The sequence below is a fragment of the Corvus cornix genome, chromosome 20 (genome assembly GCF_000738735.6).
Source record: "Corvus cornix cornix isolate S_Up_H32 chromosome 20, ASM73873v5, whole genome shotgun sequence".
NCBI lineage: Eukaryota > Metazoa > Chordata > Aves > Passeriformes > Corvidae > Corvus > Corvus cornix.
Genome location: NC_046349.1, coordinates 9,625,029 through 9,696,953, shown reverse-complemented (window position 1 = coordinate 9,696,953; position 71,925 = coordinate 9,625,029). Strand labels below are relative to the sequence as shown.

General features: G+C 46.4%; 1 long non-coding RNA gene across 5 annotated transcripts; it reads left to right on the top strand.

Annotated features, from left to right (window-relative positions):
* The first annotated feature begins 31,032 nt into the window (after window positions 1–31,032).
* Window positions 31,033–51,732, top strand: LOC109144324. Of its 5 annotated transcripts, none has more exons than XR_005603499.1 (5): window positions 31,033–31,155; window positions 31,486–31,644; window positions 32,739–32,887; window positions 34,711–34,798; window positions 48,248–51,732. It is a non-coding gene; the product is annotated as an uncharacterized LOC109144324 (long non-coding RNA). The 5 variants fall into 5 exon arrangements; XR_005603502.1 differs by having other exon boundaries at window positions 31,435–31,610; XR_005603498.1 differs by having other exon boundaries at window positions 31,435–31,644.
* Window positions 51,733–71,925: the final 20,193 nt, after the last annotated feature.

Genomic DNA, 71,925 nt, shown 5'->3' with positions numbered 1-71,925 from the left:
AGCAAGAGCTCAGTGAACCTCCCTTCCTCAAGTAAAACAGTGTAGCACAGGCTTTGGATTTACTATTGTAATTGCTACAGGAATTACTGATATCCTCACTCTTTCCTTGCTAACCTTGTCTCAAAACCACTCAAGACCAGAGGATGATACTGCACGAGTGCAGCCCATTAGGCAGTTTTACAATCTTGCAGATGGGCCTGACAATCTGAAACCCTGGCCAGCCCAGTATGCCAAACCCTGGTTTGGCCCAGTATGCTGCCAGCCCCTCACTGAGCTGGAACCCCGCTCAGAGGATGGTGTTTGCTCCGAGCTGCCAGCGTGTCCCTCGCCTGCTGAGCCTCACCTCCACGTCCAGGCAGCCACCGGCACATCCAAGAGCAGGGCAACCTGCTGGGCTTCCATCAAAGGCTCATTTATCTCTTGTGAAAGTACATGACGTATCAAATGTTTTGCCTTGATTAATGATGCTAATTAAGCTAATGGATTTGAGTAATTTTACAATTGATATTTTTATGTAATTCTGTTTTTGCTCTGTGGCAGCCAGAACTTACTGCCCTGTCAGCTTCCCCCCGTCATGTTCAACATTATGCACGGACATCATCTTTAAGGTCACATAAATAAACAAAGCAAGAAAGATCTTCAGATTTATCCCAGCCCTCCCCCTGCCACCCGCTGCACATTCCCAGGGTGTGCAATGAAGGAGGTTTCAAAAGCAGGGAGCAGACTCACCAAAAGCAATATCCCAGCAGAGAAAAAGATTTGATTTGGGCCTTCAAGAGGTTGGATTTGGCTTCTAGAAACCCAGATCCTTATCCCAAGTCCTCTGTGAGTCCTTGGGGGCCATGAGGAAGCTACTTCCTTCTCCATCAGTAAATTAGATAAACTAGTAGGGTGTTGTCTTGCTGGGAAGGAGGCTGCGAACACAAACACAGAATTCTGGACCTGATGATCTTAAGGGTCTTTTCCAACCTAAATGATTCTGTGATTCAATTCTACAGCACAGATGTGTCAGAGAGAGGGATGCTGACCTAAATTTGGGCCCTGAAGGTGATGCTGTGACACTGACTGAACACCTGAGGTACAGATCATGTAGATCAGGTGGTGCTGCAAGGAGAAGCTGTTTGCATGGCAAACACCAAGAGCAAAGGGCAAGAACTGGGCACGCAGTTTCCTCAGTGCAGTATTGCACACACTGAGGAGGCTTTAAAAATCCTGTCGTTTTTATGTAGTGTCTGAATCCCCACAGGTGGAGTTTGTGGGTCTTTATTTGTTTACAGGACACCATCAACCAGAGAGCCATGTAACTACTGACCATGTAATTACACTGTAAGGCAAGTTCCACATGTTGACAGGGTAAATAAAACACGAGGTTATTTTTTCCTGTCTGCAAGGGAGAGGGTTATCATGAGATCTTACAGCTGCAAATTATGTAGTAATTATGGCTTCAATAACCAGGCAACTTCTAATATCATTACCAAGTGATTGCCAGGGAGACTGTCACATTCTGGGATACATGAATCATGGATACTGGAGAATGAATGACCTGGCAGCTCCAAGCACCAATCCCAGCAATTCATTTTCCACTCTTGTCCAGTGTATTTTTAAGCACCTCAGAGGAGGGTTTCCACAACCAACCCTGGGAGATGCTGCTGCCCATCAGGAGGAGAAATGCTGGCCTTCATCCCTTTAGCTGGCTATTTCTGCCCCACACTCCTCACTGCTAGCAACCACCCTGGCTCCTGGATCAGCCTCCTGAGAGTGCCTGAGTCTGATAGCTTTGAGGGAGCCAAGCAAGGAGCCAAGAGCAGGAAAATCTCTGTGGAGCCTTACTCAGCACCCTGCTAAAGCAATAATTACCTATGCAGAACTCCAGCTCAGCTGATAGCACTGGGCACTATCTGTAAGCCTAAATCTTGGCCAAATTTGCAGAAATGTGTGATCTCTCATGCTGAGCATGCTTGCAGGAAGAGGCATACCTGGAAAATGAGAAGGCTGTGTGGGTGAGGAAAAAGAAATGAGTAATGATTTGCAGGGTTTCATATACTTTAGGTTTTGTGCCTGAACTGGAACAATGTTTGATTAGCCATGTGTTTAGTGAACCTAGAAACCAGGTCAATGGGTCAGCAAGGAAATAGCTAAGAGGCATTTGGGTGTGTGCCCTGCTCTGCATTAGGACTCAGAGGAAGGAGGCAGGAGTTAAAGGTTTGTGTCTGCCAGAACTGCAGCAAAATTGCACTGTGGGATCGAGTCCATATCGCTTGGAGAGCCCAATCCCATTCCCGAGGGAGCTGCCCACTGCCAGTGCAGCCCCTGGAGGACCCTGGGGTTTATGGGATGTCCACATTTCATAGATGTTGGGTGAAGGAGGTCTCTGCCTTGGCAGAGGGGCCATGGCCAGGTCTCTGCTGAAGTTGACAGAGCTGTACCTGAACTACTGCCCTGGGGTATCCCACAGCATCAGACCTATTTCCTGAGTAGGTACCACTTTTATACAAACTAAGCCACATACTTTTCCTTAAACTCTACAGCCCTCTAATTCAATTTTTAATTATTATTCCTTATCATGCTCAGTGTGTTTCTGCTGCACTTAGGAAACTGTCTCTTGTGGTTAATTTAACACCTGCGAATTCCCAGAGCTGTTAACCTAAATCTAGTGGATAAAATCTTTGCCATACATTTGAAAGATCAAGAGGTCAGGTCTACTTGGGGCTGAACTTTTGTTACCAAGCACATAAGTGTCTATTTTACTTCCTCCATAAGACAGACCACTGTAGGCTTTATACTTACTGATCATCATTATCGGAGACAATCTGCAGTTGACTGAAATGTTATGCAACAGACAAAATCTCAGAAGTGAGTGCTTTTGGGAATATTTCTTTACCATAGCCTGCCTGAGAAGGACAAATATTGATTCAGAGACTTTGGGTACATCGATTATCCTTTTAGGAAAAGCATGATAGCATTAATAAATCTTGGAGTTTTACTCTTTGTGTTTCTGACTGTATTCTCAGCATGGTCACATGCTGAATAACTGATTAGGGTCTCTTTTATCTGTTTTGGGGTTTTCCCTTCAACAGCACAACGCCAGCTCTGTTGAAATGAATGTGAGCCTTTTCTCTGCCATTGCATGAATTCCTCCCTTTCCCCCTAAGCACATGTACAAGAGAGAAAGGGTCACTAATCAGAGCTCATAAACCTTTTTCAAATGACAAGCTATTACTTCCCCGGCCCGTAAGAAGTAAGGCTTGGCTGCCCTTTTTCTTAAAAATGGAGGGGAAAAGAAAACCTTTGCGGGGTAAACCAAGGCCAAGCATTTCAGATGGTTTTGGATGAAAAGAAAGGAAAATTTCAGTGTCCAAGGCCAACACTCATCACAAATTTCTTGCCATTCTCATCTGCATTCAAACTAAAGAAGTGGTAATTTGATTGTCTGAGAAGATCTCATCTGCTTCAATAATTGACAGAGGAGATCCAACATTGCTTCAAACCTGAGAGGAGGAACTGTGAGCTCCCAGCACGGACCAAAGGACTGATCTGATTTCCCCCCCATAAAATGTCAGATCAACATGCCCTAGACCTTATATGACCAAGAGATCAGCACACTTACAAGCTCTTAGGAAAAAAACCTAGCATAATTGCTCAAAAACCTACTTCTTCCACCTTCCCTGAGGGTATGGAAAGCAAATGATGGGTCAGAAGGGTCAGGAGGAGGCTCTGATGTCTCCTGGCAATGGCCCTAAAGGAGTGGCTGTTTTTCCTCAGATGAGGAGCCAGCAGGACAACCATCACTGTAGCAAATTATGCTGCTCTCCTTGAGCCTAAAGGAAATCTTTCAGGGGACATCTGTGACCCTGACAGATCAATGGCAGGTCAGATACCACTCAGAAACACGTATGATATTGGCACCTTCCTGGCACGGTGCTCCAAGGAAAACCACCCTTGGCCAATTCCTCCCGAAGACAAGGCAGCTAATTTGGGCTCATAAATCACGGCTCGTGGGGAATCACATTGGAGGACCGGCCTTGCAGTTCATTCTTATCAGTGTTTCTCAGGTCTTTGCTTGCTGTCAATAGTCCTCCACTTGATGTGGCAGAAGGCATTATCATACAGCTGTAATTACAGTCCTCTCATTTTGGAGGCTCCTCAGCAGTTATAAACGTGTGTTTAAATCAAAGGAATTGCGCTGATGTGCAGCTGATGAGGATCTGCCCTTCAGTTTTAGAGACACCACTTATAATTTGCTTCAATCATTTTCCTGCAGGGGAGCAACATGGCAAACTATCCACACACAGATGAGAAGCAAACAGTGTTTTCCCAATTCTGAACAGATTTAAGCATGTTGGTTTAAAGCAAGGGCAAGTTAGGAGGTACAGTCCAACACAAACTGTGCTGCCTTCCCGCTGGAGTACAAATCATGGTCCCTACTCGTGTTTGTTCAGTTATATGTGGCACCTTACACTCCAAACCAAAGCCAATAGAAGGCACTTCACAATACACTTGTCTTCTAAGGAAGTGGGAAAAATAAACTGGCAGGGCAATATTCAAACCTGTCTTCTTGTGTCCTGCAGAAAGATCCTTGGATTCCATGGCTGAATTCAGGGAAGGAGCAGCACCTGTGTCCCCTTCTTGCTCAAAAAACTCACAGATTTGCAGCCTGTCAGTGCCAGGGCCAGGCTTTCATCTGGGGTGACTCTGAGTGACGCCACCACACCTGTGGCAATTGAGGAGATGCCTCACGGTTGGCAGCTCAGCTCTCACAGATGCGGCTGCCCTTCCCCAGCGCTTGCTCTGTCCCTTCCCCGGCGAGGAAGGAAACCTGAGAGCACTTTCTGGTGAGAGCAGTGAGCTTGACAGGCTCATAAATATCCCACGGCGTACCCTTTCCTTTCTGTCCTTTGAAAGAAAAGACTGACACTAAGGAAGCATTTGATCACATTGGATTTGTGCCATTTTGCGGCTTACTTGAACAAGCTGAAGGCGAAAGCTGGGAGCAGCAGAGCCTGGGGAATTTCATGGGTGCAGCAGGTTGTTGATGAAGAGAAAGGGCAGCCAGGACTGAGGTATCAGTGGCTCCATCGCTCAGGCCAGCTGGAAACAGCCCCAGTGCCCGGTCAGGAGCTGAAGAGAGGAGGGAGCAGAGCAGGGCTGGGTGCTGAAAGTGCCTTGGTTTGGAGATCCCAGTGCTGGTGCATGTGGCTCCTGGGTCACCCTTTCTGGTGACTTGAAGTGAGGGGGGACAAAGAGACCTGTAAGATGGGTAAAGAGTGTTTTAAGCCACCTTGGTGTGTTTACAGCATGAAGAGCATAGCTCCTCTAGCTACACCTGTGTGTCACTCATATGCACAGGATGAAAAGCAGCATGCAGTGGGATTTATCCCAGTGGCACTGGGCATTCAGTGTCTCTGCCCCATATAATACATTTCCAGCCCCATTTCCCCACACTGTATATCTACACATGAGAGGGATCAATGCTCTGCATTTGCAAACTGGTAAAAGGCAGTGTTAGTTTTATTTTAAATAGCCAAGGCAGCTCTAAGAATGTTACTAAATTCTGTATCTAATTTCTCATTTTCAGGGTTTGTGGCTGTAAATTTGAGCTCTCGACACAGTCTCTAGTTGGGACAGATTGGCCTTTTGAAAGCCATTCCTGCTCTCACTTTGGAGCTCTGCTTTGCCCTGAGATATGGGCTCTTAGTTTGCAAATGCAGTGTAAATTTATAGTGCTATGTAGAAGAGAATAAATGAGTCTTTATACCAGGTCCTTGGATTTTTTACAGCTCCTATGAATAAAATACAAAGCGACTTGAAAGGCTTTATTAAATAAGAAGGTGGGTGTCTTAAGAGTGATCAGTTATAGGCATTGTGTCGGTGTTGTGAATTGTTGGTTTTAAAGCCTTTGGGGCAATCTATAGTTGATCCAAATGATAAAACCTTTGCAGGCTTCAGGGAGCTCTGACAGCTCACACCAGCTTGGGATCTGTCCTGCATTTCCAATGAGGATTAATACGACGCTGCATTTTTGGCTGTGTTTCGGTAATGGGATGTCCCCTAACAACCTGAGAGAGAGGGGAAATCAATTTTGGTGCGACTAATTGCTTGGGCTGTGAATGCAGCATCATGGGTCTGCTGGGCTTGGCCCTCGTGTGGGACTGGAAAAGGGTTTGTGTAGAATAGCCCTGGAATGTACCAGCAACAAGCCACTGCCTCTCCAGGATCTTGGGATGGAACAGAGAAGCCTTTTATTCTTTCAGAGGGTCTAGACCCCATCTTGTCTCCTTTCCAGGTGAGATCAACTTCACCTATGAAGCTGGTTCCATGGAACAAAGCCTCATCCTGGCACTAATCCTGAGCCAGCCAGTTTGCCTGGTGCCTACACCATGGCACAGCTTCCAGCATGCTCTTTTCTGCTTTGACTTCTTTTTCTGTGCACGGAGAAACCCTTTCTTCCCTTTTCTTTCTCAACTGATATCACCAGTTGGAAGAAAACCGGTTAGCCCAGCACCAGTCTGGAGGAGGATCTGGAGCTGAGGGTCCCCCCAACCCTGCCAGTGCAGCACAGTGCCAAACCCAGCCCAGCAGCTCAGCCCAGAGACAGGATGGATATCCTTCCTGGCACATCCTGGGATGGGGTGGGATGGGATGAAGCCTCCTCGATGCCCTCTGGCTCGCCGTGTGCTGCAGGAATGCATGTCAATGAGAGTGTCTCCTGGCTCCTGCAACTCAGAGCACAGAGCAGCTTTTAATTACCCACGAAGGAGAGAGATCCACAGCTATCCCATACTAATGATGACCGAGTGTCATCCTCCACACCACCTTCCTCTCTGAACCTAAGAGTATCTATGGAGAGGAGTGAGAGGGAGACAGGAATATATGCCTGGCATATGTTGTATAGGTGTATAAACATATATATCTGTGTATAAATGTATCATAGAAATGTTTTGTCTGACAGGGCAATGGCGCAGTCAAATGACATGAAGAGCTAGCAACAGTAAATAAATTTGTCATTTTTACCACCAAGAAAATATTTTCATTGGTAGATGTGGAAACACCATACAAAGACTTCACTGATGCTCCCGCTTCCTTTTTTTTTTTTTTTTAGTAAGGAAACTAAGGAATTGAAGGATAAAGTAACTTTGCAAATATGGTAACATGGTTGACAGATTCACATCTTACCCGAAGAATCACTCTTTTTTCTTGCTAGGGAAATCCCAAACAAAGCTCTTTCTTACTGTGTTTACCTTCTTGTCCAATATACTTGGGTGGGTTTTTTTCGTGTTTTTCGCATTATCACTTGCTAAATATATCACAACCCATCATTTACTTTGCTCTGCAGCTCCGAGACCTCCACATGCCTTTCCTCCTCACAAAATGAATTGCAGGCTCAAATATTTAAATATAAAAAAAAAAAAAATACCACCTTACAGTATACAAGCAATTTGTTATCACAGTGTGCAAACAAGGTAGAGAGGGGAATATGCTAAAGTAAATTTTATGTATAGCTACTGTGTAAATTTGCCTATTTCCCAAGAGTGGTATTGTCACTATTAATCGTAGTAGGGTTTCTAATATGGCATATTTCCAATATTTTGCCCTTAATTAGGATTCTGGTCATACAACCCCATTTCATTCCTGTGGTGCTTCCCCTTGGCTTTCTGAAACCTGCCCAGCTCTGGTGTGAAGGGTCATGGTTGGTGGCACAGGGGAGCAGCAGGCAGGAGCTCCTCAGCTTGCTGTGCCCACCCGAGCCCCCAAGCACCCTGTGCCCACCACACCATCCAAGGACAGTCAAAGCGTCTTTGGCATCCCTTCTGTGTGTGGAGCCCTGAGGCAGCAGAAAAGGGCTCCAGCCCCTGTTTCTAACACCAGAGTGGGAAGTTTCTGCGAGCTGAAGGCTGTCATGTGCCTCTCACTGTTTGCTAAAATGTTGTGTGCCGGTTTAGGGGAAAACGACATTGTTTGGAGAGCCACACTAGAGAGACGCGGGAAGGGAAAGGGAATAAGATCATTTCCAAGTGGGCTGGGCTGTGTGGAGTGTCCTTGAGTGTGACTGCGAAGGGTTTCTGCCAGCGCTGATGCAGCGCAGCCGCTGCCCGGAGCCCGGGGACTGCTGCTCGGGGTGAGCTCCGCAGGCCAGGGCAGGTCAGGGACTCGAGGTGAGTGTTGGCATCAGGCACCCGCCTGAACGGTGAGCAAACTACTGCCTTTAACTGCTTTAAAGCGCAATTCCCCTGTTTATGGACACATGGCTTAGTACAGGCTGTCCTTTCCTCTGCCTAAACCCTGTGGTTCTGTGAGACCCTGGCACACGCACTCACCTCAGGCTTTGCTGTTTCAAACACACATTTAAAAGAAGCAGCATCCCTGCACACAGCTCATACAAAGCACATGTGCCTCCCTGCTGCCAGAGTCAGGTACAGGATGCTGATGCTGCACCACTGGAGGTTTTGTCCAGAGGAAATGCAACCAGATCAATAAGCCCCAGTTGAAAGGAGAGGTAAGAAAAGGCAGCAAGTGGCTGTGTGCTGGTGACACTGAAACAGTTAAAAAAATTATCTGGTTTTGTTAAAAGCTGAAGTAAGTGCTGTAGGAAACCTTTATGTATTCTCTTGGTGGGAGGGTGATATTTTATAACAAGCTTGGTGAGCTCCTGCTCTGTGGTCTAAAGCAAAACCTTTAACCTCCTCCACGTCTGCCTTCTCAGCATAAAGAGAGAACACCAACTCACCCTGCCTTGGTAAAAAGCTTCAGGCACCATGGAAGAGGTGTATAAAAGAGCTTCTTGTATCCCCATGAGATGAGAAGGGCAGGGTAAAAGATCTTCACACACCGAGGATCAGGAGAGCTCCTCTGACTTCAGTGGAGCATCACCAGTTTGTCTCTTCTCCCTTTTTATGCCCACCTTGGAAAGGGCAGAAAATGGGTCATTCTCAGCTGGGCTTGACCCAGTTCAACCAGGACTGGGGCTATTCCAGCAGTTCCAGTATTAACCCTGCAGGGTTATAGCTGTTCTTAGGACAGAGCTAGAGCAGATTATCCTTTTTTTCCCTTCACTTCTGAGAAGTGTGTGAATGGAACAATTTACAAGGCAGCAATAATTACCTGCAGTCCTTTCAAACACCCCGAAGAACCATTCAGGACCCAGTAAATAAAAAGGGACAGTGTTGCTGTGACCCTTCTCAGCCTCTCTTGGTCTGAGTTCCCCATTATGCAGTAAATAAATAACTATCTGTTATATGGCTATTTTTTTTAATAAAAACACTTCAAACTGCTTTGCTTTCCTTTAATTAAAAACACATCAAGCTATGGATAAAGCATTGTGGAATGGCTTGTTGTGGCATTGCCTTTTACAGCTGGGAAGCAAATTTCTAATAAAATGGTTTTTGAAAGGAATATTGCCTTCATTCAAATCTCCTATAAAAACTACCCATCCATTAATTCCAATTAATGACACTACAGCATTTCCATGAACACTGGTAGTAATTCTTGGCTAATGGATGATTTTCAAGAAAATCAGAATCAATGTTTGTGTGGACAGGACCCTTGCAGAATTAATTTACTGCCCCAACATTAGTTAAACCAGCATATAAATCACAGTGGTTTGAACTGGGTTCTCAGCATCATTGAACACAGACCATGACATGAGTTTCCTGTGGGCTTTACAGGGAGGATATATAAAATATTTTTAAAAATATATAAAATAAATATATACACCCCATCCCCCAAGTATATTTTGATATGTCATGTTTGCTGTTCAATCGCCAAAAGAGAAAAGGAGAACCAATTACACACTGGACTGGCCAGGAAATATTGAGTAACAATGAAGTTTCTGTCTGATAACTTCTAATGAAAACTGAGGAGCAGAGCACATGAGACAGTGATGGGGACTGCACGGGAATAGAAGGTTTTGACAGGCAAGAAAGGAAAATTTCACACTGCCCCTACTAAGAGGCTTCACACAGTGATGGGAAGGGTTAAGTCATTTCTTCCTCCTCCTAAAGGACTTTAATTAACAACTGATCATGTTGCTTAATCTATGCATCTCTGCCTACCTGCTGCTGTTCTTTTGTCCTTTTGGAGAAAGGGTGGTAAAACTTAAATTGTTGACCTTGAAAAGCAATCATTCTGCAATCACCTCATTGGAAGAGCTAACAGCATCTCTGGAAGCTCCACATAAACACCAAAAAGGGTGGACAGCAGTAAAATCAGGATGGGCTTGGACCAAGTAACCCCCTTTCCCTCTTCCATATATCATCAGTTTTACACCCCTACCAGTGACCTTGCTGCAAATGGAAACCTTTGTGTGTAAGAGCAGAATGAGGTGCAATTAATGTAAAACTAGCTGTTTATGTGGGCAGTTCTGGGTTAATTTAAGTCTGTTCACCAAAATGTGCCCATCACCAAAGCACAAGCAAGGCAACCCCTGTGCAATGTCAGCACAGCCCATACCCTTGAAATGCCCCAAAAATGTCGAGCACATCCCGTGACTGCTCATCTGTGGATAAAAAAATTCCCACAGTACACCTGGAAGAAGACCAAAGAGGTGCCTGGTGGGATGACAGCACATCCCGGATGGTGACAGGACAAATTTCCTAAGCTCATTGACTGTCACTGGCTACTTCCAGGCCAGCGGATGCTGAAAATGGTCTTATCGGCAAGAGGCTCTGGGTGATCTGGGATCGAAGGCTTAAGAATAGAAAGGGAGGTTATTTATGCTTTATTTCATGTATCAATACTGTGAGAAAAATGCAGAGAGCAGCAACATGAGAGATTTCTGAAAGAGAAAAGACACAAAGGCAAGCTGGGGGATCACTAATGTAATTCTTTTCTTTTTTTTCCTCCCCCAAAGCATTCATTTTCTAATGATTCAGCCGGGCAATTCAAGTCAACTCCCCTTTTGTACGGTGGATTTAGGTAGAAAACCCAAAGGGTGTTTATTTTGCAGTGTATTACAGAGAAATGACACTAACAGCCAGAGGTACAAGGATGGCATTAGCTGCTCTCGCAGCAGCGCGTTCGAGGGCTCGGCTGGGGCCCACTATCACCATCCCTCCCGCCGCCACCAGACAAGAAGGCAACTTAATAGAAACAGTTTCCAAATCACAGAGCCCTGTAACCTGTCATTTTCTGGATGGCTTTATTATAGCTTTCGGTATCTGAAAAAACCCCAGGTTGATCCTTTGCCAGGTTAAAGGGATTGCGGGGTTTCCTGGCTGATGGTAATGCCGTGCTGTGCAAGCGCTGGCAGCTGAGGAAATATTATTTCAGCTGATAATAAGGAGCATTAATGAAAAGAGCTGCATCTGCTCGGCTGTAGCAGCGTGTCTAAATGCAAACAGGCTGTTGGGAAACTTCACCTTTTCTCCAGGATGGCTCAGGCTCAGATTTTGGGGGCTGTGGGGTGCAGACCTTCACCCATCCCCCATGCAGGGGTTTCCCAGGAATTCTATTCTCACACCACATCTGGATGTGCATTTTGAAGACTTAATTCCAGCTCTCTCAGTGGAAAACGTGCTTAACACTGAGCCATTCAATATGACTCAAGCACTTGCTTAAAGCTAAGCAAATGCTCAAGCATTCACCTGGTTAAGGATTCTTCCCTGAACGAGGAGTGAGACATGGTGTTTTTTAAACTGATTGATATATTTGGAGTAAGTCAGTATTAATGATCATGTAAATTAAAATCTGGAAGGCAGCCAACTTTTTAAAAGCTTTATCTGACACTGCAACTCCTTGCAAATCGACTTTGTGTTCCAAAGATACCGACATGGAAATGCACTTTCACTCACAAATATTTCTGGGCACAGGATGCTTTTTAAAAAAGCTCCAGTAATTACTCTGACGAGGTGATCACAAGGGTTGAGTGGCATTAAGACCAGTTTGGAATTTATTCAAAATAACCCAAACAAGCCCGTCATTAATAAATTCTGTTAAAAATATTAACGATAACATGCATGGATGTTCTCTCCCTTGTTTGCTTACTTTTTCTCACTGTGGCATGAACTGGGCTGCATGGAGAGGTGAGGATCTGCTCTGAAAGTGTTGAAAGAAAATAGAGCCAGGGAAAAAAAACTGACGTGAAGGAAGACCTATAATTCTGTGTCACATGTTAATCTCAGTGAAAAATAATGCTGTCAGGTTTTACCCTCACTGATTCCCATTTGGTACTCATCCAGGGAAGTTCAGCATGCCGGGAACTGGCACGTTGCATTAGTCAGGGCTTGTTGATCAACCCCACTGAAGGACACAGAGTTGCCCTAATGTCCCACAACATACTCAGATTAATTCACCTTAATAACATCCTAAGAGCAAAATGGGACTCTGCCTCCTTTGTCCTGCCAGTGCAGCAGGGAAATGAATGCTGCTAGTGATTACACAGCCCAGAAATTCAGTTTGCTGGTGACAGGGTGTGTTACAGGCTCCACCTTCCCTGCAATCAGTGTGACGTTTGCTGTGCTTCCCTTTCCTAAAGGGAAAAAGTGACTCATGTGGGCACAGGGATAGACAGCCAGGCAGCTGGCATGTACTGCCTCAAATCAGAAGGTGGGATGGCACCTTCCAGAACCTAAAGGGGCTCCAAGAGACCTGGAGAGGGACTTTTTACAAGGGCATGACAGGACAAGGGGGAATGGCTTCAGACCGATGGACATCAGGATTAGATTAAATATGAAGAAGGAATTCTTGGCTCAGAGGGTGGGGAGGCCCTGGCACAGGGTGCCCAGAGAAGCTGTGGCTGCCTCATCCCTGGAAGTGTTCAAAGTCAGGTTGGATGGGGTTTGGAGCAAACTGGTCTAGTGGAAGGTGTGCCTGCCCTTGGCAGGGGGTGGAATGAGATGACCACTAAGGTCCCTTCCAACCCAATCCATTGTCTGATGCTGTGATCTGCTTGGGGCAGGAGGGTTTGGGGTCTATCAGTAGGGCAGACACAGAGGGCTGGCAGAGCCATGCTCAAGAACACCACCATGACATCGCCAGGCCTTTGTGCTGGGTATGACAGTGGTCACCCCAGAGAGACAAAGATGTCAGAATTTGGCACTATCCACTCCTTTCCTGCATATTTTCTGCTGACTCCACCAAAAGCCTGGATGCCCCACTAGTGCCAGAACCACCAGCTCTTGCCCCTGCACTGGGCAGCAGCACATCCACATGCCAGGGAATTGCACCCAAGGGCACCTGAGAGCCCAAAATACACCCCCCAGTGCAGGTACTTTTTGCATCATCTCTGTCCTTCAGTGATGTCCCCTTGGCTCCGTCTAAAGCTTTTCCAAGAGAGAGATCCCGGGGCTGCTGTGTAAACTAATCTTGTAAACGCTCTTCATTTTTGCCCAGGCTATCAGAGTAAAATGTCTCTACAGTGCAGTACATTTATTAAAGTCCTAATGGAATTAGAGTCCTCCCACCAAAAAGCCAGATGGTTGGTGTTTTTATGTTATTAGTTAATGCAATTTAGTATTAAAGTTTTGAGTTAAAAACAGTGTGTGTTGTTTTCTTTATGACATCTGCTTATATTCTGCCAGCAAGATGAAGTTATGTTTGAATAGGGCCTTTCCTTTATTAATGAAGTCAATTAAAAGAATGACCCAAAGAAAGGGGGTATTCAGTTTTGGAAGCAATCACCTTTTATTACTGCGGGCAGCGCTGGCTCCAGGAGCTGCAATGCTGAGCATGCACTGGAAAAGGCCCTCAATGTCCACCGTGTTTAACAGCCACCGAGAACCAGGCAGGGGGAATAAAACCTGCAGAGTGTCGCAAGGGACTTCATATTTTTGAGGCTGTAAAACATCTTCCTCACAGTGATTGGCAGCTGCCAGTGGCGTGCGTGGGTTTGAGGAGGGATGTCCTTGGGCGAAGAGCACTCTGATGGCCACAGGTTTGCTCAGTCCTCATCTTTCATTTCCAAACCCATCACACACACAGTGCAAAGGCAACTCCAAGACTACTTCTCAGACGGGCAAAAGGCTCGATTGCACACAATGCCACTTTCTGCGTTTTATTCTCTCTCTTCCTTCTTCATTTTATAGATGTGTTTTATGATATAGCAGCAAGGACAGGTCCCTCTCACTGATTTTAGCACAGTGTGGGGAATGGAGAGGTATTTCTGATCATGCCAGGCTGCCCTGATGGTGGCAAAGGGATGCTCTAAGGGGGAAGCAGGATCCTGTGTGGGAGGGAACCCAGGCACAGCCTCCAGCCCCAGGCTCAGGCTGCACTGGGACGAAGCTCAGGCTTCCCTGGCCCTCCCCTCAGGCTGGTGTCACCTAATTCCCCATGCTGGAGCTGCAGCCTTACGTAAAACTGCTGAAATTTACTGGTAGTCTCCTTTATATCAACCCCACAGCATTTCCCTTTTCATAGCACTGTCCTTGTTGACCTTTCACATTTAGGATTAGGCAGAATGAAAGATAAAATCTTCATTGAATTCAGATAAATTTTAATTTTCTTTTTACTTTTTCTCTTTCTTTCTTTCTTTCTGTCTTTCTGTCTTTCTCTCTTTTGAAATACACACATCCCCAAAACCAAGCCATCCAAGCAGCAGCAATGCCATCAAGCAAAAGCTCTCAGCAGTCATCATCGTTGTTCTGGAATGTGAAATTGTGAAATACCCACAGCTATGCATTGGAAATATTACCACAGCATTTATGGATAGACCCTGCCAAGAGAGCTGGGCCAGATTTTGGCTGGGTTAGTCTCTAATCTCACTGAAGCCAGTGAAGAAAAGTCAAATTAAACCAGTGAGTACCTCAGCTGTAATTCAGTTGCTGTTTCCTGCATATTAGCACTGGTACTAAGTCAGTAACTATCTATTAATTGGAAAACTAAGAAAAAAATTCAGATCCATCTCAAGCACGCAAAATGAACCATCAGAATAAAACAAAGTAAGGTTTTTTTCGGCTGCCTAAACATCAACCTTGTCCTGGCACAAACAGAGTGGATTTCATGGCTGGTGTTCTTAGAACATAAAATAGGGTGTGTTAAAAATGGGGATGTATCTGTAAAGATGTTAACCTGCATAGCACAGCTTGATACACAGTAAGTACATACAATTTTTAAATTCTATTCTATTCTATTCTATTCTATTCTATTCTTTCTATTCTATTCTATTCCCCACCCTTGACAGTGCTCCTTGCCATGTGTGCACTAAGTGGTGCAGCTCACATCTGCCATGCATGGCAGGTTTCCTCTCCTGCCTCCTCTCCCAGGGTCTGGAGCTGGGTTTGTGGCTCAGTGCTTTGCATTGCTAATGACCAGCTTGTTAGATTTGATGCCTGTGCAGGAGAGGAGTCCTCTGTGACTGGGGTCTGTGGGGTGTTGGACACTGGGGGGGTCTTGCAGAGGGTCTCTCTCACAGCACTCTGAGAAGAGCATGAAAAAGTTCACATCAAGCAGAAGAGCCTGTCCCTGGCTCTTATGGGCTGCTCAGCCCTTGCCAAAGCAAAGGTGACTGGTGGTTTTAGCAAAGCATTTGGGCTAAGAAAGGTGGGAATGGTTGTGGTTATGGCTACAGAGGCTCTGCATCTGGGAATCTCAAGCAGCTTGATGCAATTAAGATTCACCAGTGCAGAAAAAAAGCAGAGCTTAACTTACAGTTTGCATGCCAGAAAAGCTTAAGCTTGGTTTTTCTTGCCTGTTTTCATATTCTGCAGTAGCTCACCTTGGAGAAGGCCTTGGAGAAGTGGTGGGATGGGCCTGGGGCAGGGGGCACAAGGGCTGGGGTGATGCTCAGGGTGCACAGGAGCACAGGAGTTCCCCCCCAGGCAGCCCCCACTCCACCCAATACTCATCTCCATGAATCCCCTGACTCCTCATTCCAGGAGCAAAGACTCTCCATGAACCCCCAGTTAGCTGGGAGTCAGGCTGGGGAGTTTTGGTTGTCTTGGGCTTCTGCACCCTCCAGGGGCTGCATCTTGGCAAGAGAGGGCCAGAAGCAGTGGCTTGAGCTCCCTGAAATGCCCACACCAAGGTATGGGCCCCAGGATTTGCTCCTTAGTCCCTCTGCAGCAGGGAATCTCATCTCCACCAGCCAGGCTGCCTTCCTCATGGTGGGGATCAGGGAGCTGGTTGATAAAATGGAGCCTGGCCAGACGTTCAGCTGGAGCTGAAACTCCCTTCTCCTCTCTGCTCCTTGGAAAGTACTCTTTTTTTTTTTCCTCCACTTGAAGCACTTCCTGTAAAGCAGAAGATATATGGCTATTTCAAAGAGTTTTAGTACTTTTACCAGTAACTCCACAGCGCTGCTCTGAAGAAGTGAGGCACTGCGGGTGAAGGAGTGCTTGGCAATTTAGAAGATTTAATAGAAGTCGATTTTACACTTACACACATTAACATTCGCACGGACTTCATAAGAAAAAAACCACTGTCCAGTATTCTTGCAGCTACATGATGCTGTTTGCCAAAGTCTTTAGTTATAATTAGTCAGATTAAACCCCATCCATAGATAGCTTCAACTCCATCCAGAAAAGCTACCGCACTTTCTATTTTTACAAGCCCTGCTGACAATAAGTACTCTCACATCTGACAGGATATATTGTCTTTGCCCATTGCCTCTTATAACCTGACAGTGAAAAATGTACACTTCAGCATCCAGGGAGTCGTTTGTTACCTCTCCACTTCCTTCTAATTAATGAAAACATAAGGGAAGAAACAATAACTGGGTCTACTGTTCAGGCAGAAAATGATTATTGCTCGGATGAAATAAAAAAAAATATTTTTGGCACCTGATTGCCTCAGCAATGACATAATCAGCAGGGATTTTTACTGACTGTGCAATAAAGCTGCATATAACTATAAATGCAAAATGCTTAAAGGGTTCCCCCCTCCCCTTCCTTTGCATGAAGTTACACCTACCATAAAGGCTATCTTAAAGATGGTAAAAATGAGGTGCTTTATAGACAAATGGTTGTGTTACAGAAAAGTGAGAGATTGGACCCAAAAAGCAGTCTAGCCTGGCTTCACTCATGGAGATGTGTGGTTTGGCATGCAGCACTTAGATTGCTGTATTTGGGCCAGGGAGCATACTTTTTGTACTGGTACATGGGAAAATGATTGATACAGATGAAATGTGGAATTCAGCAGAGCACTTTCCAGGCTTTTACTCCAACACGGGTCAGTCGAGGGGCTGGGAGCCATGGAAGCTAGAGAATGCACACTCACTGACACAAAATTAGTTTCTCCAGTGCCTCTGGGGTTTCTGCTGTGAAAGGTGGGGGATTTCCCAGCCTTTTTTTAAATTTTGCTGCTTTTCATGAGCACTAAACCTGGCCAGGGCATTTCTGCTTGAGATCTACCTGTAAAACATCTCTGGGGTATCCGAACTTGTTTCAGAAATCTGATTTTTCCATTCATCATCCATTCCTTGAGACTTTTCACAGAAATGTCCTGAATATAATGACTGTCCTGACCTCCATAAATACAGGGCAGTATTTTCTCAGTTGATCAAAATTGCTGAAATGCTGCTATTCCATTTCCCAGAAAGCAAGTTGCAGAGAGCTATTGGGATAAGAACAGATGTCTTCATTACCCACCAGAAGTAAATGGAAAACCAGTGCAACCAAGGGAAAAGAAAGAGAACAGCAGTGATATGTTGATATTCTGGTTGCTGCTGAGTGGTATTTTATTGCCTACTCTTGAAGGAGGGTATGAACAGTGCAAGATGCTTTAGGACACCTGGGTGCTAAACTCAGGCCTCAAGTAACCAGTGACTGTGTTTCATCCTCACTGTGAATCCAATCTTAGGCTTGCACCAAAGTTTAAACAACATATCGAACTGGAAAAGTGTGATTATTGGCTGGGGACAGTGGCCTGCAAGAATGGATGCATGGCTACCTATGAGTAACTCACCCAAAAGAGGTTGAAAGTCTTTTATCCTGTTAGGAAAAGGGTGGATACTCAAGTTAGTAATTGCGATGCACAGCCAGAAATAATTAGAGACTGCAAGACTGGCAATCATAAATTACTTTTCTTTTAATAACATAACGAAGGCAGAGTTGCAGAGGTAATAGAAAAGTGCAGTTCAAGCAGAGAAGTTCAAATGAAAAAATCAAGGCCAAATCCATTTCTTTAATTCCTTTCTCTCACAAAGGACAATAAAATATTCACGGTTTCCAATTAGCTAACTTTAACTATAGGTGATTTTTTCCGCAGCTAACTCCTCTAAGGGAGAAGAAGAAATAAAATCTTAAAGGGGAGCTCCACTGCCTATTTAAATCTATTGAGTGTGGCACTGGAAGGATTTCCTCCACATCTGAGGAGGATGCTCTGACCAGGTGATTGTGGTTGTAGTCAGGAGTGGCTCTGGTCTAGCAAGCTGCTTCAGGTTTGAGATTCCATAAGAAATTCTGGATACTGGCCAGGGATGCTAATGGGAGCACCAAAAGCATTATTCTCCTGTGGGATGTCCTTGGGACACATCAAAGTGATGGTTCTGGTGTCGCTGGAGACACACTGCCAGCCTCCTGCCCAGTCTGCTCCCAGAGCTAGTGCAGGAGACATTAATAGGCTGAACACAGGTGGCTAAGCTGGCATGGGACAAATTATCCTACAGTGAGGCTCTGACTGATTTAGTGCCCGTCTTTAGAAGTTGGATTTGGGAGAGAAGAACCCTGAGAGCAGCAGCCTGGAGACTGGTCCTGTTTTAGTTCAGTACGCAAAGAGCAGCAGAGTTTGGAATGCTGAAAGCGAGACCATTGGAATCTGCTGGGTTGATGTTATCCATTGCAGTGATTTTCTTTAATTACAGCAGAAGCTGAACATCCTTTTGTCTGTACAGTATGACAGACTTATTAAAATATAATGTAAAGCTTGAAATGTAACAAAAGGAGGTGAAATGATTCCTAAATCACTGTGATTCCTTTGGAAAAGAGGAAAGGCTTTGCTTCTGCTCCCAGACCTATCTTGCAGAGATAATATCAGTATTTGAATTACAGTAGTATCTTAAAGTCCTGAACTCGAGGTTCAGTTATCTTGGGTGGCATCAAAAAAAAAAAAAAAATTATACAGCCTTTCACCTGGATATAATTAAATACAGTTTAATATATTTTCCAATACGAATGTAAACATGTCTGAGCCAAAAATGGGCTCAATTTGAATTTTACAAATAATGTAGGCTGGAGGTTCCTGTGTGACTTTTAAGTAGGAGTCTGCAATTTGTTCTGCTTTAATTTGACCCATCCATCTTGATGGGTAGTCTCATTAATGCAGCACAGTTTTACATCAGAAATATCCCTTTTGAATGATATGAAGCCTAATGCATTCCTCCCACACTGGAATAAACATATTATGAGGTAAATATTACATCTGGTGATCCTTAACATAACTGATCGATCATCAATTTTCAAAAAGGGAAACCATCATTGGGTAGAAAACAGATCAGCTATTGAGCCAGGCAATTATCTCCCTCCCGAATGAGATGCTTCCTGCCAAACCAGAAAGAAATAGCTATTTGGCAGACCAGTAAATGTAACTAATACCTCCAGGACATGTTGGACAAAATTCTGTGTTAATAGTGCTCCAAGGAGTGGAAAAGGCTCCAGGACCGAGGTACATGTCACATTACTGGCATGAAAATCAGTTCATGGTGGTGCAAGGCCCTGCTCTGAGCAAAGAGCTCTCGCTGCTATGAGTGGTACCTGTCAACTTTAAGATTTCTGGGAGGACCAACAACATCCTCCAGCCCTCCGTGCCTCCATCCGGGCACCTTCCTGCACGGGGAGCACAATGTCAAGATACATTGCTCATAGCAGCACTGGGAAGAGACATGAGTGGCAGGAGCAGGCAGGAGTGGGTTTTCCATGAGGAGATGATTCCTGCTTGGCCAGCACCAGCACCCCATCCTGGATGGGACTGTGATGCAGGGGAAGGGGGTTTCACCTGCCTGGGTCTCTTTTGCAGAAGAAATGAACCCAACCTTCCCTGAGCTGCCTGTGACTATCTCCAGGCGCTGTGCTCACCTATAAGAGGAGAATGAATCCTCCTAAGTCTGGTTGACTCTCTCTGCAGGAATTTCAAATGTATGACTACATTCTCCTGCCCCTCGAGATGCGGCTGCTGGGCTTGGCAACCTGCTGCTGCCTCCAACTCCTGCTGGAGACCTCAGATTCCAGCTAAAGGCAACATGAAAGAAGTCCTTCACCAAAATGAGATTATCAGCTGATGCAATCCAGTTTGCTCTTTTAAAAGATGTATGTCTGTTTACATCAAACCCTTTGCTGGCTACTGAAATATGTCAAAGGGACACTGCCAAGGGTTTTCAGGCCACGGGTTTGATCTACCTAAACCCAGCTCTTATTAAATGGGGTAATTCTATAAAATGCAGATGGTTTTGTTGGGGGGCTTTTTTTGAGTAAATTTGCTCTTGTAAATTTGATGCCTGCAATTAAAGAAAAGTGGAGGAAAAAAATTCCTGACTTCAATAAAAAGAAAAATGCTGGGGTTTTTGTTAGGGTGCACAGCAATCCAGGCATTTCTCCTTTAGCAGCTCCCAAGCCTGGCTAGCTGGAGCAGCCTGTTGCAGGAGCTGCACTGTCATCGCTGCTGAGCCTGATACACACACAGAGAGATTCTGGCATGAAGCTCCCTTCCATTAACATATTTTTTCTATGAATGGCACTGTTTGTCCTGCAGAGTGGAAAATCCCTCTGCCAGAAAAAATGGTCTCGAGGGACCACCTCTAAAAGGGAAGGAAGAAATTTATTCATCCGGGCTCACACGGTCTTGGTCCCTCTGCTGAGAATGACAACCAGCGTGACTCTGTGTGTCAGCAGAGGTCCTGGCGCAGGAACTGGGCTGAGAAATATGGGGTAATTTGAAGTTGACATTAAAACCTGTCGCCATCTAAAACAGCAGGGAGGGGAAAAAAACCCCAACAATATTTGCTAAAAGGCAGGAGATAAAATCACTCGATGAAATTGCTGCTTCAGAATGACCTTCTAAAAATACCTGCGGTGATCCGTCTGGGTGGCTGGAGAGCTGCGAACCGGAGAGGAGGCGGCGACTCCGCTCTGAAGCCGGGTCCTCCCTGGAGGAAGGCAATTTGCACATTACAGAAACAGTGTCCCCAAATAAATTACGGCCATAATGAGCCACAAAGACACCATACAAAAGGAGCCCGTTCCTTGTAAACAAAGGAGCAAGAGGGAAAGCTCCAGCTCCAGCCTCAGCCTAGAGTCTGGTCGTTATCTCCCATTAGCACAAAGGTTAACGAAGAAAGTACTAGACTGGGGCTGCAGTTTGGGCAGACCAAGGTAGTTTCTCTTGGTGCAGCTGCCAGTGTGTGTCCCAGACATCTTCCCTACAAAACAGGCAATGATTCAGCTGCTGCTCCACTTTTCCTGCATCCAATGACACCTACTTGGGTTTCCCGGGGAGCAGCAGGAACTTGTTTGCACTTCCCACTGCCTCCCAGCAAGGGTGACATTCCTGATGGACTCATGGCAGGGCTGCACTTCCTATTCCTCGGCTAAATCCCTTTTGATTTCACAGCCTCTCCGCTTTAGGAACACAAATATGCAGATGGGTACGGATCACCCCACGGGCCCACGTACACTCTTAATTTCCAGCGCATTAGCAGCACACTCCAAAAACTCCATTCCAAGACACAGACAGTAAAAATGAATTAACTGAACAGTCATTAGGATATAATCTGGTAGCGTTAAGGTGAGTCACAATATAATTGCCATTATTTCTGATGGAGTTACCATGCCATTACTGCAGAACAACATACCTCACCCCTGCCACGGAATGGGCACACACCTCACTGCACCCACTGTGGGGCACGCTCAATTCTGGGACAACAATCAAGGAGAGATCCAGGAGCTTCTTGGAAAATTGTAGCCCCAAGTCAGATATGTGCAAAACCTACAGATGCTTTCAGGGGCTGGACGTAGAAAATCTGTGTCTGTGTCACTGGCATCAAAATGAACCATTTATTGACCGCAGAGAGCTTTGGATGATGACCCTCAGGCTTCTTGGCATGGATTCCTAAAGAAGTGTGGATTGGGTATTCACAATCTGTGGACATTTCACTAAGTTTTGAACCTGAAAGCCAAATTTAATCATGTTCATGGGAGGAATAGGAGACAGAACATCTTGAGTTTCTATCTATCCAGCAAAACATGTGGCTGAGGTAAAGGCATAGACTCCTGATGGTCCCAGAAGAAGAAGGTTGTGGCATCTGCTCTCTGCTTCAACCTCCAAGGAGACCTTTGGCTTTAGCAGTGTCCTCCACAGGTCTGGGGCTTGTTTCTCTCAGGACTCCTGGTTTACAAAGCAGTCAGTGAACTTCTCAAAGTACTAATTTTGCTTCTAGTTTTGGGGCGTGTTGGCTGGTTGAGGGATTCTCAGGAACCAGGAGCCAGCAAAACCAGGAAATATGGAAAGTGACATAAATGTATTCTGCTAATGCTGTAAATTAGTCATCTCAAATATGTATTTAATATAATAAATTTGGAAGGCAGCCTCTGTAGGTTAAGTGGCAAGTGGCAGCACTTATAATGAGGATTAATATACATACAGGTCCTATGGATTTGTTAAAATTCAATAAATATTTATTATAATCCACTGGTTCTTAGCTTACACTTGAATAAATTGGATAATGTTAAATAAATAGAGAAGCATGACCAAAAGGAATGGACAAAATCCCATCGGTGCCACTGTAAGTTCATGACTCATGAGGGCTATGTCCTAATTAACCTGGTTTGCTCAGGTTTGGCTTCAGTGCCAGTCAGCTTAGCAAAATGTGCATTACAGCCTTCGCTTCCAGATGTGTTTCAGAAGGGAATTTCTTTACAATTTTAAATGAGATGATCTTTTTCAATCAGAACATGTCTAAGGGTTACTTATGTTCATCCTTAAGAGTAGCCTTTGCTCTAGTTCCAGCAATCCTGAGAGGAAATTAGTAATTCTTGACTATATGGCATCTTGATGCAGTCTGAGCATGAAAACCTAACCCAACTTTTGCAGCTTCGGGAAAAGATGCCTTTTACTTTCCCTTATATTGGCTCCACATTTTTTAGGGAAAAGAAACTCAGCCCGTGGCTGTAAGTTGGAAATGTAGCAAGCACGAAATTGAGCTCCCATTGAGCTCTTGTGTCTCAATAGTCTGGGAAAGCTCCAGCTGGAGATATCTGAGCAGGGTATTGGTGTGGTCTGGATGCCATCTGACCCTCTCTCAGCCTGGCATCTCTGACATGGCTCTTCCAGGACTGCTTTGGTGGCAACTAGTTCAGGTCCATCATGCTTCGCTGGAGGCAGAACAGTGTGCCTGGAAGGAGCAGATTTCCAAAGGTACTTGGGTCTCTTAAAATGTGGGAGGAAGTTCAGTTGAATTTCAGAAGCACTTTGCCATAAGTGAGCATCTACTTCACTGCTGGTGCTTTTGGAAACCTTACCAAGCACCAACCTGTCTGCATGGTCTGATGCCTCATCACTGTTGAAGGTCTGGCAGGGGCAGGGACCCCATTAAAATCTCCTCAGACATTTCAGACCAGTCTGGAAGGCTTTGTACAAGACAGACATGAAGGACAGCAAATTTTTAACTGCCCATCTTGGTAAGTACAGAACACCTTGTTTTGTTAAATAATTTTTGCTCATTGCCTCACCTATTTTTTTTCTTTGTTGATTTTTTCCTGGCTTATGAAAGGATTCTTGGATCTTTCAGAAGAACTTTTCCCCATATTTAATGATAAATTACTCTCTCCTGTCAAGGCAAAATGCTGAACACTCTGCTGTGGCATTGCTGTTCATTCCCATCTTTTGTGGATCAACTTGTTGGCTTCTCCCACCATTATGTCTTTGCCCATGATAACCTCCTTGACACCGTCTCACTGATATTTTCTTAGCCTTCCTGGACCCTTTTCCTACTGCTGTCACGCACAGGTTTGCAATGAATATTTCCTCATTCCCATGTGACAGAAAATAATGTTTTTCTTAATTGCTAATCACGTCTATTAGCGAGTTACTTGCAGGAGAACAGTTAATTCCAGATCACTTAGAAATTCTGCAGAAGGGCTGAGGGTACGTGCTGGGCTTCCCAGGTGACTCCCAAACCTCGAGCCCAGTGAGCTAGTGAGCTCTGCACCACCAACACTGTATCTAGAAGTTCTGTGGTTTCATTCCAAGCCCTGGAATGGGAGAAAAGAGGAGAAGCTATTATTTGTATGGATGAGGCTGGCCCCAGTCACAGCCACACATCCAAGTCCTGTATAATGCATTTTGGGTGGGAACACAGACCCTGCAGGAAAGGTGAACTTGCAGAGGGTTTGATCTGAGCACTGGGCACAAAGCTGCTGGCACAGGTCCCTCCGAGATGCTCCCAGGTAGGCAGCAAAGCCTCACAATGCCCCTGGCTGCAGTGGGTGGCTTGTTTTTAATGCCACAATGCTGCTGGAGTTCCTTGGCTCAGACATTGTGAGAAATTCAGAAATAGTCTCCTAGATTAGATAACGGTGGTGGGGTGACCCTCAGAGCCAGGCAGTCCCAAGAACTTCAGGAAATTGAAGTGAAGGCAGACGTAAGGGCTGAGTGAGAGCCTGAGGCATCTGCAGCACAGCCTGACAGCGAGATAGCGGCAGGGGAGCAGGAGGCAGGGAGGGGGTAAAACGAAGCAGTGAGCATTTGTAAATGGGACTCCTCAGGAAGTGAACATGATTGCCTAAAAACTCCTGCACTGCCTCTGAACAGCTGCTTTCCCTGTGCTAAATAAATCATGCATCTTGTTACCTTAGCCTGTACGCACGGAAAAGATGTGTTTGAGCAATAAAGCGCGGAGCCCTTCCAGCACTCTGCCTTTCCCACCAGCCTGTGCATCTCTTGTGTCAGCTCCTGATCTGGTTTCTGCCCATCCTCCCCCAGTTCCTCTGCTCCCAAACTGGTCTGTATAGCCCAGGCTCTGGCCAGCCACCAGCAGCGACCCCAGGCACTCCTGGTCTGAGACTTGCAGTGGAGGAGGAGCCTGGTAAGAGAACCGAGAGCAAGTTTGTGCTCAGCGGGTGGCGTAGAGGTGCTTAAGGGGACCTGGACCATCTCCACTAGTGTGTCCCTGCTGCAGCCCTCATCCCTCCAAGGATGCTCTTCTTGCTGCTTTAAAACCTCTCTGAGGACAGTGCCCTGCATCAGGCTGCACCTGGGGGTGCAAAGGGCACCACTGCGTTTCAGGAATGAGTTATCTGAGGAAGTGGGTCTTCTCAGAGGAACGTTGCAGAGCTCCATGACCACCAGGAGATATTTCTGTAGAGTGTACCAAGCCACAAGTGTCCTTTTTTGCTGTTAACACACCAGCGTTAATCTGGGAGGGGCGGGAGGCATGCTCACCCAAGGGAGATGCGGGAAGCCAATTACAAGTTCTTATATAAATCCAAATGTATCTTCCTAAATGCACCGCCTCTCAAAATGAGGCTGAGATTTAGTCTTCACAATAAGCTTGAACTGTGAACTTTTTAATTTGCACATGGTTTCAGGAAATCTAACTCATCCTATCAAAAAAACCCACTCCACTTCGAAAAAAAAAAAAAGCAACAGCGCTCTTTAGCTTGTTTCTTTATTCCAGGAGCAGAGTAATTTATGTACTCATTTAATTTTGTTCTGCCACAAACAAAACCACAGTATATAATGCAATCCCTGTTGCTGGAACACATATTGTTGGAAGGACATCGGAGAAGACATAAATGTCCCTGACACAAAAGAAGATCCCAGGTTTCAGAGGCATCAGACAGATTGGAAAATATGGGGAGTTCAGTTAAATTTATGAGTGGTCCTTTGTTCTTTCCCTCAGAGTATGATGGCATAATCTTTTAAAACTACAGTAAGAGCCAAGTATCTGAGAGATGGGTGTTTTAAAAACAAACAGAGCACTAGGAAAATATTTTGTTCTGCTGCATTTTTGCCCACTGTTCATTTTGCTCCAGCAATGAAGGAATAAAACCCCCAAATAATTAAAAAACATTTGTGTTGGGAGGTGAGGTGGATAGTGTCTTCAGGGAAATGCCTTCTAAAACAAGAGTATTATATTACACATGCAAACTTCAGGCACAACATGCTGGATTTGCATAGATGTGCATACAGAGAGAGCCAAAGCCTCGCAGCCAGCCCCTGAAACAGCCCTATTTCATCCTTGAGAGAGCATCTGACAGCTGGATTCCACAACTTCGGAAAAGTCAAGGAAAAACCCAACCCTTACATCTTGCTGACCAAAAAAAAGCCCTCCCAACATATGAATGAACTCAAGTCAGCTGGTGGGTAACTGGCTCAGTTATCTCTTATGTCACTGTTTCATCTGCCAGCAGTGAGAGGCTGATAAGCCCTGGAGGTGGCTGAACTGGGGAACAGCCCCAGCAGAGCCCTGCTGTTCCCTTCCTCCCCAGGCAAAGGAACCCCTTCTCCTGCCTCAGTTTCCCAATTAAACAAGGGAGACCAACACAACACTGTCTCTCACATTAGGATTTGAGAGGAAAAGATGTCATTACTGTGCTGTCAGTGAACATCACTTCCACTTGTCATTAGTCTGGAAAACAATTGTATTTTCTTTCTCTTGTCAGAAACACCAAATGAAAGGAAAAAAACATGGGGAAAAAAACCTAGCCCACCTTTTTCATTATATGGCATGAACTGTGTGTGTCACACAGATGGGTTATGTCTGTGTACAGCAGAGAAGGCTGGAGTTGGCCTCTGGGAGAAGTTATGAGATGTGTTTTTAAGCACTGTTATGTTGCAAAATGGTGATGCAATTGCTGCTTTCATCTGGTGGGAGAGCTGTAGGCAGCATCTTCCCCCATCCTTCCTTGCCAGTGGGGCTGAGATTTTCTTAAGTAATTGGAAATTTTGCAATGGGTTCTGTTGCTGGAGAGGTGGGACACTGAAAAAAAAGGTGCTTTTTATTTAAAAAATAAAACTTGAACGACCAAAAGGAAGAAAATTAGCTTCAGGGAGATGAAATTGAAATAGACACTCGTCTTTTGGGTCAAACTGTGTATTGTATGATGTAAAAGCCTGATCTCATGCTGACTTGGGAGACTTTGCAGACAGCTCCAAAGCTCACAGTTGGACTTTCCCAATCGTTAATAAAAGACAAAGCCAAAAAAAAAAAAAGAAGAGTGCTGTTATAAAATAAAGAATAACTCATTTTTCACTAAGTGTTTAGGGTATTTTTTGGTAAGGACATGCCATACTGTCAGGAGCTTAATTTTTTGAAAGAATTTATCTGTGTTGAGACAACAGCCATTGGCAATAGCTAATTCCACCTACTGATGGAATTTCGTGTCAAAGTAGGAGAAAAAAAGACAAAAAAGGGAGAAGGCACATCCCCAGCAACCTTATCAGCTTGGAACAGGACAGAGCCACACTCAGGCTTCTGTGCCAATAAAAAATTAATTATTCATACAAGTTCTTATGGAGAACAGAGGAAGACCAGCCACTGGGTGACCAAGAGCCTCCTCGGCACCAGCGAGGTGGGAAGGTGGCGGGGCCAGCAGGTGCTGGGAGGTGCAGTGGGCATTCCAGGAGCTCCCTTGAGCCAGAGGTGTTTGGGGTGCTGGAAGGGGGAATGGGGTGCGTGGTTCAGTTGGTTTGGCTTCATCCCAGGACAGTGCAGCATCTTCTGCAGGATGCGAAAACCTGATTGACCTGACTCATATCACAGGGTATTGGCCAGTCTTTTGGTTTGAGATCAGATTTTGGCCCAAAGAAAAAGAGAGATCAATTAAAAAAATGCTCCAATCGAGCCAATAATCCACATTTTCAGTTTTTATTATTGGAAATATTTATATTACAGTAGCTTGGTATTTTAGAAGGCTATAAATGCATTTTTATATAATCAGCATTTTTAAAAGTCTATAAACATCCACTATGTTTGCCTAATGCACTATAAAAACTTCCAAAGGAGCTGTTATTATCCAACTTGTCACCTAACACAGGCTCTGAGGAGGAATTTTTTTTTCTTGTCTGCTGTTAATAAAATGAAGCAAACCATTAACAGCTTTGGAGCTGAAGGGAGAAGCAAAGGGGCTTGTAATCTTGGACTCCAAAGGAAACGTCTGCAGCTTTGCTCCTCACCTCTTTGAGATTCCCAACACGCAACAACAATTTCAAACAGACAAAATCAGTTTAGGTTACATAAATTCAAAAGCCCGAGCCTGGTTCTTTTAAAGTAACATCTTGCATTTTGTTTGGAGTGTTGCAATCTCTCACATATCACTTTGAACTGGCTCAGTTTTACAGACTGCCGTGCAGCTTCCTCAGGTTTCTTCGTTTAGAGGAGTTTTAATGCAGAATTATTATGTGCACACATGAATATATTATTAGGCATATATGTATATATGTATGCAAATATATATATTTATATATATAAAGCCTGTCAGATGGTGGTGGTTGCACATCCAGGCCCCATCTCTCCCAGCACTCCCTGCATCCCAAACTCCCAGCGTTATCAGCACATGGAGCTAGCCCCAAACCAAGTCCTGATAAAAACATGCCATGCCCTTTGGAGAGAACACAGATATTTTAGTCCCTGGGAGCTTAAGGGTGAGTGTGGTTTTTAAAGCAATTAGTGAAGAGAAGAAATCTGTGTGCAAAACCAGGGTTGGGTTTTAAACAATCTCTTAGTTCACATCTCACAGATTTGCTTTTGGTTCATCTCCCTTTATAGTTTGCTCCTGTTCCCAGCATATCTTGGTGTAGGGATGGATTCTCAACCCCAGGGAACCTGTCAGGGATGTGATAACAACTCACTCAATCCAAAGAAGGGCATGGCTGTGCCTGTAAGAGTGAGTGGTTCTTAAGAGCTCCCCTGTGGCCAGGGCAGGGTCCTGCTGGGGCACAGGGAGCCACACACCTCCTGGAATTTGTGATTTCAGATGCACCCCCAGGGAGTACCAGGCAATGTTCCCCTGTGCTGGCTGGGCTGGCATTTTGGTTAAAGGCTTTCCTGGGGTGAATCTGGGGTGAGACAGGGAGGAGAAGGACTTCCATAGCTTCAGTTAGTGAGAGGGCATGAACTGGGAAAGCACTGACAGTCCTGACTGATGTCCAAGGAAGAGCAGCTTGGACATCCTTGCAATAATGGAAAAAAGGAGGAGAAAACCCCAACAGCAGTTTATGTCATTGTGGAGAAATTCCCAGCTGTTCCACAGGGAAATGAGCTGAGGGGGCAGAGGGGCCACTGGTGGTCACAAGGACCCAATGTTGGGTCAGAGGAGTGGGGATGGGGGAGAAGCTCTCCTACAGGCTCTGTCCCCACTGCCAGTCCCATGAGCAGCGGCAGATTTGGTTCCCGGGGTCAGGCAGAGCTGCCTGTGGGCTGCTCTATGTTGTGGTCACTGCAGAGATGGCTCTGTCACCACAGGGACACCAGACTCGGTGGTTTTCTGCCACACACCTGTCCTGGGCTATCCAAACACTGACGGTGTGAACAGCCTGCCCTTGGGGCTGGGGGGCAGCAGAGGGAAATCCAAGTTCCCAACACGGGCTCAGGCTGAGACAGAAAAACCCAAAGCAACCCAGGACAGAGAGCAGATGCGTCACTTGTGGCTATTTCTGGCATCGCTCCCGGAGCTGGGGACCTCCGGGAGCACAGGGAAGCACCACCCCGACCTCCTGAGAGCCCTTCCCACCTTGTGCCACTATGGGGTGGTTCCTGCAGGCATTTCCTATCCTTAGAGGTCTTGCTATCAGCTCCCAACAAGTCTAACAGCCTCAGATGAGTGGGGCCTGATGGTCTCACGTTGGTGTCCTAAGTGGAGGTGTCCGTCAGGATCACAGTGCCGGGTGGCCATCCCTGTCACACGCCACTCCACATCCATGGATCACTGATAGGAGCAGAGGATGTTGGGCACTTCATCGGGCTCATGCAAACTTCCCACTCCAGATCCACATCCAGCCACCACCACCCAAGTGTCTGTTGCCAGCTGCTGGTCCTTCCAGCCCTGATCCCCCAAAGCCTGCCCACAGCAGTGGTCAGTCAGCAGCATGAGGTGCCCTTGGGTTTTGAGAGGTCATGGTCGTTCTGCTGCAAGCAAGCAGGACAGTTTGGCTGAGTGCAGCCATCACCATGTCTGTCATCATTTATCCTCTTTCCCCAAGTGACCTCCCCAGGGCCCAGAAAATATTTACTTTGAAGCTGGGTCTAACTCGAGTTTCTAGGGACATTCACCTGCTTCTCTGGGCACAAGCCAAGGGCAGTGCCTGTGCTGCCAAAATCTCCCCTCCTTGCTGCACCGCTGGATGAAACTTTGGAGGTTGGAAAGATCCTGTGGCCTCAACACCCAGGAGACACCGCTGTGTTGGTAACGCGCATTAACCCACCCTGACTGGGGGGTTTCCCTGCCTGGCAAGGAGGCTCCTCAGTGCTCCCCATGTAGGGCAGAAAGTTCAACACCTTCCCAGTCTTCAGCACCTTTGGAGACACGGAAGGACAGACGTGGCCAGACAACGGAGGTGCTCGGGACATTGCGGTGAAGGACTTGGCCCCAGCGCGAGGTGTTTGAAACGCAGTTGCTCCTTCTGTAAGGTGAAATTCAGGATCCTTTGAGCTTCTTCCCCACCTTCTCGCCTGGAAACCTTTCTATCATGGAGGAAGAAATGCACATGAAAGAAAGAAAAGGAGAAGAAAAGAACCAAAGCAGGGGAGAGCCTGAGGTTTTCCAGCATGGACAAGGTCTCCGCTCTGTGTCTCTCACTGCTGGCGCTTACCAAACATAGCCAGGGCCCCGTGAAACCTCGGGCCGGCACAGAGTAGTAAGATGAGCTCCCTCTTTATTTGGCCTAGCTAAAAATAGCAGAGGGGAAAAAAAAGGCAGAGTCAGGACCCTGCAGGACCAGTAGTCAATGGGCTGCGAGGAGCGATTGAACTCCAAGCCCTGCTCGGCAGGCTCCAGCTGACGGGCTATTTTTTGCCGTGGTTGACTAAATATGGTCAGGGAGGGAAGAGCAGGAGCAGGGGCCGCGCGCCCGGGGGTGCGTGTTTGGGATGCTTCGTTGGGTATATAAGCACTGGAAAGGTGGACTCGCGTCCTGACCAGAGCTCCCCCCTCCCTCCGCCAGCCCCCCCAGCCGTGTGCATCCCCCGCAGCCTGACCCCCAGCCCGGGCTGACCCCGGGGGGGTGACAAGGAGGAGGAGGAGGAGGGAAGGGGGGGGCGCAGGCACTTGTGCCGGCGCAGCCTCTCGCATCAAGGTGTGCTGCAATCCGGGCGGGCACGGTGGCTGCTCCTTAACCCCCGGCTGGCCGCGGCGCTGCCCGAGCGCGCTCCCCGCCCGCCCCGCGCAGCCCCCGCGGCACCGCGCTGCCTCGCTGCCTCCCCGCGGCACCGCGCTGCGATGCGGTGCAGCAGCGGGGATGGAGGGATGGAGTTGTGGCGGTGCTGGGCGGCGGGGCGAGGTAAGGGTGGGTGGGAGGGGAGGGTTTGCCTGGTGTTTTTTTTTTTTTTTTAATTTTTTTTTTTTTCTCTCCAAGTGAGGACTAATCCCATCCCTGGGCCTGCTCTCTGTTCCCTTCCTGCATTAGAGATTGGCTATAAGGAGAAGGCTGACGGCTGCAGCATGAAGCGCATTATTACCTTGTGATTCCATGACCCTCCTCTATGCATCCCTAACTCTCGAAAGCTGATTCAGCTTTCAGCTAGTGCTCTGGTGAGTCCTCTGCTGCAACAGAAGCTCCTAACTGGTATGTCTTCTTTTTTTTTTCTCCCCCCTCTCTTCTGCTCCCTGCCTTGCCTTTAACCGCTACCAGCTCAGCTTGGTTTAAACACTTTTCCTGGCCAATGCAGGACTAAGTGCCCATCCAACTTACCCGGGGACTTAAATGTGGGCTTCTGTATCCGGCAAATGTATGTGTGTGTGTGTGTCTGTGTGGGGATGTGCTGGATGTGTGTTTAATCTGTGGATTGCTTAGGAAACCTCACCCCCCTCTTTTTTTTTTTTTTTTTTTTTTTGTTCTGCCGTGGCATACTCCGCATTAAAAAAAAAAAAAAAACACACTAACAAACTGCAGAGCAAGCAGTGCACTAGAATAATCTGAACTGAAATGTTAGAACTTTGACATGCAACCGTTCTGCAAGGTTAAACCGGCCTTTAAATCCCTAATTCAGACACAGGCTGGCTAATGACACCTGGGGGGATTGGGGCTTTATTTATTTATTTGCAACAAACTAGTGCTATGAGCTGATACCAGGCAGAGCAAAAGGGTGAAATGTGGTTAAACTTAGCCTAACTTGCAATGATCTCAATGCTGTGGTGATTAACTGTTAAAATGCCGAGAAATGAGTATTAATTACAGGCGCATGGTTTGTGGACGATCAGAAAGAGAATATGGGGAGGCGGAGAAGTTCGGTTTCCCTGCAAGGGTTTGGAATTCAGGTTACATGAAGTGTAGCATCAATTGACTGTTATTGCTTCTGCAACTCAGAGTTGACTATGGTCATTATATTTTATATGATAGTGGTGGTACCTATCACATGAATATATAGACACCAGTTCTGTGAGCTGGATACTGTGGTGCACACACACACTCATGTAGATTTAAGTACCTTTTATAGCATGCATATGGATATTTTATACACATCTTTATGCATAGGTATATAAATGCTATATACAAGCAGGTGTAATGTATCACCCAGACACAACCCATCTCCAGGCTGTGTGGAGTGTGGATACAGGTATATGTGTGCCTGTGCCGGAGGGAGTGTGCACTGTGTAATTGTATAGGCAGAAATCCGTGATTTGTGCTGTCAGTTTAATTGCTGGGTTCCTCTCGAGCAGATGGTTGTGACTGTGGCTCCCAAGGTCTGAGCCCAGTCTCTCTGCCATGGGCTGTGCTGGGACGAGCGCCTGCCTCCACCTCGGCCCTGCTGGTGTCTCCCTCTCCAGTGCCCAGCCCTACACAGAGGCTGACTTCAAAGTCCCCAAAGGTTTGTGCTGCACAGCTTCAGTTTGACTTTGCCACTTGGACCTGAGCAGCACCTTGAGCCTGGGGCAGAGCAGGGATATAATATACAGCATGTTGCTTTCCATCCCTCTCACCACGCTTCTTCCCCTTTCGCCTTCAGGCAACACCTCAGGCTCTTGCCTCTCCTTTTATTTGCCCCTTGGCCTCTGCATGATCCAGTTCTCCATCCATTTTTCTCTCCAGAACAGCCAGAGTTTTATTGCACGTGTTTTTCTGCCAAGAGCAAGTGTAGGAGCTCAGCGAGCCCAAGTGGGTTGAGGACAGTGGCTGATGTTCACCCACCATCACTCCACTCCTGGTGGTAGCCGGAGGATAGGATCCACAGGGTGCATCTGATGTTACATTAAAGACACCATCACAGCCATTTGTCTGCTCCTCCACCAAAAGGCACAACCCTGGAAAGAATAAGATTCCACCCAGAACCTCAAAGCAATTCTGCTGCTGTGGTTGTGTCATTGTCTTCCGTTCTAGTAAGGATTTAAAAGGTCATTTTTTTAAAGCTCTTGCACAGGGCTCGCTTTTGGTGGCTGGCAGCTGCTGTCCCGCTGGTCTGCAGAAGCTGGGGACTGTTCAGGACTGCCCATGTCAAACGCATTTGAAGAAATCAAGTTGGGTAAAAGGTGCAGATGTTTAACAGCCCAAGAAGTCCAGTAGCTGTCCTACTGCTGTCAGTCTGAAGGAAATTCAATACCACGGAGTGCTTGGCTGTGCAACACCCCACCACCAACACTTTGTTTTTGTATGTTTGTTTGGGTTTTTTTTTTAATCTGAAGCACTCAGACTTTCCCTCACACTCCTCAGCTCTCCCTTTGCTTTAATTTCACTGCAGTCATGCATTACACCAGTGCCACAGCTCCATCTCTCTTCCCCTTAATCCAAACTAAAGGTTGAAATTTGCCTTTAAATGAGACAAATAATGATGGTTAAAAGGGCCAACAAACTCAGGGAATGAGGGGGAAGCTGCACAGAGCCAGGACTCAGGCATGTGCTGGGTATTGCTTGAGGGGTGTGAAGCGATTTTGGGGGTTGGGGCTGAGCACAGAGGATTTACACCCGGGCTCCATGCGGCCTTTGCTTTTCAGTGGTGCTGGAAGTCGATGGGGCGCAGGGAAATACTTGCTCCCCAGCTGGCAGTGATATTTTAAAAAGCAGTGAGAAGCATCGATGCAATTAGGTATTCCAAAGTGCTTAGTTTGCCACTTGCTAAGTTTACTTAAACCCTCTTTAAAGGGTTCATTAGAAGACTGTGAGAAACGGTAAAATTCATTAACACGGAGGCAGCCATTGCACATTTGCCTGTAAATTGGTATCGATCGGCGGCCGCGGCGGGCGCAGGTGAGGAGGCACCGTGCCCGCCCTGCTGAGCGAGCAGGCAGCGCCCGGCGTGACCTCCGCCGCGCTCCTGCCTAAATCCTGCCCATTATAGTCTCCCATTCAGCCCGGGCGGCGAGCGCAGCCCTGCCACTCGGCCCACATTGTTCAGGGAGCTTTAAAGCTCAGCACGGCTGCGAGGGAGGCGAGGGAGAGGGGCAGAGCCGGGGCTGCGTGCGGGACCGAGCCCCACGGGGGCACAGCGCGGTGGCGTCCAGGGCGCGCAGCCCACGGGGGCTGCGGGAAGAACTCGGCAAGACTTTGGCCCGAGCTCCCAGCACCTCGCTTTGGCTGCCTTTTATGTCTGCAGGTCTTCCCAAAGCCCCTTAGCTGGCGTGGAGCTCAACCGGATGAGTTATTAGAAGCAATTTTTAATTATTTTTTTTATTTTTAATGCCCTGAACTCGCCAAAAGGCATGTGCTATCTTTTGAGGGTTGCTTATCTGTGGGGTAGCGTCTCGCTCCCAGTGACCAGCAGAGGAAAAATCATTGGATTCACTAGGTAAGATGCTTTCTTCTTCCTATGCTTTAATCTCTACTTACTGATAGAGCAATCGCGTGTCTGGGTCTGATGAGTTCTCTTACTCTGGCGAATGGAGCAGTCCTTCCCGGTGGTGGTTTGTAAAGCAGTAGCTGGCCATTCGATTCTCGGCTTTCTGGAAACAAATTGGCTTTTTGTTTCCAAATTGTAGGATGGAGGCAATTGGGAATTGATACATATTTAACTTTCTCCCACATGGCTTTGTCTGAAATGAAACCTATATGCATATACAGCAAAGGCTTTCCTCTAAACCACATTTTGTTCTTTTTTAAATGCTAGAAGTTTATGATTTAGAATGATACACCTACTTTTAGGTGGAGTGGGAGGCTGGCTTTTACCCTGTGCCGTTTACGTTTCAAAGAGCCCCTGCCAGGGCAGCTACTGGACTCTGCTGCTTTGTGTCCAGTGAATTATGCAGTTCCCCTTCCCAGGACCCAAAATCCATCATCTGCCGAGGGTACAGCCCAGCATTACGGGTGAGGATTGGGAGCTGGGGTGTGTGTCTGTCTGCACATGGGCTGGGCAGGAGGAAAGTCTGCTGGTTTGAACTGAGCCGTAACTCACTCTCAGGATGTAAATTGTAAATCAGCGTTATTTTTCCTCCTGTGACCATATAAATGCGCATATTGAAACTACCTGCTTGAGAGACATACTTCTTTATATGCCCATATGAACCTGGCAAGCTATGGAATGTAAAGAAGTATGTATTTCAGGTGGGAATCCTTCTCAGAGGAGCAATGTGTGACCCCGGGCAAGGCAGGGGAGAAAGACAGACAGATTATTTTATATTATTATTTTTTTTAACTGCCTGACCCGGCAGACTGACTGGGGAGTCAATTGATGATCTTGTTCCAGCGCGTGTATTGTTCTGTCACTTTGCCTGTGTCAGCAGGTGGAAATGCTCATCAGGACATTAAATATTCAATATGCTGACTGCGGCATGGGCTTTGAAAGGCGATGCCAGAGGAAAGCTGGCTGTCCGCTCCTGGGTTTTAACAGGGATGCAGGCCAATCGCTCCCTCTTCCTGCTTCCCCATCGACCCTTTTTACCCCAAAAATAAGGCTAGATAGCAAACAAAGCTGGCTGGTCTTTAAATCTAGGAACAACAAAAGGAGATGGAGGGTGGGGGGAGAAGAAGAGAGAGGAAAAGGAGACAACAGTTGTGGCCCGGGTGTGCAGTGTTTTAGCTTTAAATTAGTGTGCAAATTCCGCTTTTTGGATCTTTCCCACATTTAAACTTTTTGTGCTTGAAACTGGTGAGAAGGAGACCTTCCTTGTCAGCGTGGTGAGCCATCGAGTCAGCGGATCACAGCTAAAGCCAGAGGAGTGCCTTGAATATAGAGGTCTTATTTTCCCAAAGGAAAACAAGAAAATTAGATCTTTTAATTCTGGAAGCCTTTTCCTTTGTAACATTTTCCAATGTAAAATAGTTGGCTATTTTTCCAGAATCCTACAATAATGTGGCAAGATAAAGGAAATTCGGTTTAAATACAAGTTTAACGTTCTGCCTAGGTGGGAGTCACGTCCAAGGGTTTAAAGCTTTCAGCCCCAAATTTCTTCATATTTCTGTGATGTCGCAATGACGTGCAAAGCTGAACTCCTCAAAAAGCTGCTCCCCAGTTTCCCAAACTCTGGTTTCCATCTCTGTGGGGCTGCTTGAGGGCACATTTTGCTTTTGAGTCATTTCCCTGCAATTGCAACCCCATCTTCGCCTTGCTCGCGGGCTCCTCAGGCATCATTTGGTAGGAGTGGTGCCAGGACATGTCATGCAGAGGTTAATCAAGTCTTTCCCATCGCAGCATCCTCCCCCAGGCATGGGAAACAGGTGAGGCTCTGAGTTTGGATTTTGGAGAGTCTTTATCCGTCTCTATTCATGGTGAGCACAGTCATCACTTGTTCCAGGTACGCCAAGGGGCATTGAACTGTAAGCAGGTGCTCGTGAGTAGAGAGTGAGAAAGGGCAGGTTGGGCTGTTGGGGAGATTTCCTACCTATGGGATTTGTGGGGTTTATTGAGGTGCCTTTTTGTTGTTGTTGTTGTTTAAATTAAATACCATGGCTGATGGAGGCGTGGGCAGTGCTAAGCCCCTTCCCAGCAGAGGAGGAGCCTTTGCTTTCTTTGTCAGGTGGCTTTGGGAAGGGTGGGTTTTGCGTTGGAGGATGGCTGGTTTGCACATCATCCTGTTTGATTTTTGGGATGCTCTGGTTGTGCTGGGCCCTGGAAAGCCAGGCCATTCCTGGCTGGATGCGGTGCAGTCCCTCAGGACCCGGCCGCAGGGATGCAGCAACCGCTGGGCTCAGCCCCACCAGCAGCCACCCTGCCTGAGGACAATCCTTGGCTCACATGACCCCACAGGGATCATTCCTGTGGATGTCCAGCCCCATTTTGGGGTCAGATTTAAATTTGAAACTGGTGGATGCTGGGAAATGAGCTGAGCCCTAGCAGGAAGGCACGGGTTCCACACAGGGCTGCAGTTCTGCTCCCTTGTAAATCAGGAATGCTGTCTTGAGTTTCTGGATGAAAAATGAGGACAATTCCCACCATTCTGAATATAACATAACATTATATCTAATATATAATTTATATATGAAATTCCCCTCCTTTCCTTGCTGACCCTTTGTCCCACTTCTCATTTTCCTTCTCCTTCCTTCTTTCCTGTTCTACCTTTTTCTTTCTCTTTTTTTCTTGTTTCCTTTTTTATATCTTTTTTCTACTTTCTTTTTATTTTTTTTAAATTTTCTTTTTTCTTCCCCTCTCTCTCTGTTTCCTTCCCCTTCTCAGCACTAAAACCCCCGTGCCGCTGCACGTTGCTCTTGCAAAGGTGTTCACGGTTTGATTTACAGCAGATACCTGCATTTGTAATGCAATTTTTATCTCCTTCCCCCCGCCTCTCTGAATTAATACGCTTGTTAATCACATGGAATTGCTAACTTTAGGAAGTCGCTAAGTGCTCAGATTTATTTTTTATGTAAATATTTTCAAAGCTATAATTCTGAGCGCTGTCTCGCAGCATGGCAGCGGAGGTGGCAGGGGAGGCTTTGCCATGGACGGCGTCACCTGGGCTTGGGCGATGTTAAAAATGAAATGGGGTGGATGTGGCCCCCCAAGAGCCATGGTAGCCTTGATGTTGACACCAATGGAAGCAGGTGATGGCTGCAGGCCTTTGCCAACCACTTTGTACCGTTCTTCTGCTCCATGGCAGCTCTTCATCCCTTTTACACCTCTTTGGATGAAAACTGCAGCCGTTACATTGCCCGCTCTATTTTACAGCTAAATTAGAGCCACTTCTCTTAAACTTTTTATGAACTGGTGGGCATCTCCTGACCTTGAGTGCTGTGGTGGGTGTGATACAAGGAGCATCCGTGCTGGACCCGCAGCGCTGGGATGCTCAGGTGCACCCATCCATCCTGCGAGCCGAGGACTGTGCAGCGCCAGGCACGGAAACAGGAGCTCTGAGAATTGTAAAAGCCATAAATCCAGTGGACCAAATTAGTTAAATTTTTCTATTCTATGCCTCACAAAATCCAGCCGTTCTGGAGATGAATTCCCCGCATGTAAGCGGAACTACCGGCAGGTATAAGATGGATATTTCGCACGTGCACACGAGAGCACAGGGACAAATTTGTGCCATGCGGTTTTCCCTGGCGGGTTTTTCTTTTTTCTGTACTTTTGTGTGCTTGTTACATTGATGATCCATTATTACAGTTGTTACTATTACTTAATGTTGGAAGACAGGTGGTCCCATAAATTCTAGCACCTCAATTTTTTTTTTTAATAAAGGGGGGGGGCATGTTTGCAATTCAAGTTTAATAGTGCATTCATCAAGAGCAATAAAGCATTTTATTGCACAAGTATTTCAAGGGATGTGCTGGCCCTGGTAAAAGCATTAGTAAAGGGGTGCATCAGCAATCTCATTTAAAACTGTCGACCCAACGTGAAAAATGTTGCGTTGAAGAATAAACTGCTATTAAGCATGATTAGATTGACCTGCAGGACAGATATTTTAGCTGCAGCAGCACAAGTCGATCAAAGTGAGCATCGCTTAGATTGCAAATTTCTTTTTTTTAATGCCCTAAATTAAAAATGAAAGAGCCTCAGAATATTTAGGACCAGAGAGTGACTTTGGGGGTGAGATTTGTGCATTCGATTCGAAGCGGTTTGGGAAAGTGGGGAAAGGGGGAAAAGGTATTAATTACTGCCCCTTTAGCATACATTGAAAATATGTTACTCAGATCAACCAATCAAAAAAGAAATTGTGCTGACTCAGCACTCAGGCTAGTCTGCACGTCCGATTGCAGAAGAGATCAGCACTGCACTGCAGTATCTTTCCCTGCCTTTGACACCAGCCTAGCTGGGCAGGGCTTCCCTTGTGTTTCCCAGGACTGGTTTAGGCCAAGAACAAGAGAAGGCCCTGAAGAGAGGAGGAGAGAGTCAAGGTTGCACGAGCCTTGAGCTGCTAACAAATCCTTTTTAGTCAGTAGAAAGAGCTTCCATGCTAGGTTTGCCCTGCCAGATGCAAGCGGCATGAATTGCTTGGGAATATATCTATTTTTAAAGACTTTCACCACATCTTGCACTTAGCAGTGACTGTGGGCGAGGGGGTGGTGTGTTCCTAGCAAGAGAAATATCCTCGCTCCTCAGCTCGGATCCCTCTCTGAAAGCCCAGGGCTGATTTCAGTGCCGCACTGGCGGGTGCCTCCCAGAGAAGACGCTGGGTTAAATGTTCACCGCTTGATGCTGAAGTTGCTCTTGACCTCAGCCAAGCAGGCAGTGATGCTGAGAGCTGCATTCCCACTGGGATGCAGGGGGTCATGCTGAGAGCAGCCCAGTGTTCCAAGGACGGGAGCCAAGAGAGAGCATGAGCTCCACTGCTGGCTCACTGGGCTTGCAGACAAGTTGTGTAGCTCGCCTGCCTCAGTTTCCCTCTGAGGCAAAGTAGGTGCTCGCTGGGGAGTTGTTGAAGCTGTGTTTGCACTGCGAGGCTGAAGGTGGAGGTGGCCAAGGCAGGTTGGTGCAACGACCTGAGGCCAAGATTGTTCTGGGTTTGCAAGGACTTCCCTGCTTTGGTGTTGGCTTGCACAGTTCTGCCCTGCATGTATTTGGGGAGATGGCACAGCCTGCCTGGACTGTGCCCCTCTGCCCTCGTGTTGCCATGCAAAAACTCACCTGGGTTCCCCACACCTTGGAGCAGGTGCAAGGTGTGAGGTGTGGAGGCTGGACCTCAACCAGGACTCCACAGAGCCGTGGCTGACTGGGGGATATCCCAGTAGGATGATGGGCAATGGGGTCTGTGGGGTGCTCCGGCACCGTGGGGCTGCTTGCTGGTCACCAGTGTGGCTGCAATCACTGCTGGGTGACTCTGCCAGCACTGGGCAGGTTGGGCTATGCCAGGCTGAACCAGCTGTACATGCCCAGCCCTGAGCACCTTGGTGGGCACCTACAGGAGGAGCAGTGTGCCTGTGGGCTGCTGTCTCCCAACCACTGCAGCACTCCGTGATGCTGTTAAGGAGTTTTTGTTTGCCCTGAGTGAGCAGCACCAGAGTGCATCCCTGGGTTAGTGTGTATTTTTCCAGAACGGTCTGTACGGAGGAGCAGGGCTGGTGGATGACACCCTTGTGTGCAAGAGGAAGGCTTTCAGACACAGATATGTCTTGACTAAAGCAAGATTTGATAGTCAAAGGTTTTAGCAGTTGGAGCAGTTGCTGGTGGTGCTCAGGAGGCTCAAGGGAAGCAGGCGACTGACATCTCCAACAGATGCAGGGTTTTCCTTTTTTTTTTCCTTTTCCTTTTTTTTCTCCTGAAGCACAGAGCTGTGCCTGTAAATGCCTCACCATGCCCAGATATGGCCTGTGCTGGGACCTGTGCCTCTATCTAAAAAAGCCCTGGGCAGACTGATGAGCCTGGGGGAACTGGGGAACAACTGCTATAAATAGTGCTCATTCTCAGCTGCCCTTCTGGGGGGGACAGGATTAGGTGGCATCTGGGCAGCCAGGAGGCGTGGGACTCGTGACCACCAACCGCAGAAGTCACCCAGCAGCTGTAAGGACAGGAGCCATCCCTGCAAAGACCTTACATAGACAAGTCAAGCCTGACATTTGGGGAGTCGGATAAAGCCACAGGAGCAGGAATCCAGTGACCTAAGAGCAATGGAGAATAAAGTTCACCGCAACGGCCGGGACAGCGCTTCCAATCTGAGATGTGACCTGGCATTGGACACAGGACTTGGCTTTTGGCTTTTCAAGCTGTTTGGTGCAAGCAAAGGAAGGTGTCAGGAAGGAGTTGGTGACACGGGAAGCAAAGTGTCACAAGGAGTTGATGAGATGAAAAGACGGGTGTTCCCTTCTGGGACGCTGTGGGTTAATTTGCTTGTTAATTTCCTGGCAGCGAGACTATTGGAAGCTCTGATTTAATATTTGTGTTTACTTCGGGTAAACAAATTAACAAAAACCCCCAAGTCTTAATAATTTAAGACACCAGCTTGATTGAAGCTAGCAGAAAGTAATGAATCTCATGCTGTGATTTCACTCCCAACCTGACAGGACGTGGGCAGTGCCTGGAGCTCATGGCCATGTGGATGTAGGGTAACTGGTCCCTAAATGTGAGGGGGCTAATAGGTATGGACTGCAGGAGTGTGAAACAGCTTTTGTAAGACCAGAGGAGAAGGACTGTGCTGTGCTTGAATTAAGCTCACCCTTGAATATTTGAAGGGAAAGGTGGAGCAGGGAGTGGGGAAGGTTTGGCCAAACAGAGGAGGCGGCTGTGCAGGTGATACCTGGAAGGGATGTCCTGAAATGTGCGCAGTGGGAGACTGGGGATAAAATCATGGAGCAACACGGCAGCTTGTCCCTGAGCAGGTCTGCTGTGGGATGGGGACTGGAATGTGCAGGCAGGGTGGGATGGGTATTTATGCCCAGGCTTTGGCCCTTCTGTCCCTCACGGTGTCAGGGCTGTGCTGCACCACTTTACCTTCTTTAAATTAAGCCAGCTTTGTCCTAAAGCCTTGTCTTTGAGACAATAAGACGCACCCGCTAAAATCTATTGTGCCATTTTTGCAAAGCCCAGCAAAAGTCACCCGTGCATCGTCCCCTCCCTGTCCTCCACGCTCATTTGGCCTATTTGAAACTGAATTTATTCCTGGGAAGGTCCCCATCAATTTGCTTTGCTCTTTTGTTGACAAGTTTATTAAAAACCTGGGCAACTACATATTAAACTTTTATCAGTGTCGAGGAAGAATACATCCTTTGAGCGGCCACAAAAGTTATGGATTGGGGCTTAATGTTTCTTGTTCCACCATTTGGCTGAGTCAGCGTAACAAATAAAAGCTGCCACTTCTATTTTTTTTCCCTTTCTTGAGAGACAGTTCCCTTAACAGTATAAGTAACTGTGTCCAGTAATGCAAAAAAGGTTCCAGGTCTGGGTAAACATGAGGCATTTTTTTTTTCTTTGTGGCCGTAAGTCTGTAATGATTTGAATAACTAATTTAAAATAAGAAAATACGAACCCTGGAGAAAGTTATTGCTGCTTTGCTCTGAGCCAATAGTTTTGGTAAAATAACTGTTACTTTATAGTATTTATATGAAAAAATTCACTGCAAATTAATAATTGCTGTACTGCAAGTGATGTGTTTTCATCCAGTGTGAGGGCTGGAAGGGGTTGGAGAGATGTTTGGTTGGGGATGTCCCTTCACGCTGCTGCAATAGGGGATCTTCGCTCTTTTTCTTTAGTCATGAGACGAAACAAAGAGGAGGGCAATATGTTGCACCAAAGATGTTAAAAATAAAGCGTTAGAATTGCATAACCTAGTTCCTGCCGTGCAGCTGAGTTTTTAGAAGTTGAAAGAAGCCTGAGAAATAATTGGTGGGAAGGAGTTTAAACTGATATAACAACAGACAGGCAGGGCGAAAAAAGTGAGCATTGGCGGGACTAAGCCACAATTCTTAAACTCTGCTGGGCAAATAAATAAATAACACAGCATCTTTCTCTGCCTGTCACCGTGTCCAAGGATTTTTTAGTTCTTAAACAGGTTTGCTGGCATAATTTGTCAAGTCCAACAGGGAGGTTTCCGTGTGACAGCCGATCGTTTTTCACCAGGCACAGTGGTGCACCAGAGCCGTCCTGGCGGCTCGGAGCAGCTCCATAATTAGACAAGAGTTAACATTCCTCTATGAGATGGCTCATCCCTCCTGCCCAGGGCATGGCACAGCCCCCCAGGGCCCATCCTGCGCCATGCCCACGGCCGGCAGGGAGCATTCTGGACAAATCCATCTGCCTCCAGGAGTTTATCTGCATCACCATTTGCTCCAATTATAACTAATTGGACACATATTGCATTTTCATAGTATCTAATTTTCTATTGATTTTAACGGGACTGCTGGTGTTTTGTACTATTAAGTGGTATCTCCTATCAGTTGTTATTTAAAAACGCTGAGTGCACTCCCCTGTATGGGATTATGCAGTCAGCACATGTTTTAAAACCTGTTTAATTGTTAGGTCCATAAAATGCACAAACTGTATTAGGGAATGGCTTTGTTCTCTTTTGAGAGTATGAGTAGCAAAACAAAAAAATCCAATTCCACAACTATTTCCATGGCTGGTTTCAGGAGGTGCAGCTCCCAGAGACCTGCTCAGAGTCTTTGGAAAAACAGCTTTGGAGGGACCATCTTGATCCCACATGGAGCCAGCTCCCTCCAGGTAACGATTCTCTGCATTGTCAGAACAGAGCAGGTCTGTGCTTGAAACGGGACTGTTATTTTGACAAGAGGCCTAGGACCAAAATTTGGGTTGAGACAGAGATAAAGTTACTTTAGATGCTCTGTATAACTAAGGAATAAGGTGATAACCGTAGGGTTTGGAACTTTATTCCCTGTCCTAGGTATTGCTGCGTACCTTGGCAATACACCCAAATAAAACCAGACGATCAAATTAGCTATTTCATTTCAGCAAGTACTCACTGAAGCAGGGTGAAAGCAACAGTCCTCTGGTCAGCACCATTTAAAGAAGAAAAGATTTAAAGGAGAGATTTAGGGGAGGAAGGGAGAGCTGGCCTGGCAAAGAGCATTTCCAGCAGTACACAGGGATCACTGGCTCAGGGATGTTGGATAACAGCAATAATGGTGGAGAAGGCAGATTAAAGGAGATGGAAATAATGTTTTGGGGCAGCCAAGTTATCCCAGGGTGCTGGTGAGTTTGCTGTCAAGTTGCTGCCTTCGCTGCTCATTAGCAATTAGCACGTTGTGTTTGTTGAAGACAGGTGAGTTCATGAGGGTGTATAAATTAAATAGACACTTTATTAAGTTCAGGTAATAGTTTTGGTCTGAAAGACTGAGTGGCTACTGCGATGTCAGCAACTGCTTTAGTGCACAAAGGAACTGAATGCTTTTTAATTAAGTCAAATAAAATCCAAGCAGAAGGCTCTTGAGCCTTGTCTGGAGTCTACTTTTTGGGTTGAACATCTTTAATTTTAGAAATGTTGATAAAACACAGTCTACTTTTTCCCTGTAATAATATAAGTTCAATTAATATTTGATGTCTGTAAGGAAAAGGATAAAAGCAGTGAGCTTGTGTTTTCTGGTTTACAAATGGCACATTGGGCAGAACCCTGCGACTGTGGCATTGATTTAAACATCCTTGCAAAGACACCATGCAATAAAGTTGAATCATCTGCAGTATAAGTATGGCTGTTTGGGGGAAAAAATAGCAATGCAAGAGAGTAGACATTTTCCTGTATTATCAAAAGCCACTTCATTTTGAGGAAATTTCCTCCAATTTAGTAATGTTTGGATGGAAATCAAATAACACATTAGCTTGGGGAAAGGGGAAAAAAAAAATCCTTCCAAAGCTAATTACAAAGGGAATGTGCACTTCATTAAGATAAAGCTGTAGGAAATCAATGTTCTGTATTGTTGTTTTTTCCTTTTGATTGGATTTTAGAATGATAAATTGTTCATGCATTTGATCTAAAAATGATTTGTTTATTCAGATGAAGAGCAACAGTACTTTGTCTCATTTGGCCTTTTAGCTTATAACGATAATGGCTTGGAGGGCTGCTCATTTCTCAAAAGTGTATTGGACTGGAATAGCAGGAGATTTCTGGACTCAGAAGGATGGGCCCCATGCAAGGGTTTGTTGTAGGCTAATTCTATTGCATGTTGAATCTTCTGCTTCATTAGGAATATCGACAAATGCTGATAAATTCTTTGGCTTTTCTGTACTGTCTATAACGTGTCTTTATTAGAATATTGAGGCTGAAGAGGAAAGATCTGCAATAGAGGAGATTCTCTTATGTTGGGTACTACTGATCCTACTTGCCACAGCCCTGGGGGCTTTTGCCCGTTTTCCTGGATATAATCATGGACAGCACTGCCAGGCACAGGCACCATGCAAGGGTGGCCAGAGAGGGAAAAGCCATCATGTGTTTGTTCTGTTATTTTGGCTTTGATCCACCTCTAGCCCCTGGCTCTCACTCAGCGTGCCCATGGCTCTCCAGTGCCATCCCACAGCGCCTGTAGGCTTTGCCCAGCTCAGGATGACAGGGAGGCACCAGCACCTGTTCCTTCCACACCTTTCCAATGCAAGACCCAATTTCATGAGGAGATGATTGGACCTGACTTCACTTTGGACACAAGCCCAAACGTGGTGGTGTTGGGTGGTTGAGGTTTCAGGCCTGGTTTGGGGTGCTGTTGCCGGCTGCACTTGCACAGGCAGGAAGGGAGAGCAACACCAATCCCAATGTAGGATTGGCAAACTCTCCTGCCAGATCCTGCCTGTTGAGCCTGGCAGTGCTCAGCAGGCAGAGGTGAAGCCTGTCCATCCTGTTTCACAGGAGTGGGGGCCCACAGGCATTTGGGAATGAGCACTGCCTCGCTGGAGAGATCAGGGGCTTCAGCAGAGCTCCGACCTCTGACCACATCTGTAATCCATCTTGCTTGGGTGGCTGGTACAGCCCCAGAGCCCAGCCTGGCAGTGCCTGGGCTGGCAGAGACCTGGACCCTCCCTGCTGGGATGCTACAAATCCCTGTGGGTTGCAGCCCTCTCCAGCTTTATAACGTGGGCTGCTCTTTCTCAGCTGCTGGGAAAGCCTCACCACCAGAGAGACATCATTAGTTTTGATTAATGGCATCCAGAAGAGAAAACCTAATTTTCTAAAAAGGAAAACCTTACCCATAACTCACTGCAGAGAATTTAAACAAAATGTTATAGAACATCCATGCCGACTCACATTGATTTCAAATATGTTCCAAGGCACTCCCCGAAAGCAAAGCAGGAGGGAGTGGGGACAGCTCTGGTCCCCAGCAGAAGATGCTCAGTGTAACCCCACACCTTTCTCCCACAGCGCTGCTTTCAAAGGACTGACCCCAAATCAACAGGGCTGGGACAGAGCACATGTACCTGGGAGCAGAGTGTGTTTGAGGTGGTGATGCTCAGGCAGTTTGGTGCACTCTGTCCCAAAATCCATGTGTCCATCAGGGTTTAGCTCAGTATAGCCTCAGTTGCTAATGGCACTTCCACCTCTACCCAACCACCAGTAAATGATTGCTTTCCTTTGTCTCCCGTAAGTCACCAAAGGATGAATTTAATACTTCCAGGTCTTCACTGTCTAAGCTTCCTTTTAGTTCCTTGGCTTGATTGTCTCTTGAAAAGGTACCTAGAGATAACTTGATTAAATTAATTGTTGAGCTCTTTTTAAAAAGCTATTCTCTCTCCCTTTCTCTCTCCATCTCTCTCTCCATTTATTTATAGGCAGCTTAGAGTAACGGGTTTGGGCAGTTAAGTGATCTGCAGTGCTTACCGTGACAATGCGAAGCCTGTAATTCTTTGGGAGATAAAATGCTGGCCCGCTTGCAATATTTCTGCGTGCAGAGGTTCCAAGCACAGGTGCTTTTCCCTGGTTTCGTCTTGCAGCACGGTGGGCTGTGAGGGAGAGGGGGGAAAAGTCACCTTTGCCTTATGACGCATATAAATTCTTTAAATAGGTTATGCACATGGCAATGTGCGATGTCTGCGCGTGGCTCCGGGTTAAGAAGGAAAGGCCTGACTTTATTGGCTCCCACTGCAGAAATGATTGGAGCTGCTGTGATTTTTAAATTTGATTTACCGCGTTATTTTTAGCCATGGGGTGTTCATGCTGCAGGGCTCTCCAGGAGATATCAACACCCCAGTGCTGAGATGTGAACCATCACAGGAGCGACTTGAACAGTAGTGGTGTAGCAGGGACTTGTTTTCCCCATTTGGGGACAAATTGCCAGATTATGAGATTGCAAGAAAGAAAAGCCTTTTTTTTTCTTTCATTACCTCCTCCCTTTTGTTTCCTTTCCACCAATTTCCTGTTGGTTTCTGGTGATGGCAAATACAACCATTGCCTGAGCAGGTCTTAAACCTCCTGAACATGCTGATTTTAATGCCAGATGAGAAAACACAGGAGGCTTCACAGTAGGGAAACAAAGTTTGCTAACCTCTAAAAAAATATTTCAGGTGTTCCAGCCTTTTCCCTCCCATTTTTCAAGGAGAGCCCTGAGGGGAGAAGAGTTCTGCAGCCCAAGTTCCTTGGCTGTGGGCTGGGCTGGTTGTAGCAAACGACACCTCTGCTGCTACGTGTTGGATGTCACTTCAGACACTGAAACACAGGGCATGGAGTAGGACAGCACACGATAAAACACTGAAAGGAAGGAGGCAGGAGGTGATAATTAAAACATCTGGAGGAAAACAATAGCCTTTACTTATGTCACACTGTTGTAGCAGCGTGGGTCTCAAAACAGAGCCAAATATCAGGTTTTAAAATGCTTCAGGCTGATGGTTACTGCTGCAGACTATTCCACTGCTGTTCAACCTGCCTCTTTAATTCAGACCCGCTCTTCAGCCGTAGCCTCTAAGAAGCTTAAATAAATCCTGACTGCCTGAAAGTGAAGCCATTTGAACCAGTGCGGCATCAGGCAGCAAGCTCAGAAGAGGTCCAGGCAGCTGGGAAAGAAAAGACCCCGAGGAATTCTCTTCTCTGCTGCCACAGCCCATGGGGCCAAATGCTTTGCTAAAGCTGGTAAAATGGAACCAAATCAACTGTTCAATGGATTTGGTCCCCTTCAACCAGCTGTAGCTGTGCATTGATCTCTCAGACGCACCTTGGAGGATGAAACACTTGAACCCGACCAGGGCGGCTCAGGTAGAAGACAAATGGCCACGTGAACACTGCTGATAAGGAAATCATGATGATTGGCATCTACAGATCTATCACTCGGGCTCTAAACTGGTGGGCTGAGCCTGAGTCATTATGTGGTTGCCAGTCAATTCTGCCTAACGGAGACCACTCAAGATTGATAATCCCTATCACCTTCCTCCATTGATCTCAGCTGTAACCCAGTGTATTCCCACTGCAAGTGCTTGCATTTTCATATGTGTTTGCTCATGCCCACCCAGGAGCCCTGTGCCTCGGCGTTTCATCTGCTGCAAGGAAGAATAAAGGTTTTGATCTGAAGTTCCCTCCTTGTGTTTTGTACCACGTGCCGAGCTGCTCCTTCAACAGCTCTAGTGAAGAAATGGGCTGTCACAGGGCTGCCAGAGCTGGGAAGGAGTTGGGAATACCAACTGCTTCCTCACTACCCCAAACTGCAAGTATCCACGGTCTGCACTAGCCAACAATATTTTTTTGTCAATGAGATAAAAGCTGTGCTCCTAAAAAAAGAGTTTCCTGTTTGACTTTGTTGACCTAAAAGACTTGTAAAGTCTCTACCCCGGTCTGGTCCTTATAAGCACTAATGTTATGCTAATGGAGTTAAAGAAAATCACTCACTTTCCCATGTAATAATGATTGGTGGGAAAGTAAGCTGGGCGTCATCCTTTCCTAGCCATCGTAAATCTATAGGACTCTCACAAGCTATGAATATTGCCGCTTTAATGAGCCATTTGGATGCAAAAGTCTGATGGGAGATTATTCATGTCTTTACTTCTTAACAACACCTGGCCCAAGTTAACCCCTGGCATGAGAGTGTGCAGAGATTTGTCTCTTTTCACACGCTAGAAATTAGGTTTACTTCATTTCACATCCTGGTCCTTTAGGTACCGTTTAAGTGTTCTTACTAGGGCCAAGAGTATTCGTGTGCTTCAAGATAAGGAGTTGTTTGATGGATCTGAGCCTTAACATGCATCTAATATTTATGTCACTGGGTATTTAAAAGGCAAAGACATGAGGAGCAATGTTACTGCAGGAGCGCCTTTCCTCAGCTAAAAGGAAAATAGTGCTTACTCAATCCTGCTGGCTCATTTTTCTGTACTTTAACAGTGCCTAAGCATCCATGTCGATATCCTACTGAAGTCTACATGTGTTTTTTCTCCCCATATACTTCAATCAGATCAGACATGTTTTCCTTCTTGCCACCAGCTGATTTCTTGGGAATATGTAAAAGAAATTAGACATTCTATTATTTTTAATTTATTTATCTTCACAACTGCAGCATCGTTCCAAACAGCCAACAATGCACCCAAAAGGGCTTTGACCTGGCCTGATAGAAGAGACTCGAGCAAATGCAAAATGCACTTGCTGACATTTGTGCCTGCAAACAGAGGAAAAGGAGCAGCTCCAACAAATCCCTGCATTAGCATGGAGCCAGTGTGATGCCGTGGGTAGTGAGGGTGCTTGTTGCTTTACAGTTGAAGTCTCACAGCACAGCTCTGCCCTTGGCAAAAGAGCCAAATGGCCACTAGTTCTGTAGCTCTGAGTCACCTCTTGACACCTTATCTGTCCTGGATGATTAATTGCTTTGTAGTTATCCGTGCTGGTTTCTGAACACTACTCAATCCCAGTTCCTAATTCCCATCTCAGAAGCATCAAGCAAAGGCATCTGCTGAGGCAGGAATGACTGTCCAAGCAAACCACCTCAGTGCTGTCGCTGCCAGTCCTGAGATTCCTGAACATCCTTGGGATGAAAGCACAAGGGAAGGGGAATCCTCAGCACAAGTCCCTAATTGCTGGCAGCCTGAGCTGTGAATGATGTTGAGACTCTAGAGGAAAAGGTTGAGTAGAAACAGATGCTTCCAGCAGGTTGTGGCCTGGGTTTCCAAAATACCATGCTCCTCCCGCCTGCTCCCACAATCTGGGTTATTTTCCCTTGTTCCCCAGGGCTGAATCCAATGTAAACAACACCATTATTAATATTCTTCCTTGGTAATGATAATTAAGTTGCTAAAAAATGTCAAATAGGGAAGCTGGAGGCATTGCAACTTGAACAAAACCAGGGAATGTAAATGAAAACATTCGTTCCTTAAAGAAGTGTGGTACCCTCAAAGCCACCTTGAATAGCAGGGAAGCTTCCAGTTCTCTGGAAGCAAGAGAAGGTATGAATACACAGGGATCCCAAAAGTTGGGCCGTGCATTTAAATGCATAAATGTGGATCCCACCTTCAGGCACCCATGCTTGAAGATTTCTGGCTGTGTTTTTATTGCCTAATTATATCTTTATGGAATGAGAAATTCAGTTCACTTAGCACGGAATTTCTATAACAATACAGCCATTAAGGTCTAGTCAAGGAAATATGAGGCCCAAGCAGAAGGCAGCAGGTAGAGTTCAGAAGAGCTCTCTAGAGACTGATAATGTGTAGGGACAAATGTAAGGCATGGGCCAAAAAATTGTACGTCTCCTTCCCAACAATTTGTGTTTCAGCTCTGCTCACTCACAAACCCTTCCTGAGACAACAGCAGGGTTTGGAGCAAACTGAGCTCGCTGATATCTGCCCTTTGCAGCTGGGAGCTGCCCAGATCCTGAACCCATCCATGGTCTGAAAATGGGATCTGCTTTAGTCGATTTCCCATAAAGCACAGTTCTGAGGGGAAGTCTTACCACTGGCTTTGAAAACCCCAGGAAAAACTCCTGGCTAAGTCATTAGAAACCTTTAGCCAACCATCCTTAACTACATCAAATCTAATTGTTTCCCATATCTTCTAAGAGGCTGCTTCTGATGGCTCACCAGACACTGCTGGTTTCCTGGAAACCCTATTAGCTTCTCAAACAAGGCAATCCTGAGGACTCACTCCTGCAAACCTTTTGTGCAAATATTAAATAACAGCAAATAATTAGCAAGAATAATCCTTTTTGCTTGACCCTCTTCTGTAATAAAGACCTTTGTCGGCGAATGCAAACGTTATTTTGAGGAGCAATTCATAATCTAGAGCTGTTGAACACATCAGCCTAAATACACTAATACTCTAATATCCATATTTGTGCAGGACTTAAGACAGACAAAAACAGGCACGTTCTCTGTCCCAAAGACCTAAAAGCATTCACCAGTCAAGCATAGGAAGAGGATGTGGCAAAAGAGGTGGCAAAGAAGGGACTCACTTCTGCATTTGCTATATCTTCAAGTGTCTTAGGTGGTGTGATCAAATCAGCTGGATTCTGTCCATGGAGATTTTTTCTGAGCATCCTTTTCCTTCACCTGTTTTTCTTTTATTTTTTTTTTTCTGAGAGGGGAGAAAAGAAAGGACAAGGAAGCCAACAGGCAGATAATTGTTCTGTGCTGACAGTTTGTCAAGTGATGGAAGAACAATTTTAGTTAAGAGATCTGCGTTACAGGGGCGAGCGAGCAGAAGTCTCTTCTTTTCCTCCCAGATGGCATTGACATATAGCCTGAAGGGGCTATCAGGATACAAAGCTAAAGATGGTTAAAGACATTAAAAACTGTACAATGTGAGCACCATCTACGCCAGGACCATCATCTAGAAGGAAGATTCATCCTGACGTATCAGGCAGAAGTCAGATCTTGGTGTTATATAAAGCTGTTGAGCCGAAAGTATTTTTGAGATAGATAAAAAATATCTATTCCTGCTACTAACCATGCCTTTTCCAGTAGGTTTTTACTGACTCTTGAAAAGCTATGACCAATAAATGTGATGATCTGCCTTCCCTTTTCTTTCTGGGTGAACAATATCTTCTGGGGGGTGTTGATCACTGCAGGCAATGAGTGTCTTGAGCCATTCCAGTCTAACTCCACTTCCCAGCAAGACATTGAATGCATTCTCTTCATCACACTGTTTCCCAAATCTGCCAGGGCTTCTGTTAATGATAAATATTGCACTTGAAATCAGGTTATAAATCTTGCCATAGGATGGAGGTAATTTGAATTCTGCATTTCTTGGATTTGGTGTTGTGTAAGTTGCTTAATTAACTTGCACAGAGAATGGGCCTAATAACACTGCATTTTTTTAATAAGCGAGCAGTGCAGCTGGAGGGATAGACAACCATGAAGAGAGGAGTTCACCTGCAGGAAAATATCCTCTACTTCCCCCAAAAGCGATAAAAATGTCAATACATTGACACAATCCCTAATTAAAAATGACTGCCATAATCACATGTATCATAGCCGTAGGACTTTGGTTTGGATTAACACAAACAGCAGGATGTGCTGCACACGTTTTCCAAAGGAAGAAGGGGTTGGATGATGGTATCTCCTGCACACTCAAGCAAGAGCAGAGGAAGGATCCCTCAGCTACTTTGTGCAGGTTGCTCCTCCGCCGCCCTTCCTGGTGAGCTGCAAGACGGTGCCTGCCTGCACAGCCTGAGCTGTTTGCAGCAGGAGATGAACCATGTCCACGTGCCCTTTTTTGGCTGAGGTTGGAGCAGACGTCCTTCCCTTTGTGTCTGACGTGGCCAGACAGCAGCCGCGTGGCCGCGTGTAGCAGCCTGGCGGCTCCACGCATTACCTCAGCTCCTGCAGCAGGGCTGAGCTGTAGTAGCACCCAGCCTGGGGTGTGGATCCGTCCTTCATTTCCTCACAAGGAAAAAAATCCCTCATTTTGGGGTATTCAGCAAGGAGAGGGACAATGGAAAATAGCTTGTGGCTGCTCCACGTAAATTATCTATGCAATTGGCCTGCCTGGATTGGATATGGATTTAATGGTTGGACTCGATGATCTTAGGGGTCTTTTCCAACCTGAATGATTCCAAGAGAGACTCCCTATTTTCATGTTCAACTGCTCTTACCTTATGCTTGTGCTACCAATGTGCACCCAGGGATCTCAGCTGGCTCTGAGTGCTTGTCTTTTATTCTACAACACCAAAAATAAACACTGAGATGCTTCATGTAGCCCCGGGGCTGAAAAGTGGAATTGCACCACAGAGCTGGGGCTGAGCACAGAAGCAGCATCTGCTACAGGGGGGCTACAAGGAGCTCAGTAACCGAGTGATGGGGCACAGCATGGCCAGTCTTTCTCTTGAAGAAACTCAACACCAAGGGCTTCTTTTCCAAGTCCACGTGGGACAGTTATTTCACATCTTTTAGCATCTCTGATAAAATCTGCCTCTAGCTTTTCCTGTCCTCCCCTCCTATAAATCATTTTGCGCAATGTCTGACAGGTGATTTCTGCTTTCTCCTGCATAGGACAGGAGTGGGGAAAGAGTGAGAGAGGGAGAGATTTGAAACTGTTTCCCAAATATTCCAGTGTCCAGCCAGGAGCTGATATCCTGCCAGGGGTAAGAGGTGGCCCTATGCAGCACTCACTCAGGAACAAATAATGAATGATCCTGCAGCCTCTACTCAGCACAGGGAAAGGAATTAAATTCTATCCCCCTTTTGTGGATCACCTGGAAAGTACAGGCATAATCCATCTTTCCAGGGTGAGGAGCATGGCCCTGTGAGACAAAAAAAGCCTGTGAAGAACAAAACCTGGGATGACCCTTTGAGCTGGGACATCCGTCGGGCATAGAAAGAAACAAAAAAAGAAAGGAAAAAAAAAAAGAAAAAAAAATCACCAAACTTTAACTGATGTAGCTTCCTCTCCTGCGAGGGAAGCTGGAGCTAAGCCTGGTGTAACACTCTCACTTCATTTTGGGGATGAGCTTTTCATTCCCAGCTGCCTTGGAAGTGCTATAAACTTCACAGTAATACCTTTTCATCATTTTAAAACTTCCATTGTGATCTCCAGCCTGCAGTGTCACACCGGACGATTTAATGTGGGGTGTGAGTAGATTTTCAAGCATAGACAGATTGATTCATGAGTGAATTAATCTGATGCATCTTTTAAATGGAAAACTGACATAATTTTCCATCAGAGACCTGCTAATAAAGCACATTTACTTGGTGAATCCATTTTTTCCTGTACTAAGTGCACTACATAAGGTATAAAAATATCAAATCAATAGCCAAAGACTATATAAAAATGAGACTGACAGATCAGAAACCATGGGTGAGACACCATCTCCTTGGCTTCTTGGAGCACTCTGTTTCTGCTGCTGAAAGCCACATTCCCAAAATCTTCCCAGGACAGCAAGGCTGCAAAACCCCAGGTGTCCTTGCAAGTCCCAGAGGGGACCGGGTGCATCGAGCCACCTGCTTCCAGGGCTCTGGTGGCATTAGTTCTCCCGCAACCCTCCCTATTTTTAGAAGTAGATAGTTTGAAGGGGTTGGGTTTTTCTTCTTTATTAGTTTTATTATTATTATTATTATTATTATTATTATTACTATTATTATTATTGCAGAAGGAACTGGGTAGAAGAAATATGTTTAAAAGACAAGGGGATCTTCCAGCGCATTTGCGCAGGGAGTCTGTCCCAGCTTGCCAGGGAATCTGCACAAGCTCTCCTTTTTTAATTCTTTAGCTGGAGCACAGCAGCGTTATTTCAAAGGAAATGCCTGCACAGCCTTCCCTCTGCAAACACTGCAACCATCATTCGATCAGTGCAATTCTCCCGTGTGAACCAATTTAACAAGCAGTTGCTTTGCAGGCTGTGGAGAATTGCCTCTTACCTAATAATTCTGCTAATTTGCTTAACTTTCCCAGATTGCAAATGGCCCTGCTCTGAGCAGGCAGCTTTCTAAATGAACCCCCAGACAGGTTCCTGACAAGAGCCAAAGGAAAGGTGGATGGCTCAGGAGGTTAAAGCTCACAGTCTTTTATTTTGACCTTTGGGCTAGCATTCAAATTTGCTTGTTGGGAAAACTGCATTCAGCATTGTATTTTCTTCAGGGATTTATGATACCCTTTTGCTTGTAATTATTCTCAGTTGATGTCTTCCATATATTAAAGAGGGTTCTATTAGCAAGCTCCAGTCGTCTCAATTATCTTGCAAAAGTCTCCTTATTTGTGGCTGGGAGCTACACCACCAGGATTGCCATCCCTGCAAAGCTCCTGGTCCGTGGCTACAGGCAGAGAAATAAGGAATGTACACTGGTAATACAAATGTCTGAGCAATCCCAGAAAGAAATGAAAACTGCAGTAAAGGTAAATGTCAGACTATTTAAAGACAATGTTAACTATTGATTTTTTAGAGGAGACTACCTCTTCAAAGGATGGCAAGCATGACTTCAGATACAAACGAAGCAACCTAGATGGATGGTGGAGAGAGGGAGGTGAGTGATCTGGGAAGACAGAGATTTTCCCGGAGAGCAAAATGAACCCTTGATGAAGCCTCTGGGATTAAAGAGGTGGCTTAGTTCTTTCACAGCATCCACCCTTCAACCCATTTAAGCACCATGCCTTTTCCAAGAAATGAAGGGCAAAGAAGCACTGATAAGCAATAAAGAGATAAGCAGCAAAGTACTCATTTCACTGGTGTTTCCCAATGAAAAATGAACCCTCGAGCACACCCAGTGATTTGTTGTCTAAGTAGCAAAGCTCACCCAAGTTCCTGATTTTGCTTCCAGCAGAGATGCTCATTGCTCATTCTCACACTCGGGAGCAGCTCGTGCTCATTATCCAGCACTGGCACTCCCTGCCTGCACCTGCCTGTGTGCAGCTCCTACGTGGACATACACATTTCATACATACCTGTATATGCACTTGCCTTATGGCCCATGCTGTGATATCCCTGCCAAAGCATCCCGGAGCAGATATTCCTGGCTGCGGGCGCCTGCATCCGCAGGGAATTGTTCCTTTCAAGCTGCAGTGCAGAGACAATGCTGTACATGGTGCTTTGGGGAAAATAGCAAGATAAAAATTTAGTTAGGGGATTTAAAGGTCTTCCAAGGCTGCATTTTCAAAAAGGGTAACTTCTTATCTCCATGGGTGTTTTGGAACAGGAGGCATGAAGGATCTAATCCAGTGAAGTGTAATGTCAGCGAGGGCAAATTAAGTTTGCATTTGGATACAAACTCTCTTTCAGAGGCAAATTTGGCTGTTGAAAGGAAAATTACTGTACACATCTACACAGCAAAGGAAATGGGTGGGGGACCACTCCTGACCTTGGCAGGCTTTGACATGGGTACAGGAGAGGAACAGACCCTCCCAGTGCTCTCTGTTTCCCCTCTACGAGTCATTCGGATGCTTCAGTTTGAAGATCCCCATAGGTCTTATAAACCCAGCTCCCCTGCTTTGGCAGCCAGCTCAAGGTGCAGAAACCCCCAGTTCCTGGTAGATCCTAAACACAGCAGAGCAATATGGTATTACTGCCTGGGGTAGCTTTTGGTTTAGATGTATTATTTCAATAAGGAGGTCTTCAGACAGTGTTAAATGACAGATAATATAATTTTTGAATGTGACGTTCATCTGAATTTTATTTTCTGATGTTTTGACTCACTGACTTGATGACTCTCTATTATGCACACACCTCTGGAGATGTTGCTGGCAATGATTATGCATAGCATTGAGTTAGTGAATAAAACCACTCCAGGAACTGCTTTACAGATCACAGTATTGTTTTCCCTATAATTGTCCCACAAACGGTGGAAGTTATATGGAGAGAGCAGCATGCTTTGACAGACTGCATATTTCTGCAGTGTGCATCAAATCTCACTTTGGCTTCTGAGACTTATTTCTGATGGTTCTTGGGGATTTAACTTTAAGACCAATGTATTTTAGTATCCATATACGCTCCACCGTTCATGTCATCCGGCAGCAACTGAGGATGAGCTGTCTCCTTAATATGGATGAGACACCAATTTATCTAAGTTATCACCTCCCAATCTCTCATACATCTCTGCTGCTAACTGCTGTGTTTCTGACATCCATACCTAAACTCTCTACAACTTCTTCTCCTTCAATTGAAACCATAAGTAATTTTTTGGCTGGAAGGTCTTGGTATGTATCTAATGGCTTCTTCTTCTTCTCTCGGCTTGAATTCAACCATGAGGTGATGGAATCAGGCTCTGGACACTGCATTTTAAACCCACAACTCTGCATAGATCCAGGCAGCACACTAAATCAGGGTGTCTTTCCAGCATTTGAAAATATATGACTGAATTAACATGTCCCAGGCTCACGTTGAACAGAACTGCAGCCCTGTTGCACACAGCCCCAGCATTTGACTGCAGAGTCAGCAATACTTTCCCCCTTCCTGATGCATTCCCAAACCAGAAAAACTTAGCCCTACTCCTGGTATTCTCTTTCTAGAAGGTCCCAGTGGTATTATGTATCAAATAAAGGTCTCATTACTTAGATTCTGGTTCCTCCATGGCATTGCTCTCGTTAATCATCCTGGTCTTCAAGCCAGTGCTACAAACTATTAGAACTGTCTCGCTCCCCACCGCTAAATTAGAGATTCCCTCCCCTGCCCCTCTGTGCCACAGGGGCCACCAACCCCCTGGGGACCACTGCTGCTGCTGCTGGGCCAGTGCTGGATGGCCGGGGGCCTCTTGGTCATGAGCTCTGGGCTTCAGTCTTACTGCAAAAGGATGGTCCCCCCTTTCTGCCCAGCATCATTTTAGGGCCCCTGGGGATGTTCCCACTGCTAAATACCCCACACTGCCAGCTCTGTGCCCTGTAGCACCTCCAGGTGCAGCCCCCTCCCAGGCAAAAAGGAAAACTCTTTGGTTGTACCCCGAATTTGTCAACTGAATGCCTGAGTTCCCTACAGAAATTGTTGGTAACAACTGAGGGCAGGGAATCACCTCCTTCTCACCCATTCCAGTCCCCACTGGGGTTTATTTTCAGGGAGTTCCAAGGTCTGGCACAGAGATCACCCCAAAGAGTCACACTCTGCATTTCCCACAGACAGAAATGCTGCAGCCCCCACCCCCTCCCCTGCTCCCACTTCCCACACCCCTGCCCTTGACACTGCTCTTTGCACTGTGGGATCCAGGGAATTTGCTACTTTCTCCAGGTAATATCTTTTTTAGGACCACAAACGACTTGCATAAAGCACTGGAATGAGATTCTCTTTGTGCTGAGGATGAAATGCAAAAAGGCAGAAGAGCAGGGGAGAGGAAATCCTCCCTCAGCTCTATGAATTCACCAAATCTGATGGTTTATTCATTTTAATAACCCTTGGAATTCATGTATAGGTGTATATATTTATACATGTGAATTCATATAATGACACATAATTAATTTAGAATTTGGCATTTCCGAACAGGTAATTAAAATAGTTCATTGTTGATTAATCACTTGCAAAATAAATTATTAGCAATATCACTGTTAGCATTATGTTTATTACTACAATTTAGAGAAATTAAGGCAGTTCACTCACATTAAATTAAACCCCAAAGCACAGCTGTAATATACCCTAGACAATATCTACTTACTCGGAGAACAAATGTGATGTGTGCATTACAATACATTTGCTGGGTCATACATCTTGGATGGCCTCTTCATGTCACCACCAGAAACCCAATCCTGACACACAGATGATTCCCGTCTCTTTCCGTAAATATAAAAATAGGATCTGCTGGACTTTAGCACTGGCTCTGCACTGCAGCGTGCTCCAGGCAGCTCAGACCTGCACGGGATGGAGGGAGGCTCTGCAGCAAAAAAGCCTAGGCCAGGGGAGTGGGGAGCTAAGGGGGGCATGAGGGGCCACATCCAATTCATAGAACCACAGAATGGGTTGGGTTGGAAGGGACCTTAAGGATCATCCTGTTCAACCCCCCCCAAAAACCATTAGTGGGAAAGAAAATCAAATTCTTCACTCCTCAGCAGGACCCTGGGTCACCATAACGAGCCAGATTATAGCCAAATTGCACAGAAATGGGATAAATCTCAGCCTGACTCAACAAGGTGCTAAAGGTTTAAACAGATCATTTCAGTAAAAGCTGAATTTAATTTTAAGCAGCTCTCTTCTGGAGTGGGAAGAGATTTTGTCCTGTGGGTAAATAGGCATCCCTTGCTTTTGACAACTCTTCTGTCCAGAGGGTATTCAGCCTGGAGTTTAAGGAAGCAATAGGGAGAAGCCAGTAGAGATGAAGAGGACACAGATGACCTCATGACATATTTTCTGGATCTGTCTCTCCGTGGTTTTATAGCTATGGGAAATAATCCATAATTAGGTGTATAAAATAGCTCTCTGATCTCTGCTTCTGGCCCAAAAGAGCCCAAAATTGATAACTCAATTATCGCTGCTGGAAATACAAATAAATTAAAAGCACCTGGTAGGAGGAACTCTAAGGGAGGGACACCCGTGCAGCAGAGTGGATGCTGCTCTTTAATTGTGAGCTCAGAGGCAATTAAAGCCCTGGGGCTGGAGCAGGGCTGGGGACAGGCTGGGACAATGTCCATGGATAATCCCCAAACCTGGAGCCAAAGCCACCAATCAGTGTGAGGGTGATACCAGCCTCTCAACCCACAGACAAAGTCAGGGGGAGAGATTTGGAAGTAGTGACACTCTTCTGGAAGAGAGGGACCTATGGAATGACCAGTGAGCTTATCTTGGTTACAGGGTGAGGGAAAGCTGGGTTAGGTTTTAACAGCTTTCAGCATAAGAAAATAATTAGTGCCTAATCCTGTCGCCAGCAAATTCCTGGGAGTTTTTGTTCTGAATTTACAAGCAGAGCAGTGCAGGATATTGAGGGTCTTCTTCACTTTTTGCCAAGTCATCTGGCATTTACAAAAGCCTCTCTCTCCACCGAGGCTTGCTTTTAATGACTCTTGTGCTGAATTAACAGTCTGCACCGGTGTGACAATGAGAACAGTCACTAATGACCACTCTGTTTGTCTAAGCCACATGCTGAGCACTGACTTCAGCCCCTGCCACAGACTCTCTTTGCAAAAGGGCTTCTGGGCCTTTTTAAGCAATTTAAAATGTGTAGGATGAGCTGGCCTGTCCATCCCTGCCCCGTTGATATTCTGCTGCCTGGAAGTGTCCTTGAGTCAACAGCGAGCACCTGTAGGGAAGTGTGACCTGGAATGATGTGAGGAGCAGGAGGAGAAAAGCCTTTGAAATTACATATGTCCAGTTCTGATGACCCACACAGTAACCAGTGAAATGTTTAAACAATCTGCCCTTTGATGCATCCTATGGCAGAGCAGAAGAGTGAGTGCAGTTCTGTGGAAAGGTCTGGTTTTATTAGGCAGCACACTCTGTGACCCCATAGAGAATGTGTGACGGTGCTGACACAGGGAGTACGTGAAGGTATTATTCCAAGAAGGAAAAGGACTCCAGACATCTCCCAAGCTTTGTGCCAAACCCATTTCCCTGTACCACACTGAACAGGACATTTCCACCCACGGAATTGTTTCTTGGATGGGGGAGGCATCACCTCAGCCATTGTGCAGTGCCATTGCAGGGTTTGAAGGATGCAAAACCCAGCTGGGGTCACACGCACCCTGTGATGGCCCTGCTGGGGACAAGGCATCATCACCTGGGGAGAGATGCCAGCTCTTCTCATCCCTTCCCATCCCAAGCACTGCTCCTGCTGCTCAGCCTGCCCACAGGCATGTGCTGCTTCTCTGCCAGAGCTAACCAGGGCAGCACAATAATATTCACTTTCTGGATATGACAAGGTTTTATTTAGGCAGCAGTGCTGCCCCGGAGAAGCCGGGTGCACGTCACCCTTCCTGTGCCCATTGCATGAGGCAGGTGTTAGAGCAATTCCATCTGAAAGCTTTTAGTTCCTGTAACTGATGATTTATACTTGTGCTCGAATGGCCAGATACAGCCATAATAGTAAGGGTTTAATTGTTTTAATGAAAGTGGCTTTTTCTGCGTTCAAATCAGTTTGCTAAGTTTGGGTGATGGAATAGAAGGCTGGAACTGGCCATGGTTTTCATGCGCCCTGAACAAAAAAGTACAAGCCATTTCAAAAAGGTCTAGCTTGGCATAGTGAAACTTTTAATATCTGCATAACTAACTGCAATAGGAGCAGCCCAACCTGAAGAAAACAGATTTTACAGGAATTACAGTCTCGCTGTCACATTTGTAAAAGGGACACATGCATTTTTCAGATCTTTGCACATTAATGGCTGTATTTGATTCAAAATACAGTCAGTGAACCCACAGTAAATGGAATTAAATGGTATGTGTCTGATTTGAGGGTGACAATCCAGCAATTGTTTCTTGTTTGAATTACTACCTGCGTGGCTGGGCACAGCGGTAATTGAAGCTATAATGTTTCATTCCTCTTTGGGTATAATTTATCTGAAAAGTTCATTCAATGCTGTTCTATTCTCCCTCCTGAAACCCCTCCCTTTACATTACGGTGCTCTCAGGGGCTGCATCTTTTCTGTGTGCTCAGTTTTTGACCTGGTTTGGGCAATTCAAGCACATGACAAAGCTGGTGCTGGTGTTTCCCTGGACCAGCCCCATCTGCCCCCTCTAGCTTTGACCATGGGCTCATCTGCTCTTCAGGGCACAGAGCTCCACTTATCCAGCCCCAGGTCTCTGCTTTGCCTTTGGCTCAGAGATCAGGTGAGCATATCCTTACAGGGTTCTTCAAATTCTCCTTCAAAGACAAGAATTTGCAGTGGCTTTGTGAACATTTTATTTTGTGTGACCACTATCATCAGCTGCAGGACCTGGACCCGTTTGTGCCATGTAAATGGAAAGGCAGCAAGGGTTGCTCTTCCTCCCATCTGTGCCTTGCTTTGTTGCTCTGTGTGGTTCTCTCACACTGCACAGAAGTAGCTGTGGCAGTGCTGTGCATCTGCAAGGGGTAACAAATAGACAGCCCTTCTCTCAACACTCCCCATTTATAAGCAATTTCTAGTCTGTTTTCACCCAATATTGATAAACAGAAGAAAATGGAATGTATTTTATCCACCCATAAAGTCTGACATTTCCAAAGATGGAATCAAATTATCCTCCTCATCTGTCTGCAGCTCACTGGGTTGCTCGCTAGGTACAACTTCTTGCCTGCAGAGTAATAACACCTGGTAATGACACCTAATTTCAGAGCCTCCACAACGAGCTGGTCTAGGACAAACAGGGTTATTTTGCTCACAAATAATATGTAACACAAAGCCAGACTCTGTGTCCCGGGATGAGAGCACTTTTTTCACCCATGGGCCCAGGCTGGAAATCCCTGGGAAGCCCTTGTCAGCAATGGGGCATGTTCCTGCCATTTCTACAAAGACATTTGCATCTTCTTGAGTTGCTGCCACTGCCTGTGGTCTGGTTGTGATTCATGATGATGAACCTTGGGTCTTGCCACTGCTTTTGGGGGGGTTGATTTAGATGAGAATTCCATATGCACATTGTCTGGGAACGTGGCGGTGCTATGAGGAACTGTGGGGAGAGGCAGAGCTCTCCACTGCCCGCAGACACAGAGGGTTGGAAGGAAGAACAAAGAGGAGATCATAGGAAAGAGCATAATGAGGTTTAAAAGATAATTAAGGCTGCTGGTTCCCAAACACTACAGCACTCATAGCTGGGCTGTTGAGCCCAGGGGAAAGCCAAGGGCTGGAGTAAAGCTGGCAGCTGAAGCAGGGCTGCAAATCTGGAAGTGCTGCTGCAGGGAGGGTCCTCAGCACCTCTGAGCCCCTGGTGCCTCTCTCCAGGCACAAGATGTGCAGAGATGCTCATCCTCTGGGATGCATTTGTGGCATTGATGTGCCAACCTTCACCTCCACCAGGGGATCCTGGCACCTTGACAAAGCAGTTTGAAACTAGGCTGAGCTAAGGAGATGGGTGGAGAATAACAATGAGCAAGGACAGACTGGCATCTAAATGTGGAAGGAGCCAGGCAGCCCATGAAGAAAAAGCTGGGGAAGAGAAGGAGTGGGGATGGAGTGAGATGAAGCACTGGAGGACAAGTACTGAGAAGGGACCATACTCCCCAAGGGCAGAGTAGGACAGTTTCTCCCTGAGGAATTCCCTGAGTTTCCCTGAGCACCAGGAGGACCCCTTGGTCCCTGGGGTGATGTCAAATCAGGGGAAGGAAGGCTCTCCTCCATCCTCTTCTGGACCCAAAGGCTCTTGAGTTTCCCCTTCCAAAGCCAGTGTTGTCACATGCACCACCACACGGAAGCACAGGGCTCTTGGTGGCCTCAAACGTGCTGGGCAGGGGCAGAAACACCCACCCAGTTCCAGCAGTATTCTGTCCAGTCAGATTCCCAGCAGCGAAGCAATACAAGCTGCCTTCAATGGAAATTCCACCCAAAATGAGATCTCCAAAAGGAGTCTACAACGCTCTTCCATTCATTTCATATTTTCATGCATGAACCATTGCATAGACTGTTTTTGTCAGGGGTTGTACTTGTCTATGCCCAGAATTACCAACCCCTTGCCTTTTCAAATTTACCTACTAAATATTTTTATTATTCTTTTGCTTGCCTTAGAGTGCAGTATGAATAATTAGAGCAAGTGGCTGCATTTCTCACAATAAAGCTGTGATTTTTAAGTGCCAGAGGACATTTGCGGTGCTGGAAGGGAAAGGTAATTGACATTCCCTTAGGGAAACCTCTTCAAAAATTTGGGCCCTGGTTGCTTTGAATTTATCGTCAGTGGTACAATACAGGCAGGAAAGATGATAATCCATGCAAACAAGCAAACAGCACAGCCGAAAGCAGCCGAAGCAGAAGTTCAGCCCTTTGTGATGGCCGTGACCTGGCTGATCCTCCAGTTCTTTCTTACAAACCATGATGTTGGGGCATTACAATTCAAATAGAAAAAGCCAGTAAAGCTCTTCTAAATGGAACTGAAAGGTCTCATCAGGCCAGGACTGAGCAGGTGAAGCCCAGGAGGTGCTGAGTGCTTGGCTGTCCCTGGGGTGCTGGGGAAGGTGTGTTTGTGTGGGTGACAGCTGCTCCAGGGTGTCCCAAACGCCGCAGAGATCTCCCTCAGTGGTACACAGGGATACAGAGCTGATCGACTGCAGACTCCCCTGGGCTTGCCAGGATTTCCAGAGAAATGACAGAGAGAATTCGTGTGGCATTCCACACCCCACCATGGTGAGAGGAGAGTCTGTCTGCTCCCCAGCCCACATGCCATAGATAAATAAATATCTCTCTATAAGATATATATAGATATATATGCACCCACTGTGCTGCAGAGGCAGTGTACGTGTGCCAGGTGCACAGCACAGCCTCGATTAACCCTTGCTTGGGTCACTCTCCTCTTACAACAAAATGTGCATTAACGGTGCTCCGAGGAGATGAGTTTGCACCAGCCTCTCACAGCTTCTGCTTAAAGGGCAGCTTTGATGTCCTGCAGTTGGGATATTTCCAACAAGGAATGACTTGTTCCTTATCCCAGACCCCTGTTACAAACTGCTCAGTCTTTAGGAGATGTGCACAAGCTGTTGGCACCAGGGCTCTGCAGTGCCTGCAATCCAACCTTCCTGGGATGTTCTGCTCCCAGCTGGGTTGAAGCAAAGGCTCAGCTCATTCATCAGGATTTACAGAAGCACTTGCAATGCCCTGAAACCAAACTGTTGCAAAATTAATTTAAAAAAAAAGAAATAAAAACCAAATTAAAGCAGAGGAACCTACCTTGGTACAGCCCCAACAACCCCACGATGTTGGATATTCCACTCCTGCAGCACCCAGGGCTGGGGAAGGGGGTTGCTGGTACAGGGGTGCAGTGACCTTGGGGCAGTCTGGGCAGAGAGCAGTGCTTGGGGCTGTAGGACTCCCCCTGCCCCAAAGGGGTTTAGGGGGTTTTCCAGTGACTCCCCTTCATCTGCTCCTTTCCTCAGGGCAGAGAACAGACTCATCCCTGCCCTGCTCCCTGTCCCAGGCTGCACAAGCCTTTGACATTGTCATGTCTTCACCAGTCACGACCTGAGGGACCACACGTATCATTTCCACCCAGCAGCTCTCTTTTCCCATTCGGTGATTTTGTAAAATCACCAAACCTTCACTTATTGTACCTCCACTCCCCAGTTGTGTGTCTTGTGGTCTCGCTGCTGCCGAGAGCGCAGCAGCTATGGTGCATTTAAATAGCTGATTTTTCAGGATCTGATTCAGGTCTTGCCTCCAGTAATATCAGTTTGGCTGCTGCAATGGGAACACTGTGTTAAGGGTGTTGAAGTGAAGGAGAAAAACACTTGGGAGCATCAGGTGCAGTGCAGGCACGGCTGGCAGGCGGCACCTTGGCTCCCCTTCACCCTGCTGTGCCTAAATTTGGTGCATGCCCTGAGCACAGAGCAATGTCTGCCCTCCTGGGCTGCCGAGCCTCTGCCTGGGACAGGAGCGCAGCTCATCCCGGGGGTGTCACCGACACCCCCAGCTCAAATGTCAAGGTGCTGCTGTGACATTGTGCCTGTGTCCCCAGATATTTTTCTGTGCTCTAGAGGCACACATGCACTTGTGACTTCCCCGTGCACTGTCCCCTTGGCCTGAGGACAGGAAGCACTGAGAGTTTTGGGTGCAGTTAAATGTCTGTGAGCAGGGGAGGGCAGACAGGGCAGTGATCCATGCCCAGGAATGGGTTGTATCCTGATGTTTCCCCCTGACCTGAGCAGGATTTACCTGCAGGAGACACAGAGAAGAGGTGGAGTCCAGCACTTGGGGTGCAGCTGGTCCCCAGGACCCTGCACACACGAGCATTCCCCGGAAGATCGTGCACCTCCATTCCCCATCCAACGCCGTAGCTCCAGGTGTGCTTTGCAAATTCAATGGAATTATGATTTAGAAAGTAAATCAAGATTTAAATTTAATACTAAATTAAAAAGAAATAATCTAGAAAGAGCCTGAGAAGCACTTAATTTCTTGTTATCTGCCAGCACTTCTGCCATGGAGAAGTGTCTGTGGGGAGCCAGGCACAGGGCAGGATGGCTCTGGCAACGTTTAGCTCCAGTTGCAAAGATTGCCCTCAGCACCTGCAGGCACCAAGGGCTGCTGCGGCTCAGGAAGGGGCTGACCCAGCAGCGCTGCCCCTGCCAAAATCATGCAGCAGAGCTGGGCTGGGAAGGAGCAGAGACAGTGAAGGGACAGAGCTGTGGCGCTCCGGGGTGATGCAGCCGGGACACGCTGGGCACCGCTGCCCGTGGGGACACCACGGCTGTCACCAGAGCCACACGGCTGCAGTGGCCGGGCTCTGGCCACCACATGCTCACACATAATTCCTGACCTCAAGTCGAAAATATAATTCTTTCTGCCACATCTGACATTTAGCTGTACAGCAATCCTTGCCAGGAAATTGCCATCGTTTCAGTTCTGCTCCCAGCTACCCTTCTGATTTATATTTTTGTTTTTATCCAATTTTTCTGACTTGTTTTGGTAGGGTGGACAAAATGTTCTCACTCAAGACAGATGACAGTTTGCCGATAAGAGGAGCAACTTATCACCAACAGCTCTGATTCTTTCTCAAATGCTTAGTCTGTTGGAACAGCTTTAAAGTCTAATGTGATATCACAGGTTAGCCCCAAATCTGCTTCCCCTCCTCTATTTCATACTTTATGGCTCTGAGCATCACTCTTTTTAAACCAAAGCACTTCAGTCTTTTTCAGATCATCATTGCTTTCCTTCCCTTTATTTTTTTTCCCACCTCTTCTTAATTCAAGTATTTAAAAAAATCTTTGGGTATGGCAAATAAAAAAAAAACCACCAGAGATGAGTGACCTCTTGGAAGCTTGGTGTCCTTGAGTCTAACTTTAGAAATCATTTGTCACAGGCACAGAAATGTGCACTGCAATCAGAATTAGCTGCCAGAATTTTTTTCAAACAATGATATTGTAATTTGAGTGGCATTCTTGATAATAGTTCAGGTTCTTCAGCCTTCTCCCCATGCCCCAGAAAACCATGCACTAAAAAATTAAACTTCTGTCTTATTTTGATATTTTTTGTTGTTCTTGTTGTTATTTATCATATGGAAAATAAATGAGAGGGAAAAGAGAGACAAGGAAGTTGAACAGCTTTGAGCTCTGGAGATAAGCCCAGTAGGCTAACAGGGTATTATACAGCTGGGTTTAGTTCAGCAAAAAACAGGACATTCTATGAGAACTGGGTGAATAATTTGCAATTAGTAATTTGGGATATAAAAATCCCGGTTATTTGGAAACATGAAGCTTTACGGGGTGAAATGCCCTCTTCTGCTCGTGGTGTGCATGCTAGCAAAGCAGAGCGGGCTCTGATCAGGGCTTTCACTGCTTGGAATTGTAGATTTTGTAGCAAAATTACTTTTGTTCTGCAAATGTGTAATTCCTATACAATTGTTTATCACTCTTGCTTGGGCTGAATTGGTGCCTTGCACAGGACATGGGATGCACTGGAGTTTGTGAAGGGATCAGGCCCTGGGCACAGGTCCTGTATCAATCCAGGAGCAGCTCCATTGGATTCCTCCCTCTGCCCTGCATTAAATAGTTTCAAGTTTTATACATCAGCACAACCCCCAGTTGCTGAAACCACTCTGTGAGTCTGCAAGTACCAACCAAGAAACCCCTGCTGGGTGCTCATCACCTGCAGGACAGCACCGAGGGACAGAGGACATCACCCTCCTTGGCTGCAGGGTCAGGCACTGCACACAGAAAAGTCCTGAAATCCTTTTGGGAGCTCCCGTCCAGAGCAATTGTGGGTGGGTTTGCATCGCTCCAGGGTACACAGAGTGGGAAGAGCAATTCCTGATCACTGGATTTGGATTATGGATGAGAACTCTACAGGGAACTCACTTGAACTGATACATCTTTTGTGAAAAGCCTCTGGATTTGTAGCATTATGTGAGAGCAGGAGAAAGACTCAATGTGCTGAAATTAGGGTTGCTGGAGCTGCTGCACAGTGTTTGTTCAGGGGTCAGGTCTCTTGGAGGATTTTGAAATTTCAAAATACCTTTTTGGGGGCTCAAAATACAGCTGCCAGCCTCTCTCCCTAATCCCATCACTACAGACACCTCTCACGTGGATCTGGAAGGAAGGTGTCCCATGAAAAGCGAAGCTGCCTGTCCCCGCTGAGGGCACAGTGCCAGGGGAGGGCTCATTTCTCAGATGTGCCACAGCATCGCTCCAAGATGCGTCCCCAGAGCAACTGCACCTGAGCAGCATTAACCTCTCCCAAAGGGGATTCCACAGCTGTGCTCTGGAGTGATGTGGAGCATCCCAGAAGGCACAGAATCCGTGGATCCTGCCATGGCAGGGGCCTCTCCAGCTGCAGCCCACAGCAGCCCTGCAAACCTCTCCCAAGGTCAAACTCCCCACGCAGCACAATGGAGCCTCCAGAGACCCCTAAGACGAAGAAAGTTTGAAATTCAGCTCTAAAATGTGTACAGCCAACAAGGTGCCTCCTTGACACCTGGTTGTTACCTGGAAATAGGGCACGAGGGGTCTGGCAAGGGCTTTGTTTTCCCTGTGCTTGAACCCCACCAGTGCCGGCAGCTCCCCCTGTGACTTCTGAGCCCTGAATGTGCAGAGGGAATTGCAGGAGACACTTCCACGTCTCTGTGTGATGGAGTTATCCTCCTTCCACTAAATAAATGCCAGCGTGTGCACTTCTAGCCTGTATCTGAACAGGAGGCACTGTGTGCCCGGCTCTTTCAATTTTTCATCCTCCTGGAGGAAAAATATGATAGGAAAAGCCTAAAAATTAAAAAAAGACAGAGTGAACAGCTGTACCTAACACCTTTTTCAGCACAATCCACCCAATTATTTTCCTTTCTATGGCTATTTTAGTTTTAAAGCTTCCTCCAAATGTAGGTCCCAGGTCAGCAAGGCATTAAGGCACCCCTGAAGTACTTTGACTTTAAAACATATGCCATGGAAAGGACACTAATCATCTCTTGCATCTTTAACTAAAGATACAGCATTTTATCTGGGATCCTGAGTGTGCCTATAAATATCAGGCAGGGAAGTGCTCAATCCATTGCAGAAACGAGTAACCTAAATAATGGAGCTGGCTGGGGCTCACCCATGGCTAACCTTTGTCCTGGGAGGGAGCTGGACCAAAATCTGTGCATGGCAGGATGTCCAGAGGATGTCACAGTGCAAACACCACAGAAAGGTGTTCCCATAAAGATGCCAGAGTAATCCCATCTTCGCCAGGTTGTCTCACAGCCCCCATGGGCACCTCGGGTGAGAGGTGATGGCTGATCCAGAGGTGCGAGGGCAGAGGACACATCTGGAGGAGACCCTTCAGAAAATAAGATGGGCAGAAGCCTCTTTCTTGGCCCTTCTGCTGGTGGTGGGTGCTAGATGGGCGAGCACAAGGAAGAGAAAGCAGGCGACCTGTTTGCCATCACACTGTGCCTCAATCACAGGTGTACAGCTCCCGAAATACAACCATATTCAAAACTTTATGGCATTACCAACCTTTTCATTTTGGCTAGCATTCTCCTTGCTTATTACCCTGAAACCTTAGTTTTTTCAAGGCACTGCTCCCCCAGGGAAGGAAAACCTCTGTGAGAGCCCCAAACCAGCCTTTTGCAAAGCAGAGTAGCCTGTGGGTTGGGCTGAACAGGAGATCTCCCTTCTTCCCCAAACACAGCTGGGGTCCCTCTGCACCCCAGGGCAGATGCTCACCTGCAAAGGCTGTTCCCAGGAATGTGCTGGCAGGGACAATGCCAGCCCATACAGCAGGAATGCTGCGGCATGTGTTATTAGAGTCATTTGTTGTGGTTAGTGAGCAAAACCACCCAAGCTCATTTCTGTTCCATTAGAGGAAGGAAACAAAAAGGGAATAGAATAACTCCGTTTGAGGCAATTTGCTGGGGATTTTGTGTATGATTGAGAGGGTTGTAGAAAGTGGGAATACTTGCCAAAGTTTGACATGGCTCTTTGGAGAAAAGTATCTCAAAGTTATCGAATACAGACAAAGTGAGGCCAAAGTGGCTGGTTTCAATGCATTTTGCTTGTCTACAGATCACAGACTGCCCCACTCTGCTCTGCCCAGCCCACAGGCTGCTTTTCTGGATAGCTGATGAATTTTTGGTGAAATCTTGGAGGAATGTCACTGCACTGGCTGGCAGCTCTTTGGGCAAAGATTTGATCCTGAGGTTTGGCACATGCAGGGTGTGATCCTCCTCTGTGATCAGCCACCACATGGACCTGGCACAGGTCCTGATTCTCTTCTCTGTTCCCCACATCTCTGGGGAATGGAGAGGAGATCCACAGTGGGCAAGGGACCCTTCCCATGGGACACAGACACAAGGAGTCCCTCCAAACACAGACATAAAATTCCAAACCACCACCAAAAGACAGCCCATAAAGCACTGGCTGCTCTCAGGAGCGAACTGGAGATTTCTCCTGCTAATTATAAAAATGGCAGACAAAACCCTGCATGATATGATTTCTTACATTAAACAAATTTTATGGTGGAGAAGACTTTTAGTGGCACTATTTGCAGACCTGGCCTTTCGCCAGCTCGCTGTCATTAATTCCGCTGATCTTAAGTATCAGCTGCACTTATTCCAAGGGGCTATAAATAAACCCCTGAAGCCTATTAAAGGAGCCACCTTCCTCAGGCTGTTTGTCAAGCCTGGACAGACTGACATGGGCAGTGTTCAGGCAGCTCTGGCCAGTGCTGAGCATGTCTGGGTTCAGGTCTTTCACATGCTCACAGATCTATCTTTCACATTGCTGGGCACATGGAACTTTTTTATTAGAAGAAAACCTCACTTTAGGCAGGCAACAAATAGTGGTGGTTCTGTTAGGGCTGGGCAAATCCTTGACCTGAAGCGTGGAACTGTTAGACCTTCACTAGCTGGAAGGGTCAGAAATGAACAGGAGACTGGGAGAGGATAAGACGAGGAGGTGTTTTAATGTAAGATACGGAGAAGCCACCACTCCCAGAGCATTTATCAGTCACACTTGCACTCAGGGTTGCCACCATTCTGGCTCTCCCCTGAGATTTGCCAGGTAAAAATCCAGGCTAAGGGTGCCCCCCACCACCTGAGAAGCCCACGGGCTGCAGGCAGGATGTTCCAGGATGCAGCAGCCACGCTCTGTGTCTCTGGTGCAGCTCCTGTGAGAAATGGGTGGCAGTACTAATGTGTGCTTAATGACCCGTGGTGCAGAAATGACTACGATGCAGGAATTAAATTTACAATCAACTTCCTTTTTTCTTTCTTTTTTTTTTAATCCCCTTGAAACCTTGAAACCAAAGTTCCTAATCAGAAAAGTCCATGTAAGTGCCTCTCTGCTCCCAGGCAGGGCAGGTGACTGCAGGCAGCCGCAGGATTGAAGCTGGATACTGTCACCGTGCCAGGCATGACACCGGACTGCTTCGATGGCAGGGTAAATTGATGACACAATCTCAGGAGAGCTCACTAGTTGATGCCAGGCTTATTTTTGTAAGTGCAAACTAATGAAATTTAGAGTTTTAATAAAAAAAAAGAAAAGGAAAGGAAAGAAAAGAAAAGGGAAAGAAAAAAGTGGAAGCTACAATTTATAAATGGAATTCATAATGGAGCAGAGTGCCAATTGCATTAAGGAAACGAGCAGCTCAGGCTTTTACCCACAAGAGCCCCCAGGGTTTTTTTGGCAAGAGGCAGGGAGTCCCAGTTGTCCCAGTGAAGCTCCACACTGTCTGTCTGTCCTGGGCTCAAACAGGGGAAAACTACCAGGAGGCGTTTGGGATGATGCTTGTCCTGGAGCAGGCACCGACCTCTTCTACAGATCACCTATCCTTTCCCATTCGTCCAGGGTGGACCTTGCTCTTCATGTTCTGAATTTTAGAAGGTAACAACAAAATTGTTTAAAAGGCAGTGAAAAGGATGGAAATGTAACCATAAACCCACAGCAGAGGCATCCCACAAAATGATGGTGAGTATCCAGGAGGAGATAAAAAGACACCTCCCAAAAGGAAGGATGTGCAGTTCAGAGCAACCAGGAGGCTTTGGGTAGCTTTTTTTATTTTACAGACTTTCTGCTCTCTTCTCCTGTGCTTCACCACCTCTCCACTCACAGATTTGGCCCTAAATACTCTGATGGATTAAAGAACATGGAGGGGGCGATTTTCAAGAGCAGGAATAGGCACATCCCCAGGCAAGGAGCCCAGCTATGGCCAAATCTAGACAACTGCTGTGGTTTGGTTTTTTCTAACATGTACTGCTCTGATCCTGCGAGTCTATGGCTCTATGATTCTGGGATTCCAT